This window comes from Solanum lycopersicum, chromosome 1 (assembly GCF_036512215.1).
Source record: "Solanum lycopersicum chromosome 1, SLM_r2.1".
Taxonomy (NCBI): Eukaryota; Viridiplantae; Streptophyta; class Magnoliopsida; order Solanales; family Solanaceae; genus Solanum; species Solanum lycopersicum.
In genome coordinates this window covers 15,952,142-16,024,230 of record NC_090800.1, presented here as the reverse complement: position 1 = coordinate 16,024,230, position 72,089 = coordinate 15,952,142, and the positions used below count along the sequence as shown (strand labels likewise).

At 33.8% G+C, this 72,089-nt stretch overlaps 1 protein-coding gene across 15 annotated transcripts; it reads left to right on the top strand.

The window, feature by feature from the left end:
• Positions 1-13,181: 13,181 nt before the first annotated feature.
• Positions 13,182-38,371, top strand: LOC138348265 (uncharacterized). 15 transcript variants are annotated; one of them, XM_069297075.1, is made up of 7 exons: positions 13,187-13,486; positions 13,610-13,660; positions 14,278-14,395; positions 30,463-30,532; positions 31,069-32,644; positions 37,020-37,095; positions 38,007-38,371. In XM_069297075.1, exon 5 carries the CDS (start codon positions 31,363-31,365, stop codon positions 32,068-32,070), a length of 708 nt encoding a protein of 235 aa, XP_069153176.1. In that variant the 5' UTR covers positions 13,187-13,486; positions 13,610-13,660; positions 14,278-14,395; positions 30,463-30,532; positions 31,069-31,362; the 3' UTR covers positions 32,071-32,644; positions 37,020-37,095; positions 38,007-38,371. The 15 variants fall into 15 exon arrangements, 13 of the variants coding, with proteins under 13 accessions (XP_069153176.1, XP_069153173.1, XP_069153184.1 ...); XM_069297072.1 differs by having other exon boundaries at positions 13,187-13,499; XM_069297083.1 differs by adding exons at positions 28,285-28,377; positions 30,833-30,940 and having other exon boundaries at positions 13,187-14,395.
• The last annotated feature ends 33,718 nt before the right edge of the window (positions 38,372-72,089 follow it).

Genomic DNA, 72,089 nt, shown 5'->3' with positions numbered 1-72,089 from the left:
AGCTGAATGGCTCCGGAATTTCTTAGAAGATATTCCATTTTGGCCCAAACCAATGGCCCCTATATGCATACATTGTGATAGTCAAGATGCAATAGGAAGGGCTGGAAGCATTATGTATAACGGCAAGTCTCGTCACATAAGACGAAGAAATAACTCTGTGAGACAACTACTCTCTAGTGTAATTATCACAATTGACTATGTGAAGTCAAAAGATAATGTGTCGGATCGACTTACAAAAGGCCTAAATAGAGAGGGAGTTGAGAAATCATCGACGGGAATGAGACTATAGCCGAGAACAAGTCACCGTGGCGGTAACTCTACCTAGAAGACTGGAGATCCCAAGATCTAGGTTCAAGAAGACAAAACAAAGTCATTGATTACGGTTCAACATTGTCAAAGAAAAAAATTATTATTATTTTATGGTCCATTCTTATAATGAGACAATGTTTAGTAACCAGGATAAAGACATAAGGACTTTTTAATGGTTTCTAAGTTCGATACAGGGAATATCAAATGGTGTATCTATGGGATAATACATTTAGAAATCACCTATATAAGTGTGAAGTGTAAGCCGCTTCAAGGAGAATCCGGTAAGACCAGTTCTTTAAGCACTTACTATCCAAGATGTGTTCATGGCTGAAACGAATAAAACAATGAGAACTAAGAACACTTCAAGGGTTGATTGTGTGACATAAGTTGTCTAGGTATACACCAAAAGCTCGACGGTTCAAAGATATCAAATCTACCGATTGACCGAGTATATCCGATATATGTTCACTACGGAAAGTTTAAAGGAAAACCTACTTATCCAGATGCGATTAACCTTTACCTACAAGACAAACAAGTTTTTTTCATGCATATGTTTTAATAATAGCCTTCCCCATTCATGTTGGGATTGTTAGGGTTTAGCAAGTGTGAATGGGAAAAGAAAAGAGAGAATATGAAAAGTGAGGGAACTACTTTGGAGGGAAAATGAAAAGTCATATGCAAAGTGAAGATGAAAAGTCATTTCTCCCATATCGGCAATAGAAAGAGAAATTGTTGTCCTTATATACGGAAACTCTTCCATTACTTCTTAAAGAGATAAGAAGAAGATGCCCCTCGCGTCGTCGTTGTCGTCACTCGCTCGGCTTCGAATTCAGATTTGGATTTGGCAAATGATGTGATTGATTGATAAATTTTGTAATTTATTTAATCAATTTTTGTTAAATCAAATAAATCCTGTTAATATTATCTCTTATAAATCTGCTGGTAACGGTAACATTCCGAAAAGTCGTTACTTTTCGAAAAGTCGTTACTTTCCGAAAAGTCGTTACTTTCTAAAAAGTCGTTATTTTCCTAACAGACACAATTTTTCGAAAAACTGTTATTTTTTCCAAAAGACACAACTTTCTGGATAAAATGGGTCTGAACATATTTCATTGAACAGACAAGTTCCTTGCTGAAAATGGCTATAAAAGGAAGTCAATTTTCGATTTTTAAAACACTGAAATTTTTTCCTTCTTTGCATTTATTTTTTCTCTCAAATAAAATCAATGTGTCGATCGACTGAGTCTGTGTGACTTGTTGTTGTTCTAAAGTTCGCTGAAGTTAAAGAAATTTGAGGTACCGCTATTTCTTTAACATGTTTAATCCGTTTTATCTTGGGAGAAATTAATCCATAACCTTGGGTACAATGTGGGGATTAAATTTCTTAAGGACACACGGTAGATTCTGTGGACTCGGATTACTTCTTCTATTTTATGTTCTTTCTGCTTCATCTAATTCCTGTTTTTGTTTATTAACCTTATAAACACAGGTTACTATAAGAATAACGTTAACATGAATACAACAATATTTTTGAAGAGTTTGAAAAAACGTAAAGAAAGATAAGGATAGAAGACTTACATTGATGAAAGCTATGAACAAAGGGTGCAAAAACCACCAAGAAGATCAACATTGTCACAGAAAAAGTTGTTAATGACACCATTTCTATCACTTTTAACAAAAGAAATTAAATCTTCTGTTCTTTTATCACAAAAAAGATGTAGTGACACAATCTTTATAGTTTTTGAATTGATATAGAGGATAATATTTTGAACACCCAAAGGATAGGGGTAAAATTTGTCATTTTGTAATAATAATAGTACAACAAATTTTGTTTGTTTATACATTAGGAAAAGGAAAAACATTCCACAATAGGGGTAGGCAACAACGTTATCGTACAGAAGTGGAGGTCATTGATTGGTTCATTTGTACGGACACAGACAGTGCCCAATCATTTCTGGACATAGTCACAAAAATAATGTGTGTCCTATGAATAACCTTGGTTGGTCATTTAAGGCATATTGTTTCTCGTCCAGTCCAATTTTACATAAGATAGTTGTACTTGCCATAGAGTTTAATACAGAATAAAATATTTTTAAAATTGGTGGTATAAATTGAGTGATGGAAATTTGTATAATTATAAATTATTTTATTAAGCGTAAAATAGATTATTTTAAAATTAAATTATTACTTAATATGAAATGTATATATTTATAGTACTAATAAATCATGATCTATATCTCCATTTTCAAAGTTATGCAATATTTACTCCCTGCCCCATATTAAATGATAAACTACTAAAAATAGTTGTCCTACTTTAATTGATCACTTTACTAAATTAAGAAAATATTGATTAAAATTTTTCATATTATTATTGCATTTAATTTTATTTGAAAGTATTCACATTTGTTTGTAAAATTCTTTTTCAGGGGTTTAATTAGTAAAATTATCTTTTGCATTTATGATTTTTAAAAATGTGTGTAAAAAGAAAAATGATTAACTAATATGAAAGAGAGAGTGTAGATTTATGAAACATAATGGTGACTCGGTGGCATAGGTGTTTTAATGGTATTGTTAAATTTATATGAAGTTAAGAATTTGTATCTTACTTTATCTGATTATTAGTTGTTTGAGTATCTATAAAAATGTGTAGTATAAACTATTAATAGATTACAATAGTAACATATAACCGTAGGTCATATGGAAATGTCAAATGATATTTCTTTCATATCATTTGATGAATAAATTGATCATTACTTGATTTGGATAAATGATATTTGATAATAAATAGGATGTTGTTAGGTTAATCAAAGAAGTAGAAAATGTAATATGACATGCCCTTTTGATTAAGGATCATATATAAGTTTTCTTCCTGTTATTTTATTTTTTTCAGTTATTATCTTTAAATATATTTTAAAAGTCACGTACATAATTGAGACCTCTTCAGTTTTTTTGCTTCTACACTGAATTTCTCACGTAATAGATTTATATTGAGTAAATTGATCATTAAATAAATATATCAATCATATTTAATGATAAATCGAGTGATGTTAGTCTAATTTAAGAATATAAGCTATATTTGGTTTTGATCTTAATTGAATATCATAACAAGTAAGTTCCTTTCTAAAACTTTCATAGCAATTGCTGAAATATGATACACCTACGTTAGTTCATTGAAATTGTGAAAAAATGAAACTTTTCCCTTGTGATGTTTTGAGACTTTGAGTTGATTAACTATATGTTTTTTTAAGTATTTTCAAACATTTCGAAATAATTTGTTTTGAGACCTTATGAGTTAATTTTGGTATTTGGAGTCTCCATTTTAGATCAAGGGTTCGCTTTGGTGCTATCAATGATTTTCGAATGTCGGTCATGTCTAAGGTGTAGGCTCATGGTGTGTATGTTTGGATAACCAACTTAAGCCAAGAACATAAATTGGTGGTGTGGTAAGGAACAAGGAATGAAAGCGAAGTGAAGAGCAAATAAAAATGAAATGAGACTCAACTTTGGAGTTTATTACAAAAAGAAGGAACCTCTCCTTATATCTATATCTGTCTGCATTACCTTAAAAAAATAAACTCTTAACTTGAATGTTAAATTACTGTAGTATTCCTAACTTAGGTTGTGACTTTTTCGATGAGTTGTGATTTTTCGGATAAGTTGTGATTATTCTCAAAGGGTTGTGATTTTTCGATGAGTTGTGACTTTTCCAAAGACCTGCGACTTTTTTCAATAAGTTGTGACTTTCCAAAGGGTTGTGATTTCTCAGAAAGGTCATGACTTTTGAGATAAAACACAAAAATATTCGTTCATATGAGTTGTGACTTTTCTCAAAGAATTGTGATTTTTTCGATAAGTTGTGACTTTTTCAAAGAATTGTTGACTTTTTCAAAGGATTGCAATTTCTACGAAAGGTCATGACTTTTCAGAAAAGACACAAAAAACATTTGTTCATATGAGTTGTGACTTGTCTTAAAGAATTGTGATTTTTTCAATCAGTTGTGACTTTTCCAAAGAGATGTGATTTCTCGGAAATGTCATGACTTTTCAGATAAGACACAAAAACATTTGTTCATGAGTTGAGACTTTTAAAAAAGTGTTATGATTTTTTAATGAATTGTGACTTTTTTAATAAGATGTGTTTTTTTCAAAGGGTTGTGATTTCTTGAAAAAATAATGACTTTTCAGATAAGACACAAAAATATTAGTTCATATGAACCCTTGTTGACTAGAAAAAGAGAGACTTCCTCTCATTTTCAACCACAATTATTTTTAATATTGTACTCTTCTTTTTCTTGTATTATAAATTTTTTGTGTAATTTATTGCTGTTGAGTGAGTTAAAAGTTTAGCGGAATATGAGTTATCACTATTTTGATGAAGTAAATTGTTCTATCCTAAGATGATAGATTATATAACCTCAAGTACTTGAGGGAAATAAGTTTGATAATATAATAATTATTTGTTTCTTAATATATACATTCGTACGTAATGTTTCAATATATGAAGTTAACATGATGTAGTCTAAATTTATTTGTTTTTGTTAACAATTTCTTTTGTGATGTAATATATGCTTTTGAATATCTTTTTCCAAAATTTAGAGATTGTCACGATTTGTCTTTTTGATGCTCAAGACAAAAGAATGATTTTTTTTTATCAATGCTACTTATGTGATTTAGATTCTCAGAAAGTTTGCTTCAAAATATTTAATACTATATAATCCTTTTGTTTTACTTATTAACTATTTCTTATTATTTCAGTATTTTAGACGAAAAAAGTTGATATGACTTGTAATAATGCTAGATGAAGATTGTATTAATTTATGTTTTATAGACACAACAAATATGGTTGATAAGGTAATATTAGTGATACACAACTAATTACATTATTGAACCTAATCAAATTAAAATAATCATAAACATTAGTACATTTAGCTAATAAAAATTTCATTGACTATCTTCATAGGTTCGCGTGAATAAGAGATATATCTGATGATCCACATTGAACATTCACAAAAAATCTACACTATTATTTTGTACTAAGCTTATTATTCAAATATATATATATATATATATATATATATATATATAATGGAAATGAAAATGAGACGTGATGAAACAAAAGGGATTCAAACTACATTGTGTGAAAATCAAAGTTTCAATTCTCAAATGAAAAGAACTTGAGAAGAGGAGAAGATGATCGCTACAATGCTTTGAAAAGATAAAGTAACTAAGCCAAAATGACCATACTTTACCCTCAGCCCCTTTATAAGCTTCAAAGACCCCTGAGATCTTACATGAACTAGGTTGTGTGATGATTTAAAATATGAGCATACCTATATGATAATGTTTGCATGTGTTTCTCTTTTGTGAGAGTGAGAGTTGCATTGATTCTTTACATCTTTGTTGATATTCTTTGTCAGAGCATGAATCATTTTTGATGTGAGGGCACTTGAATGTATTTATTGAAACATAGTCTTGCATTACATAAGAAGCTAAAGTGAGTTTGAGCTTGTGTTGAGATTTGTTAGTCATCATTTGAAGCTTTTTGATCATGATTGAGTAAATCATGTTGTTGAGAGTAATTATGTTATTCCATGCTAGTTCTCACTGAATATTGTTGTACCCACCCTTATTGAGCTAATTGTATTTTGATTTACTCGAGGACAAGTAAAAATTTAAGTTGGGACGGGGGGGGGGGGGGGGGGAGATCTGATGAGTTGTTAGATTTGCCTCATTTGAGGTCTATATAGCTTATTAATGAGCGTACTAAATGTCTTATTTTGTCCTATTATGATGATATGTTGATTATTTGCAGTAATGAAGGAAAATGAACAATGCAAGGATTGATGATTTAATTAATGGGGAGAATGCAAAAAGAATTGCAAACTATACATTATTGATCGCCAAACAATAAAGGAAAATGCCGGTGAACATGACCTCACCAAAATGACAGTGCACAACACTTGTGTGTATCGAAAAAGATTGTCTAAGTCCGATAAAGAAGGCAATGCGCCAACGAAGAAAGATGACCTTGCTGAACCTCACCCACATGCTCCCTCCCAGAACCCAGTAGAAAAATATTCTAAGGCACAACCCACGACTGGACCCACAAATTGTAGGCCAGACCACAAACCAAGGTCCTGGTCTGTGGATCGAGACCCCAGAAACTCCTTCTCTAAAATTCAGCGATAGTTGACGGGATGGACCGTAGGTCCATCGACAGTCAGTTAGTCCGTTGGTTTACCTTGATAACTTTTAAGTCAGTGTCGTTTTGGTCTTTTCCCTATGCGTTGAATCCCTAAACTACGTCGTTTAACCCCTAAACTACATCTTTTCAATTAGTTTTATCTTGGGAAATTAATCAGAACCTACCCTAGTTAACTCATTCTCCAAAAAATCATCAAGTTGAACGAAAAGAAGGAGAAAGAGTCGATCAAGCCCTCTCTAAGAACACAATATTCTGATTTACTTGAGGATAAGTAAAAATTTATGTTTGGTGTGTGGGGGGGGGGGGTATTGACGAGTTGTATATTTTCCTCATTTGAGGTCTATTTAGCTATTAATGAGTGTACTTAATGTCTTATTTTGTCCTGTTATGAAGATATGTTGATTTTTTGCAGCAATGAAGCAAAATTGACAAGACAAGGATTGATGATTTAAAGAATGGAGAAAATGCAAAAAGAATTGCAAACTATACATTATTGATCGCCAAAAGAGATAGGAGATCTCCCGGTGAACATGACCTCGCCCAAAATGACAATGCACAACACTTGTGTATATCGAAAAAGATTGTCTAAGTCCAATAAAGAAGGCGATGCTCCATAGAAGAAAGATGACCTTCCTAAACCTTGCCCACATACAGATCCCTCCCAAAACCCAGTTGAAAAATATTCTAAGGCATAACCCACGACTGGACCGTAGGTCAGACACAGGCCAAGGTCCTGGTCCGTGGATCGAGACCACATAAATCCCTTCTATAAAAGGCAACGACAGTTGACAAGATGGATCGTGGGTCCGTTGAAGGTCAGTCAGTCCGTTGGTTGGCCTTGACAACTTTTAAGTCAGTGTCATTTTGGTCTTTTTCCTATGAGTTGAAGCCCTAAACTACGTCATTTAAACCCTAAACTACATCGTTTTGGTTAGTTTTAGCCTGGTACCTTAATTAGAACCTACCCTTGTCAACTCATTCTCCAAAAAATCATCAATTTGAACGAAAAGAAGGAGAAAGAGTCGACCAAGCCCTCTCTAATAACACAATAAATTTTCTTCAAATCAAGCCCTGAAATCGAAAGAGTTCTAAGTGAAAATTTCACCACCAGATATGTGAAATTTTACTAGTGGGTTCCTTTCACCCGTTGGATCTCTAGAATTTAGTCAGATTCTTTATTCTCTATATCATGTTTAGACCTAGGGTTTCTAGAACTTCATATTATTGTTCTGATTCAATTGTTAGACTAATCCATATCATATTATCATGTCTTTATAATATGGTTTGCTTAGTTTCTTTGCATTTAACTTAGAACCCTACTTATGTAGATTCACTTATTTCATGAATTACACTTGCTAGGTGAGTTTATTCAGTTTTACACGCTCAAGTTAAGAATGTTTCATTATCAGTACATTAATGTTGCATTTTCAGTTAGTATGTCAACATTTTGAGATATTTAGTATTACATACATTTAGTTATAATATGTTACTTAGATAACCATTTGGGAGTAGGCTTAACACTGAGTGGACTAAGGTTCAATCACCCTTTTAGTTCCAGAACTACATGCCCCCTACTATAAGTCCCCTTTGTGGGCAAAACATTTAGTGATCACGTCAATCATGCCTTTATACCCCTGACAAGGTATATTGGATCATCTCAATAGGGTGATACTTCAGACTCTAGCGGTAGCTCTCATGGTTTATGTTGGTTAATATTATCTTCCATAGTCAGATTCTAGTGTATTTATTGACCAGACTATTAATTAGAGTTCAATATTCAGTTTCAACATGTTTAAACTTGATCATTGCTTTCAGTCATCTCAGTATTCAATATGTTTTTGTATTTCCATCATGTTTAGATTATATCATTACTTTGTTCAGTTATATATGCATTGTTCAACTTTATCCTGTCATGTATGTTCAGTAACATTCAAGTACTAGCACATACTCTCTGCTACATCTTCTCGTGATGTAGGTTAAGGTTCTCAGAATCGAGATCACACATAGATTGGTTCCCGATCTCTAGTTGAGAAGTATCAGTAGTGAGTCCTCATTCTTCGAGGATAATTGACATGTAATCTTTGTATTTTTAGCCGTTTGGTTTCAGTTTGTTAGACTTAGTTGGGGCATGTCCCAACATCTTTAGTCATTTTATTCAAGCATAGTTGGATTAAACTTTTAGTTGAGTTTGATCCTTCAATTGTCATTAAACTCAATTATATATCCAGACTTAGAATAGGTTTTCCCCATCATATTATTCTATGTTATGTTATAATCTTCCACACGGTATGTCTATTTTTCAAATAATATTAAAGTTTGCTTACGATATGCTAGCGGGGTTAGCTTGAGCTCACTTGTGATCCTAGGTCCCATATTAACATTCATATAGTTCTGAAAATTAGAAATAAGTAAAAAAGATTTTGAGCTTTGAGAGAACACTTTACCTTTGTGAATAGCACTTTCTACCTTATGCAGTTTTTCAATTTCGCTCTAGAATTTGATAAAATGAAGTTTAATCCAAACTGGATTTACTTGTAATTTCTTAATTATATGTTACCCATTACATTTTTCATAGAAGATATAATTTATTTGCTTTTTGTGATGGGTAGATAAAACCCCAAGATCTAGGGATGAAATTATGGGGTTGGGTGTTGATTCAAAATAGTATGTATTGTGTTATGCTTCATATTGCTTGTGTTAATATATTGATTTTGGCTAATTAGCATGAGGTGAACACCAAGACTAAGGGGATCAATTATGGGGTTGAATGTTCATATATGAGTTTGGGCTCATTAACATGAGGTCAACCCTAAGATCTAAGGTGCAATTATGGGGATTGAGTGTTGATTTAATGTAGTGCATATTGTGTTATTCTTCATATTGTTGATGTTCATACATGAATATTGACTAATTAGCATAGGTTAATGTAGAGGTTAAGGTTGCTAACTTAAGAGAAGATTAGTCAGCATGTCATGAATATGGGTTAATTAACATCGGTTAATTTTCACTCTCTTGTTGGTGTTCATATATGAATTTGGGCTAATTAGAATCATGATTTGGGTAGTCGGGTCTTGATAAATGGTTGAGACAAGATTAGCCATTGCGCCAACTTTTTTTTCCCAAAAACACTTTCTTCGTCTCCGATCAACGAGGGAAAACTCTTGACACTCAGTATTGATCCTGCTTTCATTAAATTACATATGATTGATCTTTTAAGTTATAAAAAAAATTATGTTATCCATCATTATGATACTATCGTTGTCACATTTATAGAATTACTAATAGAATACATTTTTTTTATAAAAAAGTCACTTCTATCACTTTGTGTTTAATTTTAATTGATTCTCTTTATTTTATTTCTAATTTCATACTAACTAAATCAATATAAATCATTAAGGAAAATTCTAAATATTAGTACTTCTACATACAAATTACATATTGCACTTTTTATAAAATTAGAAGCTCAAATGAATTGACCTAAACAACGTAAAAACCTAAGAAATACTTCAACTATTTTGCTACCAAATAAGGAATAATGTCCAAGTACCCCCTCAACCTATGCCCGAAATTCCAGAGACACACTTATACTATACTAAGGTCCTATTACCCCCCTGAACTTATTTTATTAATAATTTTTTACCCCTTTTCGGTCTACGTGGCATTATCTTGTGGGCCCAACGCTGGTTGACTTTTTTTTCAAACCAGTGCCACGTAGGCTAACAAGGGGGTAGAAAATTACATATAAAATAAGTTCAGGAGGGTAATAGGACCTTAGTGTAGTATAAGTGTGTCTCTGGGATTTCGGGCATAGATGAGGGGGTACTTGTGCATTATCCCACCAAATAATAACATAATTATGCAAACGAACAAAAAATGGCACAACATGTACACCCTTTTTACTAATTGGCAACATATAGCCCTTTTTATTTTTATAACAAAAAAAGGTTTTTTAAAATTAAAATTGGCATATTTTGGACCTTTTGGCCCACATTAATATATGGAAAGCATTTATATTTATATGAATTATTTTTTAAGTTGGTTGCAACATGTTGCAGTTTTATTGAGAAGTGGGACTTTGTTCTTTTTTTTTCTCCTCTTTTCTCATATACACGTTTTCTTTGATTGGTGAATATTTTATTGATAATGTAAACATTTATATCATTCCTTCAATCCTTTTAAACAAAAATTTTAAAAGTTAATGTTATATCTTCTCTAGAATATTTGAATGTCTTCACTTTTTATATTATTGTTGTCTTTTTTCTTGCTTTCTTTTTAAATTTTTTGAGTTAAAAGTTTTTTATTAAGGCAAAAATTTAGGTGATGATAATTGATTGTGAATATCAATTGTCATGGTTAAGAAAAATATTCCTAAAATCATTCCGAAAAAATGAAATTCTTGATTCTGATTTTGTTGAATCTTCATTCAACATTTCTAATTTTAGTCATCCAAGTTCTTCATTGTATCTGACTCATGGTAAGGATTATTTTAAATGTAAACAATGTGAATATGTTGGTGTTGTTGATAAAAAAATTCAGAAAAAAGTTACTCCAGTTGAGGTTGCTAGAAGGAAAAGGTTCATAGAAAGTGTTGAATCGTCTAACTTTGAATATTTTTGACTTGTGTAATGCTGAGTATTATAATTTTCAAGTGCAATCCTCATATTCACACTGAAGGAAAAATTTGAAATGTATACACTTTTTTTGAGAATGAATACAAAGATATCCAGACATGAATTTTGTGTACATGATCATTCAAATGATAACAACTCATGTGATAAAGACTATTCAATTCAGTGTTTATATTTTTAGTGAGTGAATTCATGAATATGTAAACATTCAATGCATTGTATACATTAATGTTCATTCAAGTGATAAAATATCCAATCATATGATAAAAGATAGTTTGATTAACGATTTACCTATTATAAGTGATTGGATACAGAAAATATATAATTTTTGAAAAGGTATACATTGTATTGGATAACATAGATTTTATATGTCTAGTTATACTAACTGAATTGAATAACGCATTGACGCTCTTGATCTGTTCACTTTAAGCTGAAAACTTGTTTCAAATTGCATAATTTTCAATGATAGACTTCAAAATCTTTTATCCTTGTACAGTTGACCTTCTGATGGTACGTAAGCAGCATCACCTTAAATAATATTGCATTGTTGAAACTATGCAATTTCCCAAGAAGTCATGTCGTTATATTCACTTACATTCAAATTATATGTGTTGGTGTTACCATGAGCTATTATCTAGATATTAACCTCCCTATATTCTTCTCCATTAATTGAAAGTGTATGATGAATATCTATAGTTTTTCAAGTTATGCACAATGGATAGTCTTTGAAGTTTTGTGACTCTTTTTTCGATTCGATGTGTACTCGATGGTGTTTCGTATCAATATAGATATAGAATTGTCATAATGAAAATCAAACGAATTAAAGGAAGTATTGACATTTTGATTGCTTGAAATCAAGTGAGTGAATCCATTGAAATCAATGTATCTTGAAGTAACCATCCCCTCCACGGAATAATGTACAAAATTATTTGTGTGAATCAACACTATCAGAGAGACCATCTATTTGTTCATGTTTGTAGTAGAACCTTGTTGATCTTTTATATTAAATATATGAGTTTTTGTGAAATGATGGTGTTTATGGACACTGAATCGCTAATTATCTATGGGATGGTCCCACGTTTCATTTTTAATGATGTGTGTGGCGGTTAGTTTCACAAGAAAAATTAAAGATAAAAACCTATTAGCATGCCAATAATTAATATGAACTAATTTGTGCTCCTTTTTTTCTGACCTACAAAATGCTATTTAATTATGGGCTATTTGTATATGTATGTATGTATGTATATATGTATGTATGTATGTATGTATATATGTATGTATATATGTGTGTATATATATATATATGTTTATATATATATATGTATGTATGTATACATACATACACATATATATACATACATATACATATATATGCGCGCGCGCACACACACACATATATATACATACACATATATATACATACATACATACAAAAATATATACATACATACATACATACATATATATATATATATACATACACATATATATACATACATATATATGTATATATATGTATGTATGTATGTATGTATATATATATGTGTACATCCTATGAAAAATCTTCCATTTGCTAGAAGTATAAGATTTGAATATTGGATATTGTATAGATATATAGAAGAAGAGAAAAGATTACAAAGAGCATAAAAAGCAATAAAAGCATATATATATACGAAAACGAATTTCTTATACCACAAAATTTTATTTAGATAGAAACAACGACGAATATATAAGTGCTTTAAAATAGGAATTATGAGGATATATATATATACATACATACATATATATATATATATATATATATATATGTATATATATACACATATATATATATATATATATGTATATATATACACATATATGTCATTTACTCCAAAAGAACCCCTAAAAACAAGGGCCCATATGTTGCAGCCCAAACATCAACCCATCACCCCTCTTTACAATCCCTACCCACCCTGCCCACTTTATCCCTCCCCCAAAGTCCATTTAGATTTTTTAGGGTTTTATCGCCTCCCCCCAAAATCGCTCATAAGTCACAAGTCGCCGGAGGCCCCCCCCCCCTCGGCCTATCTCTCTCTCTCTCTCTCTCTCTCTCTATCTATCTTCCCCTCCCCTTTCCTTCTATTTTTCAAAAAATCTCCATTGTTCTTTAGCTATGGTAGATGTTTTCACTCTTTATTCGTGTTATGGCTATGCCAATCACGTAAACACTGTTGAATCCATCCAAAAAATTCAACGTTTGAGCTTTAACAGTTATCTTTGACCGATTTCAATATAGGACATTAAAATTCCTGCTCAACAATTCAAGAACTCTAATTTCAACTATAAATGCTTATTTTATCAAGTTCGTTTGCAATGTATTTTGAGCTACTCTTTACACTTACAAATTTGACATCTCCTCTCCAAATGAAAACATTGGCAGAACCTTTTTTTTTTATTAATCGTGTTGTTTTGTTTGTGTGTAAAGGTAGATTTCAATAGATCTGGAACCTCCCCATGGGTCATTGCGATACAAAAGGTCAGCATCAATATTTCGTTCTTTCTTCAATACTTAGTCGTTTTTACCTATTTCTATGCTTTATTAAATATACTCATGTAATGCAAGTTGATAAATTATGCATTTAAATTTATTACATATTATAAATCTTTTTCATTATCAGAAGTTACATTCTATCTGCAACTAATCATTTTTGTACATATCTTGTATTTCTTTGGTTTTATGTCATATGTGTATGTAACTTGAACGATTTTAGGGCTTAGTTAAGATTACTTTCTCAGTAAGAATTTTTTATTAACTAGAAACATACATTTCTGTAAGTTTAATAAAGCATGATTTATTTGAATCTTTTTTAAAAATGAAATTGTATGATTAAACTAGCAGGAATGATCCTTCAATCAGGAAAAAAAAGCATGACTCATCTTGTTCGATTTCGTTTAATTTATAGTTTCAAAACTATACTTTACTTCATTTTCATATGGTTTGGTGTTGTTACTTCATGTTAATTCACATTCTTAAATTTGAGTATATCATTTTTTATATTTTTCTTGGGTTTGCATCAACTGTTACAAAATATAGTTTGTCTAATTTTATTCTCTATTTTATTTCTACATGTACACTTTGGGGCAAAAACGAAGTCTTGATTCAAGAATCTTGCAAAAAGGTCGAGTCTCATAGATTCGACATTACAATCAAACCCGCACATGGAGTCACTACGACAATTTACTCAATCCGAAATAGCAAACGAAACAAACGGTACTCACCTGAAGTCACTCGCTACTTATATTTTTAGTATTTATTTGCTTCCTTAATTTTCTTTACATGTTAAACTAACTTATGTGGTTTGAATGTGTCTTGTTCTTGTATTCACAAACGCTAACAAAACATAGAGCTTTTAATAATTATTTTTTAATATAAAAGGAGTCAACATTATATTTTAGAACCAAGTTTTTTCATGGTTACCTTCAGAAAGCCTTCAAACCTTGAGAATCATTTTTTAAAACACTTGGACTATTTTCTTTCAATTGAACACAAATGGGTGCAACTATTTTTTAAAATATATCATTTAAAATATAAGTTTTTATAATTAATTTGGCCCATTCCTAAAATTTGGAAAGATTATTACTTTATTATGCTTGGATTTCCAATCTTGAGTAAGCTATTACAGTTTTCTCATCTTTCTAAGGCTAAATTTGTATCAAGACATGTAACCAATTCACCCTATTAGTAAATGTTTTGGTACTAATAAAGGATAGTTTGACTTATTATTTCCTTATTTTATAAACTTAACTGATGAAAAATAGTTTCTGCAATTAATTTTCCGAATGAGGGTTTTCATTAATTTATATTAGAAGTATTCATATATAAACTACTTATCTACTTAGTGAATTTTTGAAGCCTAAATATTTTCTTTATATTGTACTTCTCTTAACATACTAGTAATATCTTCCTAAGTTATATTTTTATTTTCACTTACGTCATATTTTTAATCAAATCATATATTTTTGTCAACCTAAGTTTTGTTGATTACAATTTTTAATAGATCTTAAATGATGCTTAATCTCGTCCTTTGAGATAACTTGAACCCTTATTTAGGATCACATAAGTTATGTAGACCATTAATTGAAGTTAATTTTAGCATTACTTAAGTAAATATTTAAGTGTCCTTATTTACTTAAAAAACAATTGGGTGGTAACTCTCTAAGTTAAATATTTAGGAATCATTGGTTGTACACTATTTGACATCAGTTATAATGTGGTATGACAACAAACTCATCCCGAATACCTCGAGATCCTAACCAAAGGCCACTCTTGAACAAACTTAGTATTTCAGAGTTAACCACACTAATGAAATTCTCATCCGTGTGCTTTTACCAATAATATTGACAAAAGTAAAACAATGTTGGCTGTCCAAAACTTTAAAAATTATATTTCTAATAACACAAACTCAATCCTAGGGCCTCATAACCAGAATAAACATTCTGCTAGACCAATATGGACCTTCGGAGCTTTCAAATTTTTTTATACGACATCAAATTCTCCGGATTATGACTAAAGTCAACTCTTTCACTTAAAAATCCTTTCAAAGGGAAAAACTTGCTCAAAACTTTCCCGACCACCTCATGAAGCATCCCACTCAACAAGCAAGACACAAAAGCTTCATGGAAGCCATCGGTAGGGGACAATCAGTAAAAACCTGCAAGAAAATAGATTTTTACCATGAGGGTCATTACAAGAATATGATAGAACGAGGGAATAGAAGGAATGATGAAGAACATATAATACAAAAGATATGGTTGTATTCGGTAGTCAAGCTTCTAATCAAAATAGGAGAACAAGGACAAATAAAAATATATACCAAATCATGTTTGAATGTAAAATAGAGATTAGTACTAGCATAAATAGAGGGAGATTAGCAAATCCAAATTTCTAGGGTTCAATGTAGTCTCTAAATCCAAAAGTTGCTCCACACAAGGCAAACCTTAATGCATAGAAGTTTTACAATGATATGCAGGGTGCAGAAGTGTAGTATGAATATCAATAGGAGGTACTCAGTAGGCATAAGGCGACAGAGCTCAAATAAATTAAAGCAAACATAAGTATATAGTATAAAAAGCAAAAGAAGACATATTGCACAATTAACATAAATAGAGATAAAGGAGAAGAATAGAATAAGCAAGAGACACATACAAAGGAACATAATTGAAGGTTCTATCCAAATAAATGTATCCCCTACAAAGGTTCATTATGGAAGCCAACTATCCGTAGATACAACATCGGTAACCGCCACAACACCTCACTGTAGACAATAGGTTAATCTAACCAGGCTAATCAAACGGACCAATGTATAAAGTCTAAACTATTTATAGATCTAAGTATTAAATCAACACAAGATAAACAAATAAATGAGCAAACAATAACCTAATGAGACCCCATATGTTTGAGAGGTACACAAAAAGAAACACACTCCAATCAACTCCCATAAGATTGGCTGGTGCAAACAATAATAAATTATACACGTGACAGAAAATGCATAGGAATGTGAGTTATACATAGAAACCTATGGTGCCATACAACCAAGTATGGATCTGATTAAGAAAATTTCTATTGTTGATTGGGATGTCCAGTATAAAAATTGTACTACAAAGATGTTCTTGAAGAACCATTGAGTACATTAAAAGTCGAATTCATTCTTCTCTGTGAGATATGACCCTTACGATACAAATGATGTTGAGCTTTAAGGAAGGAATTTTGTCTCATACTTCGCCCATATCTATTCTCTTCTTTTCTACTTTGCTTCACTACAAAAGGAACCTCAATTACCAACAAAAAATACACTGGTAAATTGATCAAATCGGTTGGCAAATTAAATTACTCACCAAATGCCAATTTATATTAATCCGTTGCTAAAAAGCCTGTCGATAAATATTACCAACTGATTTTAATTTGTTGCTAAACTTATCAATCAAAAATCAGTTAGTAAACACCCGAAGATGTTGTTACAAAATTTTGAAATATGGCTCTAAAATTTCTGTTGGTAAAGTTAACAACTAATTTTTATTAGTATATCGTTAGTACCTTTACTAACGAATTGAAAGGAGTTAGTAAATTCTTTTCTTCATTTTTAGATTCATACATTAGTAATTGATTGGTAATTTTAGTATTAAAAAAATTGTGTTGGTAATTTGCCAATAAATTTTAAATACTTCTTAATTTTTTTTTGGATTTTCTATCCGGTGTTCGGTACCCACATTAGAGCCCAACTAAATATGGAGTATTTACCACTACACCACAACCCTTGTTTGTGATAAATTTTAAATATTTTAGAATGATTATTTATTTTTCTAATAAATTTACTAATTGATTGTTAATTTATTTGTAATATATCGTTCAATTTCAATGTTAGGTTAGTCATTGATTGACAATATGTTCAAAATATTATTAACTAAATGATTAGTCGATAAAAAATATTTATTAATTTATTGTATTTAAAAATCTAAGAACACGAATATAAATCCAAAAATATTATTCACTTTTATAAATTATATTTGAATGAAACAATGCAAAATCTATGATAAACAAGTTAAATTAATCTCAATATAACACACATGATTACATCAAAAAATTTAATTTGAGTGAAACAATGCAAAATCTATGATAAACAAATTAAATTAATCTCAATATAAAACATATCATTACATCAAAAAAATTAATTTGAGCACGTTTACCAAAAATATTAACCAAATCTAAATTTTGGCAAAAACTTAAAAGTTAAAACGCCTGACTGCACAAACTGAAAGTGGAAGTCTCAAAACCTGAAATAACTATCTTGTTAGATTTAAAAATGACTTTTTGAAGATAATCGAGCTGATAGAATTTTCATTTGAGCACATTTACAAAAAATACTAAGCAAAATCAATTTTTTGCCAAAAGTTAAAAGTTCAATCGCCTAACGGTACAAACTAAATATGAAAACCTAAAAATCCAAACCAACCATTCTATAAAGCGAAAAAATGACCTTCCATAGCTAAGCGTGATGATAAAATTTAAATTTGAGCCTGTTTACCAAAAAAATTGACCTAGTTCAAAATTTAGTCAAAAGTTAAAACGCTTAACGACACAAGCTAAAATAAGATTCTCAAATCTCGAACCAACCATCCTATGAGATCAAAACTGAATTTATATGGCTAATTACGGTGAATAAATTTCAATTCGAGCATGATTAACAAAAATATTGACTAAAGTGAAAATTTGTCCAAAACATAAAAGCAAAATGCCTAACGACATAAACTAAAAACAGAAGCCTCAAAACCTAAATCATTTATCTTATTACATCAAAAATGACTTTTCGCATCTAACTGCACTGACGGATTTCTTATCTGGTCATGTTATCAAATTACCAAAGTTATTTTTTTTAAATTTCTATGTTAAAAAACCTAACGGTACACAGTAAAAATGAAAGCCTCAAAACCCAAACCAACCATCCTACTAGATAAAAAATGACCTTTGGAGTTAATTACGCTAACAAAATTTTCATCTAAGCACGTTCACAAAAATATTAACCAAAGTCAAATTTTGGCATAAACATAAAATTTAAAACACCTAACGGCATAAACAAAAAACAAAAGCCTCAAAACATGAATCAATCTTCCCGTAAAATAAAAACGACCTTTCAAAGCTAATGACAATGACGAAGTTCTAATCTGAGCACGTTTACTAAAAATATTGAACAAATTCAAGTTTTGATATATATATATATATATATATATATATATATATATATATATATATATATATATATTAACAATCACAATTTTTGAATTCAGCAGAATTTAAAATTATAAGTCTAGCATCAACATCGCCATGTCATGCACAACCTCCACGTAGTCATCTCCTCTCGGCAACACACTCATATACCGTAACTCTTCTCCGTTGAACATATTACCTCACCGTTTCTCTTACTAATCATTCAGTCAATAACCAACAAATATTTTATATAAAGATCACGTTTTTTAATAAAATTCTATAAGAGAACAAAAAAAGAAGAAGTGGTCCCAAAATATGAGTATTAATTTTGTGACACCTATTTATGGAATTAATTGTATGAGGAATTTATTGCAAGAGAGAGAGAAGAGATGAGAAATCGAGAGGAAGATGGACAAATGAGGTATTTTTATAGAGAAAAGTCACCAAAGGCAGAAAGCTATTTAAGAGATTTCGTGATGGGGGTGGGGGGTATATAAGGGGTGGGTTGGGGGAGTATTGCACAAAGCATGTAGGTATGGGGTAATTTGTTGTAGATCCAATGTTACGTATATTGACGTATCTAAAAATGGCAAAAAATTCTGATTTGTCCTTCAAGTTTTTTGATTTAGAAAAGATATATCTCTAATCAATAAAGTGACTAACATACCTTTTTATTACAAGGATAACCCAAATATACCCTTTTTTGAAAATAAAAGTGAAAAAAATGATTTTGATCTATTCTTGACTTGTTCTATTAAACTAAAACCCATAAAAAGTATATGTGATCCTTTAGCAAAATCCAGGGTATATTTAATTCTTCTCACATATGAACTTTTTATGCCTTCATTAACTTAGTTGCTAATATACATTTATTATTCTTTATGATCACATTTATTTGTTTACTAGTTTCTGGACACGTGATTTGCACGTCTTTTTCATGAGATTTATTGTTGATGCGTTAAAACAATTAAATATTAATAAGGATACCATTAGTCAAATTTAAAAAGCACGTAAAAACATTTTATGATAAGTCGATGATAAAATGTATACAGTAAAATGTGTTTGTATTAAACACATGTTGTTGATTTTATCGACCTCTCATGAAATATTTTTATGTGCTTTTTAAATTTGACTAATGGTATCCTTATTAATATTCGATTGTTTTAATTCATCAACAATAATTCACATGAAACACACATGCAAATCATATGTCCAGAAACTAGTAAACAAATAAATGTCATCATTAGAAATAATAAACTCAATTTAGTCACTAAGTTAATGAAGGCGGAAAAAAATTATATATGAGAAGGATTAAATATACCCTGAATTTTGCTAAAAGGATCACATATACTTTTTATGGGTTTTAGTTTGATAAAACAAGTCAAGAATAGATCAAAATCATTTTTTCACTTCTATTTGCCGAAAAAGGTATAGTTGGGTTATCCTTGTAATAAAAAGGTATTTGTTAGTCACTTTATTGACTGGAGATATATCTTTTCTGAATTAAAAAAATTGAAGGACGTATCAGATTTTTTTGCCATTTCTAGATACGTCAATATATATAACATTGGATCCACAAAAAATTCCCCCTTACTTACATGTTTTGTGCAATACGCCCCCAACCCACCCCAACACTAGATCTCTTAAATGAGCTTTCTACCTCAGGTGACTTTTCTCGATTAAAATACTCATTTGTCAATCTTCCTCTCGATTTCTCATCTCTCTCTCTCTCTCTCGCAATGAATTGCCCAAACAATCAATCCTATAAATAGGTATCGCAAAAATTTGTACTCATATGTTTTTTGTTCTCTTATAGTATTTTATTAAAAGTGTGATCTTTATATAAAATATTATTTGGTTTTGATTAAGTGAATAGTAAGAGAAGCGGTGAGGTGATATGTTCAGCGAAGATGAGTTACACGATATGAGTGTGTTGCAGCAAGGCGATGACTACATGGAGGTTGTGTCTGTCATGGTGATACTGATGCTAGACTTATAATTTTTAATTTTGGTGAACTCAAATATATATATATATATATATATATATATATATATATATATATATATATAAAATTGTCAATTTAATATATATATTCCTTCTTTGTGCGTTTGTACAATATAATGTGTTTGTGTTAAAAACATGTTTATTTTATCATTGACTTATCATGAAATGTTGTTATGTGTTTTTTAAACTTGACTGATGGTATCCTTAATAATATTTAATATTTTAAAAGAATGAAAAAAAATTCACATGACACATACGTGCAACGCACGTGTCTAGAAACCAGTAAATAAATAAATGTGATAATAAAGAATAATAAATATAAATTAGTCACTATGTTAATGAAGGTAGAAAAATTTCATACGTGAGAAGTATTAAATATACCCCCTGCACTTTGCTAATAGGATCATGTATAATTTTTATGGGTTTTTGTTAAATAAAACAAGTCAAAAATAGATCAAAATCTTTTTTTCCACTTCTATTTGCCGAAAAGGGTTTATTTGGGTCATCCGTGTAATAAAAAAGTATATGTTAGTAACTTTATTAACTATTGATATATTATTTCTTAATCGCAAAAACTGAAGGACGTATAAGAATTTTTCCCCATTTCTAGATATGTAAATGTATATAACAATGGTCCATTCATATACTAAATTGAAACTAAAAATCCCCCCTTACTTACACGCTTTGTGTAATACACCCCCACCCAACACCAGATCTCTTAAATCTACTTTATGTCTCAAGTGATTTTTCTCTATAAAAATATCTTAATTATCCATCTACCTCTCGGTTTTCTCAACTCTTCTCTCTCGCAAAAAATTTTCCGTATGAACCAATCTATATATTGGCATCTGAAAATTAATACTCACCTTTCCGATCGCTTCTTCTATTTTTTTGTACTCTTCTAGGATTCTATTAAAATTTTATTATTTATGCAAAAATATTTGTTTTTGAATTAGTGAATAGGAACAATAGCGGTGAGGCGATATGTTCATCTTAGAGGAGTTAAACGATATGAGTGTGTCACATAGAGGAGATGACTACGTTCAGGTTGTGTGTGCATGCACCCGTCGTAGACATGGCGATGCTAGTGCTAGAGTTAGAATTTTCAATTCTGATGAACTCAAAAATACTTGTGAATGTTACCCTGGCTGCTCTGAAGGTGTTTTTACCATATATGTGTGTGTTGTATGTGTGTGTGTGAGTGTAAAAAATACATAAGGATTAGAGTTCTTAATGATACCTTTTCTCATGACCAATCAAAATCTACAAGTCTAAATAATGATCCAAGTGTGTCACTCCTTATGAATGGTACATAGGATATAAATATTAAAATAATTGAAAATTAAAATTAGCAAGAAAAAGTTAAATGATTTTCTTGACTATTGAGATATGCCCATCACTTGGACTTCCTAAATAGTATTAGTTTAAAGTTTATATTTATTGCCGATAATTTTACAAATCTAAAATATTAAAAAGAAATTCTAAAGGTAGAATAATTGTGGAATATGAAAGCAATTCCACATATTGAATTGATTGAACTGATGAGTGAGAATGTATTTATTTTATATTATTTCATTTTAATTAATATTATTAATATATACGTAAATTTAGATTTTAATATTATTTATTAAATGATTCGTGTTTAATCAAAAAAATTTAAATGACCCTTAAATTTGATAATTCAATTTTTAACTTTTTTTGTTCACAATTTTAGTGTGCGCATATAATTTATATGAATTGTTTTATCATTATCATAAGTCTATGCTGTTATTTGGCTCAAATTATTCATGTGACTTTATTTCAAGTGTGTTAAATACAAAACAAAGTTTAAAAATTACTTATAATAGCTTCAGCAGAATTGTTTTACCGATGGTAGTTCAAAAGAATTGATTTTAAACATTACCATGTGCCCCTTATTTTGTGTTTCTTGACGCACAATAAAAAATATTACTCGCTTTGTACGATTTACATAGAATTTTAATTGTGTTAACGCATCAATAAAAATTCACACGAAACACATGTGCAACGCACGTGTCCAGAGGCTAGTAAACAAATTATAAATGTGATCATAAAGAATAATAAATACAAATTAGTCACTAAATTAATGAAGGCAGAAAATGTTCATATGTGAGAATGATCAGATATACCACTGCACTTTGCTAAAACGATCATATTTAATTTTTATGAATTTAGTTTAATAAAACTATTTGAGAATATATCAAAATCATTTTTTTATTTCTATTCGTCGGAAAAAGTATATATGGGTCACCCGTGTAATAAAACGATATGTGTTAGTCAGTTTATTTAACTAGATATATATCATTTCTGAATCACAATAATTGAAGGATGTATCATACTTTTTTCCCATTTCTAGATATGTAAATATATGTAACAATGGATTCATTCATGGATTCTCTTCTCTCTCTCCCAATAAGTTTTCCGTATAATCAATTTTGTATATCGAAATCACAAAATTAATACTCACCTTTTCCCGATCACTTCTCCGTTCTTTGTTGTCTTATAATATTTTATTAAAATTTTGATCTTTATGCAAAATGTTTTTGGGTTTTTAACCAAGTGAATAGTAATAGAAGCGGTGAAGCGATATGTTCAGCGAAGAGGAGTGTAATGACCCGGAAGGTCATTTATGGAAGTTGGATTATTCGTTTAACATGAATTCATTAATTGTTATGTGATTGTAGATAAATAACTTGATCAATAGTTAGTGGGCTAAAGTGATCATTTATTTAACACGTTATATCATTAGGGACATGTATTAAATATATGTTAGTAGATTTTAAGAGTTTTAAGAAATAGTTGATTTTTAATAAAATATAAAAGAAAAGAGTCAGAAAACACAGAAGTTCATCTGGTGTTTCACATTTCTATGGTGTAAAAGTGTATGGGTGATCCTTCACTTGTTATACCTACTGAATATATTGGTATTGAGGACAACCTATATTATGAAGAGATGCCCATCCAGATAAAGATTGTTAGGTTGTCAAGTTGATGACAAAGTAGGTAGCATAAGTCAACGTCTTATGGAGGAATCAGTTTGATGAAGAAGATACTTGGGAGGCTGAGGAGGACATAAAGAAGAGACACACATCGCTTTGAGTTTGTAGAACTCCGACATCAAGATACTAATTCTCTTTTTAGTACTCTTTAATTGATATACTAAATGTGTTAGAGGTGTTTGAGATGAATGTTCAATGTTAACACCCTTAGTTCTACTAGGAGTAATCTCATTCGAGGAAGAATGTTCCCAACAAGAAGATATTGTAACATCCAACCATGGAAAGAGTTATATTTAGAAAGCGCAAATTGGAAATAGCAAAATCTGAAAATTTTTAAGTTATGTCTAAGTTAATAGTTTTCGGTAAACTTCAAACAACCATAACTTTTAGTAAAGGATGCATTAGGTGGCCCATGATAATTTTCAAGTTATGCCTAAATTAAGAGTTTTGAGCTCGTATGAAGGACATATGATCATTTGATATATTTTTGACTAGTTAAGGAAAATTACCCGAATTAGTGAGGGGTATTTTAGACTTTTCCTTACCAAAGTTTGATCAAAATGAATTTAATATTAGTTTTGGGCTCAAGTGTGATTTAGTTTAGTTTGCATAAATCAAAATACTCTTAGGGTTTTTAAAAGGGTTCAATAAGAGGAGAAAAGGAGAAAATTCAAGGCGTTCTTCAAGTTTCTTGCAAATCAAAGGTTGTTTCGCCAAAAGTTTGATCCCTAGGAGGTATGTGAGTTCTCATAGTGTTTGGTTCGTTCACCCACATACCCATCATGTTATTTTAGCTTAATTTTGTTCTCAAAAGTTTAAGGATTTGAGTTCATGATAAATGTTCTTGAAGTCGCGTTTCCGTTCTTGAATTAGGATGAGTTCTTAAGGTAATCGCGTTCTGTTTAAGAGCTGTTTATGAGTAGATTATTGTGTACTTGTATTGGGTAATTGAATAGAAGGAGATTTTGAGTAAATAAATGCATTAAAGGTGATTTAGGATCAGAAAATGAGATGAGAAAATTCGTCATGTCGTTTAGGGGGAAGTGCGGCACCCCAGCAGTGCGCTCAATCAAAACCCCAGTAAATGGATGTTAGATGTAACACGCTTAAAATGCGCCCAATTAAACCTCCAGTAAATGGAGGCTGGTATAGCTTACCAACAGTGTGCCTAATCAGACCCCCAGTAAATGGAGGTTGAGGTGGTGCGCCAGCAGTGCGCCCAATCAAACCCCAATAAATAGAGGCTTGGGCAGCACACCAAAAGTGGGCTAAGGTCATCTCCCCTACTTTTTTTTGGTCGTTTGCTCCGCCTAAGTATTTTTTTAAGTGTACCTTTACTCCCTATTGATTCTTATCACTCTAATCTACTTCTAAGCGTGTAGAAATCATTCATAACATGAATCATAACATTGAATTCATAATTCAAATTCAAGATAGAGATAAGTATCAAGCCTTGAGAGTTCTTCCAAGTAAATTTATTAAGTCTTTTACAATCATTTTAGTTTTTTTCTTAAGTATTGAGCACTTGAGTCTTAAAAAGATTAGAATTGAGTTCATTTTATTTAAAATAATATATTGGAGTTAAGTATTTCCCAGAGTAAATGTTTTCACATTTAAGATGAGAGGAAACACCGATATCCAAAAGAGTTTTTGAGAAGCTTTGTGTTACGCCCCGATCTACCCCCGAGACGGGAACACGGAACCGAGGACCATAAGTGATCCCAAGCTAACATTACTGGCATGATCATGAGCATACTAAAGATAATAAACTGTTGGGAAGCTAAATCAGACTTAAAATGAAAAGATGTGGAGAACCCATATTCTATAATTGTGATATTTGAAAACAATTAGTTTAATACAACTAAAATATTAACTCAATACTAAGATGAATCTAACTATGTCTGAACAGAGCTTCTAAACTAGACTAGAAATACTGGGACAAGCCCCAGCTAAATCTAGCAAACTTAAGACTGTTGTCCTCGGAGAATGAGGACTCACCACTGAATCTGCTTGACTGGAGATCGGGAAATCGATCTATGCGTGATCTGAATGCTGAGAACCTGAACCTATATCATGAGAAGATGTAGCGCGCGTATGCGTCAATACTTGAGAGGTAGTGTGCACGTAGGATAGAGTAAAGATGAAATAAAACATAATTTAACAAGCACAAAAACAAGTATAATAACCTGAACGTGATATGCTAGTTTTTAAGCTAACTGAATGCAATGACCAATTTATAACATGCTGAAACTGAATACTCAATATACTGTTTAATGGTCAATGCAAAGAGTCTGACTGAACTATGAGAGCTACTAATAACCGATAATAAAACCACATGAGATAAATGTGGAGTCTGATGTATACGCCCCATGGAGAGGACCCAATATACCTTGCCAAAGGTATAAAGGCATGCTGGCGTGATCACTAAACTGATTGCCCACATAGGGGACTTAAAACCTACTTGGATAGTAGTTCTGGGACTATTGGGTACGCTAAACCCTACTCGGCATTATGCTACTCCCAATGAATTCTGTAAATTAACTCATTATATCTTAATTTGTGTAAATACTGAATAGCTCGAAACTGAATATGCAAACTGAGAATGCAATAATTAATCTGGTAGTCATGCATTTATAACTGAGGCATGTATATCTGAAGTATCTGAAATATATGACCTAGCATGTGTAATTCAAGAACTAAAAAAATACAAAGCTAGGGTTCCGAAATTCATGTGATAATCTGAGTAATAACATGATAATCTGATTTGGAACATATATTTAATAAATTCATAAAGTTATATCAAAGTTCTAGAAACCCTAGGTTTAATCATGATAAGAGAATAAATAATCTGAATGAAAACTAGGGACCCTATGGGTGAAAGGAACCCACTAGTGAAATCCCATATACCTGGTGATGAAATCCACGGAAAAATACTTAAGTTTTGGGGCTGGATTTGCTGGAGCTTGTGGCGTTCTTGAACAAGGGTTCTTGAGCTTTTTTCTCCTCTCTTGCTTCTAACTTTTAAGTTTTGATTTAATGATTTGACTTGGATATGTTTTAATTATGTGTCTAGCTTAAACTGACTAATATTTGATGGTTTAGGGTCAAAAAGACATAAAATAGGGTTTAAACGGAGTGAGAAAGGTCAAAAAGACGTCTGAGAAGGTTGTTGTTAGGCCTCACAATGGCCACGACTGACAGTCCGTCGTGCGCCCGACGCCCCGTCGTATGGTCTGTCGTGAGGGCATGTTCGCGAGTCCTTTACCAAAATAGGCATAATGTTTTACTCGGAGGTATGATTTTAGCAAGGTTGGTGGCTATGGAAAAAAAATTCAAATCTATATCTATGGGTAGGTCATGGGAGACCTAATTTATTTTGTGTTAAGAGTTATGATCATTTTAAGTTGACCCAACTGCATTTCCCTTTAACTTGCTGCAAAGTTTCCACCAACGGTCCGACCTACGGACCGTAGGTCCACCTACGAACCGTGCTAGTGATCCATAGATCTTGTCAAAGAGTGTTTGAAGAGAGTCTTGATCGACAGCCACCGACTACACACCGTCGTTTGACCTACGGACCGTAAGTCCGTCCGTCGTCCAAAACTAAACCAATTTTTTTTAGGCTGAAATTTTTGGGAGTTTTTGATCCCATCGGTTGTTGTGCAGTACGAACTCTGGATCAGGATACGGTCCGTTGATGCCACCGTTGGTAGCACTTGCAGATTTTTCTAAAAAACTAATTTTTGGTCTGTTTTGGCTACGGGGTGTTACACTTTGAGTACCATATCATTTGAGAGAAATATTTTTGTGTAATAATCTCAAAACAGAGAGAGAGAGTTATGTTTTCAAACATATGAGCTAGTTATATTTTGGGAGTAGTATTAAGCATCAATATGGGGACGAGTTTAGTTAACTCAAAGTCCTGATAACCCAAGTAGTCAACATAGGTAGAAAGGGTCTTACATTTTAGACGATTCCTTATTGCTTTTAAGCATATACTAATTGATCCACTTAGTAGTACGTTCTATACCCTGACAAAGTGTAGGATAGTTCTGGTAGAGTGATCTAGATGTTGTATCATCAGTCGTTGTCGGTTAGAGAATCTCCCATAGAGTTTATTTTCTATTTTCAAATACATAGTTTATTTTGTATTATTGCATACAAATAGAGTGCATTGTAATTTTCAATACATGAAGTTGCTATGTACTGTTTTAAAGCTTTTCTTTATAATGCATCTTTACTACTGCTTTATTTTGAAATGAGTTTAGTATCCCTGAGTTGAGTTACAACGAGGTAAGTTGTTTCTTTAGTTTCAATTCAAGCTTAGGTCTTGTGTTTAGATTTCCCTCACATACTCGTACATTCTATGTTCTTAGGGCATTTGGCCTGTATCATTTATGATGTAGATATAGGTGATCAGGACCAACATCAAGCACTTCGTTGATCCGGTTAAGTTCTAGAGTTGTTTGGTGAGCCTCTTTGCTTTTGGAGTATCCTCTCTTTTTTAAAAAATGTTTTTTTCATTTTAAGTTTATTAGGATGATCGGGGGTATTGTACCGACATCCCTCATAACATTAGAGGCTTCATTAACTATTCATGAGTCTTTTCATTTTGAGTTGTTTATGTTGTGACTTGACTTGCTGTAACGACCCGCTATGTCGTTTTGAGAACTAGGACTAGTTTAACTCCTTTTGGAAAATTAAAGGGGGATATTTTAACTATTCGGTAACTACGAGTGCCTAATTGAGGAAATTTTTATTAAATTAGTATATAGTTAATAGTTAGTGGGTCATATATATAATTAATTTAATACCTTTATAATTGACCATGTATTGGAATAAATTAGTGGGTTAAAATTTTTATATCATAATCTGAGGAAAACAAAAATTGGAGAAACTTCTCCTTGGCATCTGAAAAGAACACGTTCAGGTACAACCGCCCTTCTCAGAATCTGTAACTTTACATGAATTATTTGATAATCTATTTTAGTATAAAATGATTCATTATATGTATTATATTGTTGGGGTTAGATTCGAGAAAAACCCGGTCAGTAGGGTTGAAATTGTTGTTGACGAATTTTCAATTTTCGTTGCTGTGTATTGTGTTAGTAAATGGTGGAGGGGGGACAAACTTGTAAGCCAATCATTAGGCAATTATGCAAATGATTGGCATTGAATGTATTATTATTAAAGGGATAGAAATTGGCCATATTAGTTTGGAGAAAGAAAGAACACAGTCTCGTTCACAGTGCAAATCGTTGTTCTCTTATATTGTTTTTTTTTTTATTTTTTTTATTTATTTATCTATTTATCAAATTAGTTACTAGTTTTTAAGATATTGAGATAGGTAATTAAATATTAGGGTATATTATATGATTTAACATTGAATCTAGGGTACTTGGAGAGGTTAAGGTTAAGTTCTTGGCTTGAAATTTGACGAATTTGCATATAAATTATACCAAGATTTGACTTTGAGTAGAGATATGAGTGAGTTTAGGATCTATGATATACCTATAATAATTTGAATGTCCACAAACTCGCTTATTTATGAATATTGCATCATTGGTAGATCGTGAACATTCCAAAACTTAAAAAAAAGGGAAGGAACTATCTTGAGGATTCGTGACACGAGCTCGACACTTGAGGTATGTTAAGACTTTTAGACTTGTTGAAGGACGTTTTCCTAATTAAAGATTAAAAATGAAAATAAACTAAGGGGTAAGGGGGAAGAATGGTGGTCTCGTATCAATGGTGTGACGGGCATTGGTACGAGTACCGGTGTTATAAAAAGGAAAATTACTATTATAGAATGTGGATTGAAATTTGAGAATGCCAAAGCATATGGGCATTAGCTGATATATTATTGAATTGAATTCCTTGTGTGATTGTGTTTTATTTATTTCACCCGTATAGTTGTGATAATTGAGGTGGGTATGTATTATGTTCATATTGATTGATTGAGATGCATCATCATCCCCTCTATTGAAATAATATTGTGCACATGCATAGACATGAGACTGAGTATAAGTTGGGCATGTGGAGATCGTCCGTGCTGGGGATGGTGAGATGTTAAGATTGTAATTTGGGCACGTGGATACCGTCCGTGCGAAAATTATTTGATATTATGATAGTGCGTTGAGATCGTCCGCACAGACACGTGGAGATTGTCCGTGTCGGTATATGGACCTCGCGATTCCCCCATGGGTCATGAGCTCTCGATGTATTTCCAAGGAGTATCATGTATATACAGTTGAGTGAGTACTGGGTATTCTGAGCCATATCATTACATTGCATCATATTGCATTGCATTTCATCCCATCATTCATTCTTGATGACTATATGTATCGTTTGGTGTTTGGAAAATATTAAATGTTGATTTCCTTTATTGATGAAACTTAAATAGTAAGTGTAATATATATATATACTTGTACAATCTAAGAATTTATTTTCTTATATAACTCCCGTCACTACTTCTTCGTTGTCGATCAATGAGACATACTGGGTACACGTGGTTTCGTACTCATACTACGCTTGTTGCACTCTTTGTTGTGCAGATTCGATTCCAAGTAGGAGAACATCTCGAGGAGCAGTATGAGTCCGAGTTTGGAGTGTCTTGGAGTTGTGGTGAGCTTCTTGGCTGTTCCGTGGCCCACAACTCCCTCTATCATTTACTTATTCTGTTATTCAGTATTCAGACAGGATATCCCTTATGTTAGATTTGCCTTTTTAGTTTCAGACTTGCATCGTATTTTAGAGGCTCTTGTACTCATGACACCATTTCTTGGGTAGTATTTTTTTCAATTTTCCGCATTCGTACTTATAAGAACTCAGTGTTGGAGATTTGGAAATTGTTGTCTTTTCACCTCTTGTTAGTTAAGTTTGTTAAAATATGTTTGTTGGCTAACCTATTGGTTGGGAATATAGGTGCCATCACGACTCATGATTTTGGGTCGTGACAAATTTGATATCAGAGCCCTAGGTTCATCGGTCTCAAGAGTACAAGAGCAATGCCTAGTAGAGTCTTGCGGATCGGTATGAAGACGTCCATACCTATCTTCGAGAGGCTATAGGACATTTAGGAAATATTCTGTTCTTTTATTCATTATCGTGCACACTTGACCTTGTAGAAATTCTAATCTTGATATCTCATTCTCTCTCAGATGGCGAGGAATCGTACATCGGCAAGTGGTGGTCAGGATCCTAATCCTGCGTCTGCTTCTGGGAACACTATCCGAGGTAGAGGTAGGGGGTGAGCTCGAGGTCGGGGTAGGGGCCGTATTGTAGCACCTGTGAGTGGTCAAGAACCAATAGCTACCCAGGTTCATGATAGGACCGTACCTCTTGACGCAGATGTTCTTTATGGGGATGTGCAAGATCATGTCGAAGGGGATGGGCCAGCTCAGGCTCCAACCAGTACTATTGTTCCCCCAGTGCTTTAAGATACCCTGACTCGTATGTTAGGAATCCTAGAGGGGATGGCCCAGGCAGGAGCTTTGCCTGTCACTTCTGATGGCTCACAGACCTGTGTTGGAGGTCAAACTCCAGATCCGATAGTTGCTCCAGATTCTCAGACTCCCAGGACTCAGCTAGCTGCCGCTGTAGCTCCTTGTTTGGACAGTATGGAGTTTCCAGATATGACATCACATTTGGTGAACAGGCCTTCTATGACTATTGATGAGCAAAAGATGTTTGGGAGGTTTAGACTAATGAATCCTCATACTTATACTGCTGACTTAGCTGAGGATGCATATGAGTTTATAGTTAGTTGTCATGTGAGGTTGCATAATCTTAGATTAGTGGAGTCTCATGGAGTTGACTACACAGCGTTTCAGATGACTGGCTCTGTTAAGCATTGGTGGGTGGATTATATTAGTAGTAGGCCAGCTGGATCTCATCCACTATCCTGTACTGAGTTTACTCAGGTATTTCTATCCAAATTTGTTCCACGCAGTGAGAGGGAGCGCAAGAGGGCCGAGTTTGAGGGTTTGCAGCAAAATGGTATGTCAGTTGCAGAGTATGAGGGTAAATTTCATGCCTTGGCTAGGCATGCTTCGATAATACTTCCCACAGAGGCTGAGAGAGTGAGGAGGTTTGTTAAGGGGCTGATTATTCCAATTCGTCTAGGAGTTTCTCAGGTTGCTGCTTCTGGTGTTCCATTCTAGAAAGTGGTAGATGTTGCTAAGGAGTTGGAGATGATTCGACGTGAGGGATTTGAGCAGTGAGAGGGCAAGAGGACTCGTTATTTAGGTGATTATGGTGGTGCTCTGCCTAGGAGTCGGGGTTACTTGGGCAGAGGTTATCACCCTCAGTCCAGCACACCCATTCATGCTGCTATACCAGCGTCTGAGGCTGGTTACGCTGAGCATAACTCTTCGAGCTCGGTACATACTTCGCAGGGTTCATCTTCTAGACCTGTAGTTCATGCAGGGCATTCTGGTCATTTAGGTTCCTCTCATCAGCCTACGTCTCGTAGGGGTTACTTTGAGTGTGGTGATATGGGACACTTTGTGAGAGACTGCCCTAGAACCAGACGTGGTGGCTTACATCAGGGTTCTCAGGCTTCGACTTCCAAGGCTGCACAACCTCCAGTTAGGGGTGGTGCACAGAATGGTAGAGGTGGTTCTCCTTCTGGGCGAGGTGGTGGTCGTGGAGGTTCTCAATCTGATGGAGGTCGTTCTCACTGTTATGCTTTTCCAGGTAGGCTAGAGGCTGAAGCCTCAGATGCTATTATCACAGGTATTATTCCGGTTTGTCATCGACCAGCTACTGTATTATTTGATCCAGGATCTACTTATTCTTATGTGTCCACATATTTTGCTCCTAGTCTGGATATATTGTGTGAGTCTCTTGATTTGCCGATATGTGTTTCTACTCCTGTCGGGGATTCTGTAGTTGTAGATCAAGTGTATCGTTTATGTACTGTTACTTTGATGGGGTATGACACTCATGCAGATCTAAAGGTCTTAGAAATGATAGATTTTGATGTGATTCTTGGTATGGATTGGTTATCTTCTTACCACGCTATTTTAAATTGTCATGCCAAGACCATCACCTTAGCTATGCCTGGAATTCCTACAATAGAATGGAGAGGTACTCTTAGTCATCCTTCTAAGGGTGTGATATCATTCCTTAAGGCTCGTCAGTTGGTACAAAGAGGATGTTTGGCGTACTTGGCCCACATTCGAGATACTAGTATTGAGACTCCTATGCTTGAGTCTATTCCAGTAGTGAGTGAATTTTCAGAAGTATTTCCGACCGATTTGCCAGGTCTTCCACCAGATCGTGATATTGATTTTTGTATTGATGTGGAGCCAGGCACTCGGCCTATTTCCATTCCTCCTTATCGTATGGCACCGGCTGAATTGAAAGAGTTGAAGGAGCAGTTGCAGGATTTGTTGAGCAAAGGTTTTATTAGACCAAGTGTATCTCCTTGGAGTGCTCCAGTGTTACTTGTGAAGAAGAAAGATTGATCTATGCGTATGTGTATTGACTATCGGCAGTTGAACAAGGTAACCATCAGAAATAAGTATCTGATACCTCGTATTGATGATTTATTTGATCAGTTGCAGGGTGCTTAAGTTTTCTCCAAAATTGACTTGAGATCTGGCTATCATCAGCTGAAGGTTAGGGCGGAGGATATCCCTAAGACGGCTTTTCAAACACGTTATGGTCATTACGAGTTTTTGGCGATGTCTTTCGGACTGACTAATGCCCCAACAGCTTTTATGGACTTGATGAATGGAGTGTTCAGACCGTATTTAGATTCCTTTGTTATTGTCTTCATAGATGATATATTGATATACTCACGCACTAAGGAGGAACATGAGCATCATTTGAGAATTGTTCTTAGGATTCTAAAGGAGAAGAAGCTTTATGCAAAGTTTTCAAAGTGTGAGTTTTGGCTTAGTTCGGTAGCATTCTTGGGACATGTAGTGTCCAAGAAGGGTATCATGGTGGATCCTAAGAAGATTGAGGCGGTTAGAGATTGGGTCAAACCTACTTCAGTTACTGAGATTCAGAGTTTCTTGGGCCTTGCAGGTTATTATCGACGGTTTGTTGAGGGTTTCTCATCCATTGCATCTCCATTAACTAGATTGACACAAAAGGAGGTGACTTTTCAGTGGTCTGACGAATGTGAGGTTAGTTTCTAAAGGCTCAAGACTTTATTGACTACTGCTCCAATTTTGACCCTACCCGTGGAGGGAGAGGGTTTTGTTGTATATTGTGATGCTTCTCGGATTGGTCTTGGTTGTGTGTTGATGCAGAAGGGAAGGGTGATAGCTTATGCTTCGAGGCAGTTAAAGGTTCATGAGAAGAACTACCCTATTCATGATTTAGAGTTGGCGTCTGTTGTGTTTGCATTAAAGATTTGGAGGCATTATTTTTATGGTGTGCATTGTGAGGTGTTCACGGATCATCGTAGTCTCCAGTATATATTCAATCAGAGGTATCTCTATTTGAGGCAGAGGAGATAGTTGGAGTTGCTCAAAGACTACGATATGACTATTCTTTATCACCCAGGCAAAAAAAGTTGTAGCATATGCCTTCAGTCGGAAGGCGGTAAGTATGGGTAGTCTAGCCATGTTACAGGTTAGCGAGCGTCCTTTAGCTAGGGATGTCCAATCCCTGGCCAATAGCTTTGTGAGACTTGATATTTGAGAATCTGGTAAGGTGTTGGCTTATATGGAGGCTAGGTCATCCTTGTTGGAGCAGATTCGGGCTCAACAGTTTGATGATGGTGATTTATGTAACATTAGGGACAAGGTTTTAAAAGGAGAAACCAAGGCTGCAATTCTTGATAGTGAGGGAGTTTTGAGGATTAAGGGTCGTATATGTGTTCCTCGTACAGGTGATTTGACTAGATTGATCATGGAGGAGGCTCATAGTTCGAGGTACTCTATTCATCTGGGGGCTACTAAGATGTATCGTGACTTGAAGCAACATTATTGGTGGTGTCGTATGAAGAGGGACATAGTAGATTTTGTATCCCAGTGTCTGAATTGTTAGCAAGTGAAGTATGAACACCAAAAGCCTGGAGGTGTGACTCAGAGGATGCCCATACCTGAGTGGAAGTGGGAGCGCATTGCTATGGACTTTGTGGTAGGGTTGCCACGTACCTTGGGTAAGTTTGATGCTATATGGGTCATCTTGGATCGACTGACTAAGTCTGCACACTTTGTACCAGTTCAGATTACCTATAAGTCAGAGAAGTTAGCCTAGATCTATATTCAAGAGATAGTTCGTTTGCATGGGGTTCCTATATCTATTATTTCAGATCGTGGCACCCAATTTACATCTCATTTCTGGTGGTCAATGTAGAAAGAGTTGGGCACTCGGGTGGATCTTAGTACAGCCTTTCACCCTCAGACTGATGGTCAGTCTGAGAGGACTATTCAGGTTCTTGAGGACATGTTGCGGGCGTGTGTGATTGACTTTGGTGGTCACTCGGATCAGTTCTTGCCATTAGCAGAGTTTGCTTACAATAATAGTTATCATTCGAGCATTGAGATGGCACCATTTGAGGCTTTGTATGGTAGGAGATGTCGATCTCCAATTGGTTGGTTTGACGCATATGAGGTTAGACCATTGGGTACAGATTTGTTAAGGGAGTCCTTGGACAAGGTCAAGTTGATCCAAGATAAACTTCTCATGGCTCAGAGCAGGCAAAAGAGTTACGCAGATAGGAAGGTTCGTGATTTAGAGTTTATGGTTGGAGAGAGTGTTTTATTGAAGGTTTCACCCATGAAGGGTGTGATGAGGTTTGGAAGGAAGGGCAAGTTGAGCCCAAGGTATATTGGTCCTTTCGAGATTGTTGAGCGTATTGGTGAGGTGGCGTATCAATTGGCTTTGCCACCTGGTTTGTCAGGTGTTCATCCTGTATTTCATATTTCAATACTTAAGAATTATCATCAGGGTGGTAATAATGTGATTCAATGGGATTCAATGTTACTTGATCAAAATTTGACTTTTGAGGAAGAGCCGATCACCATTTTGGATAGGCAAGTTCGGAATCTAAGGTCCAAGGAGATTGCTTCAGTAAAGGTTCAGTGGAAGCATCGTCCAGTGGAGGAGGCTACATGGGAGACAGAGTCAGACATGAGGAGTAAATATCCTCATCTTTTTGATCATTCATGTTAGCTCTTGTATTTTCCCGTTCGAGGACGAACGTTTGTTTAAGTGGTAGGTGATGTAACGACCCGCTATGTCGTTTTGAGAACTAGGACTAGTTGGACTCCTCTTGGAAAATTAAAGGGGGATATTTTAACTATTCGGTAACTACGAGTGCCTAATTGAGGAAATTTTTATTAAATTAGTATATAGTTAATAGTTAGTAAGTCATATATATAATTAATTTATTACCTTTATACTTGACCATGTATTGGAATAAATTAGTGGGTTAAAATTTTTATATCATAATCTGAGGAAAACAAAAATTGGAGAAACTTCTCCTTGGCACCTGAGAAGAACACGTTCAGGTACAACCGCCCTTCTCAGAATCTGTAACTTTACATGAATTATTTGATAATCTATTTTAGTATAAAATGATTCATTATATGTATTATATTGTTGGGGTTAGATTCGAGAAAAACCCGGTCAGTAAGGTTGAAATTGTTGTTGACAAATTTTTAATTTTCGTTGCTGTGTATTGTGTTAGTAAATGGTGGAGGGGGGACAAACTTGCTAGCCAATCATTAGGCAATTATGCCAATGATTGGCATTGAATGTATTATTATTAAAGGGATAGAAATTGGCCATATTAGTTTGGAGAAAGAAAGAACACAGTCTCGTTCATAGTAAAAATCGTTCTTCTCTTATATTATTTTTTTTATTTTTTTATTTATTTATCTATTTATCAAATTAGTTACTAGTTTTTAAGATATTGAGATAGGTAATTAAATATTAGGGTATATTATATGATTTAACATTGAATCTAGGGTACTTGGAGGGGTTAAGGTTAAGTTCTTGGCTTGAAATTTGACGAATTTACATATAAATTATACCAAGATTTGACGTTTGATTAGAGATATGATGAGTTTAGGATCTATGATATACCTATAATAATTTGAATGTCCACAAACTCGCTTACTTATGAATATTGCATCATTGGTAGATCGTGAACATTCAAAAACTTAACGAAAAGGGAAGGAACTATCTTGAGGATTCGTGACACGAGCTGGACACTTGAGGTATGTTAAGACTTTTAGACTTGTTGAAGGACGTTTTCCTAATTAAAGATTAAAAATGAAAATAGACAAAGGGGTAAGGGGGAAGGATGGTGGTCTCGTATCAATGGTGTGACGGGCATTGGTACGAGTACCGGTGTTATAAAAAGAAAAATTACTATTATAGAATGTGGATTGAAATTTGAGAACGCCAAAGCATATGGGCATTAGCTGATATATTATTGACTTGAATTCTTTGTGTGATTGTGTTTTATTTATTTCACCCGTATAGTTGTGATAATTAAGGTGGGTATGTATTATGTTCATATTGATTGATTGAGATGCATCATCATCCCCTCTATTGAAATAATATTGTGCACATGCATAGACATGAGACTGAGTATAAGTTGGGCACGTGGAGATCGTCCGTGCTGGGGATGGTGAGATGTTAAGATTGTAATTTGGGCACGTGGATACCCTCCGTGCGAAAATTATTTGATATTATGATAGTGCGTTGAGATCGTCCGCACAGACACGTGGAGATCGTCCGTGTCGGTATATGGACCTCGCGAGTCCCCCATGGGTCATGAGCTCTCGATGTATTTCCGAGGAGTATCATGTATATACGGTTGAGTGAGTATTGGGTATTCTGAGCCATATCATTACATGGTATCATATTGCATTGTATTTCATCCCATCATTCATTCTTTATGACTATATGTTTCGTTTGGTGTTTGGAAAATATTAAATGTTGATTTCCTTTATTGATGAAACTTAAATAGTAAGTGTAATATATATATATATACTTGTACAATCTAACAATTTATTTTCTTATATAACTCCCGTCACTACTTCTTCGTTGTCGGTCAATGAGACATATTGGGTACACGTGGTTTCGTACTCATACTACGCTTGTTGCACTCTTTGTGGTGCAGATTCGATTCCAAGTAGGAGCACATCTCGAGGAGCAGTTTGAGTCCGAGTTTGGAGTTTCTTGTAGTTGTGGTGAGCTTCTTGGCTGTTCCGTGGCCCACACCTCCCTCTATCTTTTACTTATTCTGTTATTCAGTATTCAGACAGGATATCCCTTATGTTAGATTTGCCTTTTTAGTTTCAGACTTGCTTCGTATTTTAGAGGCTCTTGTACTCATGACACCATTTCTTGGGTAGTATTTTTTTCAGTTTTCCGCATTCGTACTTATAAGAACTCAGTGTTGAAGATTTGGAAATTGTTGTCTTTTCACTTCTTGTTAGTTATGTTTGTCAAAATATGTTGGTTGGCTTACCTATTGGTTGGGAATATAGGTGCCATCACGACTCGTGATTTTGGGTCGTGACACTTGCCTCTTTGGCTACTTGAATGTTTATTTTTTTAAAACAAACTGAGTTTATCTTTTGAGATATTTAAGTAAAGTCTATCTTAAAAATTCATCTTATATATGAGTAATTTTTCCTCTTATAGTTAAGTCATGTTAAGGACTTAATTTTAGCCAACAATGATTCTCGAGTGTCAGTCATGTCCAAGGTGTGGGTTAAGAGCGTGACATTTACTCCTTAAAGTCCTACTTTAAATTATATGCTACTCATTTCATGATTGTACATATAATACAAAATATCATTAAAAAGAGTCTAGAAAAATACAAATAGGAGACATGTGCAATAAACGTGCCAAGGACTAGTTGTAAAAAAAAAAAGACACTGATTATGTTTTTTTATAAAAAATATCCTTTATCACTTTTGAATCAAAATCTATTCTGGTGCAAAATTACTTTTGTCTTTGTCTTTTTCTATATGCTTGGTTACAAACTCCAATAAACATTTGAAGTACTATAAAACATCTTATTTTTATTCTTAAATTATATAATACAAACCATTTAATTGAAGTAAAGTATTCATCATTTGCTCATTGATTTTCAGCAATGGCTAATTGACTTTTATTTTTTATTTTTAAAGATATTAATTTATTGGATGACCTTCTAAATTGTAAAAATAACTTGATAAAGCAACACTTCCTATAATATATCAATTGGTAAATACTCGTATAGGAGGTTTACGAGATTCTTCTTTGAAGAAGCATATCTTTAGCTATCATGATTTGTGTTGTTGGTCTTTGAAAATCTTCACAAAATGGATGAATTTCCTTTCTCTAGAGTCCAACATCCACCAAAGATTCAGAAGATTTTCTTACCTTAGATCGATAACCCTACCCGGAAAGAAAATCTATTTTTTCTACATCTATAATATTGTACTTCGAGGGTTAGAGTTAAGGACGTTACAAGTCTAATGGGCTATATTACCTACTGGTGGAACTCACACAAAAATTATTAGAAAATTTGCACAATTAAGAAAAAATACAACTTGTATCTACTCATTAAAATCGTACTTTTCAACTATTGTATTAATTAAGGGATGATTCAACATTATTAAATTGTCACGACCCAAAATCACAAGTTGTGATGAAAAGCAGGAATATGACTACATGAGGTAGAGCAACCTCCTCTCATTTCACCAGTAAATCTAAACCCCTATATTTGTTTTGAAAAATTAACTTACTTTTAGCGATTACATATTTTATTACTCATTACATGAATGTGTTTCTTAGAATATAAAATATCATCACAATGAGTCAACACAAATAACCATGGTACACACGTATAAACTGTTGCTGTTAAGCCTTATATTTACTACTTCACATCCTACTTTGATGCCATTGGATTATTTCAAGGGATAATGAATAAGTACTAGATTTTCATGATCAAAAATCTAAAGCTATGATGAAAAACAAGGATATGGCTATATGAGGCATTGCAACCTCTTGTCATTTCTCTAGCAACTGTAAACACCTTTTTTTTTGCAAAATGAACTTACATATTTTATGATTAATTTTTTATTACTCATTATGCGGATGTGTTTCATAAAATATAATGTATCAATAAAATTAATCTACACGAATTAATATGGGACACACATGTAACACACTTGCCCTACACTAGCGGTTAAAAAAAAAGATATCAGTAATATTTTTTGCAAAAAAAAAAACAGTTACGACTTCTATAACAAAATTTATTCTGATATACAATAATGTCATGCCTTGAGCTTACACCCCGGATGTGGCTGGCACACGAGAACCATGACTGATCCATAAGCGAACCCTTGACCTATCTGACTAATTAGTGGAAGACTTACTCAATGAAAATGAGACTATAAGTGCAAAATTAAACTCAAAATGTCTCACTTGTAACTTACTCAATGAATACCTGTAAAACCATAATAAAACCTAATTAACTGTCTCAACGTTTTTGAACATCAACAAGGAAAGTAACAAAAGACTCCTCAACATCTAGCAATATATGAAACCTTTAGTTACTAGTATAGATATCGGGAAAGTGCCCCTGACAATTTAGTAAAACAGGAAATGTAAGTGTTAAGCCCTCCAGAAAGAAAGGTGGATCACCACAAGCTAGCTGGAACACAGGTGATATCAATAAAGAGCATGTAGATAACTTGAACACCTGTATCTGTAACATAAAACATGACGTTGAGGGAATTGAAAGCATAGAAAACTCAACTGATAAGACTGGAAGATAATTTGTCCTCAACTCAACTCCAATATTAAAGGAACAAGAATATGTCCAATGCTTAGAACATTATAAAACAAGAGATACAAAGATAATGATGTATGAAAATACAATAAGACACTTCTTACTCTTATTTGGGAGATTTTTTAACCGACAAGCTTCACTATGAGCTATGTGATGATACAACGTCTTACCCACTCTTCTAGAACTATCATATACATTGCCGGGGTACAAAACAACTCAACTAAGTGAATCTACTAAGCTATGCTTAATATCAATAAGGAATCGTCTAAAATTCCGACCCTTTACCCATTTTGGCTACATGATTTATGAGGAATGTGAGTTGTCTTAGCTCGTCTCCATATCGGTGCTTAATACTACTCCCAATAATATATAAACTCATGATCAAATTTATAAAACATAACACTTTCTTAATTTGATGTAATTACTCAAAACATCATCTTAAAAGAGGTTATACTCTAAAACATCTTTGAACTCATAAAATCATTTAGAAATCAATATTTCTCTCTTTTAAATGTAAAAGTGTTACATTAGGGAATACTTGCACGGTGGTGGAGCGCTACCCCACCCACATACCTAGAAATCTAATGATTTCTTCTTCTCTATTTCGGGTTTTAACTCATCTGGAGTTCAGTTATTTCTTCTAAACTCTTTTTAATTCAATAACACAACACAAATTCATAGATATCTCATACACTATCCTCAATATTTATAACATGCTAAAAATGAATACTGAATATATTGATAAATGGTCAATGAAGATAGTCTGACTGATTTGTGGGAGCTACTATTAACTGATGATAAAACCACATGAGCTAAATGTAGAGTGCAATGTATATGCCCATCGAGAGGACCCAATATACCCTTTCAAAGGTATAAAAAAGCATGCTTACATGATCATTAAACAGATTGCCCAAAGAGGGGACTTACTGTCACGACCCAAAACCGAGCCGCGACTGGCACCCACACTTAGCCTCCTATGTGAGCGAACCAAACAATCTAAACTCTAACATTTTAATATAACATCAACAGTAAATAATGCGGAAGACTCAAACTCATTAAATAAAACCAATTCATTAACTTCTAAAATTCAACATCTATAACTCAAAACTTATCATTCTCCCCAAAATCTGGAAGTCATCACCACAAGAACATCTATGATCAAATGACTAAACTAAGAGTATTCCAAAAGCTAAAAATACATAAGAAACTAGTCCATGCCGGAAGTTCAAGGCATCAAGACTTGAAGAATAGATCCAGTCCAAGCTAGAAGCATTAGCTCACCCTGAATTTCCGATATAGTAAGACTGGCTTGAATTATTGTTGAGTCAAAGACGACGGCACGTTTGCTGCACTCCACAAATAAACAAGAAGAAAACATAAAAGTAGGGGGTCAGTACAAAACACGGGTACTGAATAGATATCATCAGCCCACTCAAAATAGAAAACAATATATACCAAGTAATATCATAAAATCAACTATGATACTCAACATGTAGCAACAGCAAGTACTATATCATTAACAATTACCGTCAAGTTCACACATGAGGACTCAAGCCTCAATACCATACTCATTTGGGAATTATGTTCATTCGATTGAGTATATTAACATCTTTCAAGATTCATTATCTTTATTTCTCTTGTGTCAGTACGTGACTCTCCGCTCCCTCATATTCGTTAATCCTCTTGTGTCGGTACGTGACACTCCAATCCCCTAAATCTACGTGTCGGTTTGTGACACCCGATCCCCTAAATCTACGTGTCGGTTCGTGACACCCGATCCCCTAAATCTACGTGTCGTTTCGTGACACCCGATCCCCTAAATCTACGAGTCAGTTCGTGACACCCGATTCCCTAAATCTATGTGTCGGTTCGTGACACCCGATCCCCTAAATCTACGTGTCGGTTCGTGACACCCAGTCCCCTAAATCTACGTGTCGGTTCGTGACACCCGATCCCCTAATCTCATTCTATCAACTCATCAAGTCTTCTCCCTTAACAAGGCATCATTATTAAAAAGAGATTAGGTTTTTATCAAGATTTGGGATTCAATAACTTCATCATGCTTAATATAATCACAATTATATAATCACGTTCATGCATGCATACAATTAAGCACATAGCAGGATTTAGAATACTATCAATACATATCATTCTCTATTAAGAGTTTGCTATGAAAGCATGAAAACCATAACCTACCTCCACCGAAGAATTGCGATCGACAAGCTATTTTCTCAAAATCCTTGCTATCAACTTCGTTTCTCTATCTCTCTACTCATTCTCTTTCTTTTTCTCTCTCTCTTTGTTATTTCTTATTTTTCTTATTCCAACCCTCTTTCTTTTACCCTAATTAACATATAATTAAGTGTAAAAGATGGCAATAATAACCCACTAATTAACTTAAGATTACCTCTTTTAACCCCCAAGTAATTAGAATTATTAACATTAACCCTCTAACTTTATAATTAAAGTAGGAATAGTCTAATACGTTCCTCAAAACGTGTAAAGAAATCCGACCCAGCCTGGGATTGCGTAGCCTGTGACGGGCCGTCGTGCCTGCGACGGTCCGTCCTGCTGTCCGTCACATGCTACAGAAACTCGATTTTAAGTGAATGGACGGTGACGGGCCGTCGAGCCTGCGACGGTCCGTCCTCCCACTCCGTCACAAAGTTCAGAGAGTCGATTTTCGGTACCCAATTTCAGATTTTCTAAGTGTTTTGAAATGAGACCCTGCGACGGTCCGTCATGCTCATGACGGTCTGTCGTGGGGTCCATCGCTTCTGCCAGTTTTTCCAGAATTGAAGTCTCCTACTCAAAACGACTAAACAGGTCGTTACAATTGATACCAATTTACCCGTCGTTTGTCCCCGAACGATCACAAGAAGGAAAACAAGGGCGAAAAGGAGTACCTGAATCTGTAAACAGGTGTGGGTATCTTTCTCGCATATCGACCTCCTTCTCCCAAGTTGCTTCTTCAACCGGCCGATTCTTCCATTGCACCTTGATGGATGCAATCTCCCTTGATCTCAACTTGCGAATTTCCCTATCTAGAATGGCAACAGGTTCCTCCTCATAAGACAAATTCTCGTCAAGCAAAACTGAATCCCAACGGATAATATAGTTTCCATCCCCATGGTATCTTTTCAACATCGACACATGGAATACCGGATGTACTCCGGACAGCCCTGGAGGCAAGGCTAACTCATAAGCCACCTCCCCTACTTGCTTAAGTGCTTCAAATGGTCCAATATACCTTGGACTTAGCTTACCCCTTTTTCCAAACCGCATCACCCCTTTCATGGGCGAAACCTTCAGTAAGACTTGTTCACCCTCCATGAACTCTAAGTCTCTAACCTTTCGATCAGCATATTCTTTTTGTCTACTTTGCACCGCTAGAAGCTTTTCTTGAATAGATTTCACCTTCTCCATCGAATCCCTCAAGAGATCAGTACCCCAAGGTCTAACCTCGAATGCATCAAACCAACCAATGGGGGACCTACATCTCCTACCATACAATGCTTCAAATGGAGCCATATCAATACTTGAGTGATAGCTATTGTTGTAGGAGAACTCTGCTAACGGTAAGAAGCTATCCCAATGGCCACCAAATTCTATCACACATGCACGAAGTATATCCTCCAACACTTGAATCGTTCGCTCAGACTGACCATCGGTCTGAGGATGGAACGCAGTACTAAGGTCCAACCTAGTACCCAATTCCGTATGCAATGTTTTCAAAAACTTAGAAGTAAACTGCGTACCTCTATCTGATATGATGGAGAGTGGAACCCCATGCAACCGAACAATTTCTGAGACATAGATTTTGGCTAACTTCTCTGCATTGTAAGTCACCTTGACCGGAATGAAATGAGCAGACTTAGTTAACCTATCAACAATCACCCAAATAGAGTCATACTTACCCAATGTCTTTGGAAGAGCAACCATGAAGTCCATTGCAATTCTCTCCTATTTCCATTCAGGAATGGGCATTCTCTGAAGTGTTCCTCCGGGTCTCTGGTGTTCATACTTTACTTGTTGACAGTTTGGACATTTGGCGATAAAGTTCATAATATCACGTTTCATTCTACTCCACCAAAAGTGTTGCTTTAAGTCACGGTACATCTTGGTTGCACCCGGATGTATCGAATACCTTGAACTATGAGCCTTTGTCAGAATAGTGTTGATCAAATCATCGATGCGGGGTACGCGTACCATTCCCTTGATCCTCAAAACACCTTCCTCATCAATTTGTTCTTCCTTAGCCTCTCCTCGCAATACCTTATCTTGGATTTTGTGCAGTTTCTCATCATCAAACTGTCTTCCCTTAATCTTGTCAAGAAAGGAAGATCTTGCCTCCACAGAAGCCAACAATCCTCCCTTCTCATTTACTTCTAATCTCATCAAGTCATTAGCTAGAGTCTGGACCTCCCTAGCCAATGGGAGTCTAGAACCTTGCAAGTGAGCTAGACTTCCCATGCTTCCCGCTTTTCTACTTAAAGCATCCGCTACAACATTCGCCTTCCCCGGATGATACAAAATAGTGATATCGTAGTCCTTTAGTAGTTCCATCCATCTCCTATGTCTCAAGTTCAAATCTTTTTGAGTAAAGACATACTGAAGGCTACGATGATCCGTGTAGACTCCACACTTAACCCCATATAAATAGTGTCTCCATTGCTTTAATGCAAACACTACCGTGGCTAATTCCAAATCATGAGTGGGATAGTTACGTTCATGCACTTTTAATTCTCTTTAAGCATAAGCAATCACATTCTTCTCTTGCATTAGCACTGCACCCAAACCCGAATAGGATGCATCACAATAGACAATGAAGTTCTTACCTTCCACGGGCAAGGTGAGAATTGGTGCAGTAGTCAACAGAGTCTTGAGCTTCTGAAAGCTTTCCTCACACTTATCCGACCATACGAATGGGACATTTTGCTTAGTCAAGTTCGTCAATTGGGAAGCAATGGAAGAGAACCCCTTGACAAATCGGCGGTAATAGCTAGCTAAACCACCAAAGCTCCTTATTTCTGACACATTAGTAGGTCTTACCCAATTCTTCACTGTCTCAATCTTAGAAGGATCCACCATCACTCAATCCTTAGAAATCACGTGCCCCAAGAAGGACACTGCATCTAGCCAAAACTCACACTTAGAGAACTTGGCATAAAGCTTTTTCTCCCTCAACATTTCCAATACAATTCTCAAATGCTCCTCATGTTCCTCCTTACTTTTAGAGTATATCAGTATATCATCAATAAATACGATCACAAAGAGATCCAAATATGGCTTAAAAATCCCGTTCATCAAGCTCATGAACGCAGCAGGGGCATTCGTAAGACCAAAAGACATCACTACAAATTCGTAATGCCCATACCTCGTTTGAAAAGCAGTCTTTGGCACATCCGTTGCCCGTATTTTCAATTGATGATAACCGGATCTCAAGTCAATCTTAGAGAAGACACAAGCGCCTTGTAACTGATCGAACAAGCCATCAATGTGAGGAAGAGGATACTTGCTCTTTATGGTTACCTTGTTCAACTGCCGGTAGTCTATACACATCCGAAAAATCCCATGCTTCTTCTTCACAAACAAAACCGGAGCACCCCAAGGGGATGCACTTGGTCTAATGAAGCCTTTGTTCAATAACTCTTGAAGTTATGCCTTTAACTCTCTTAACTCCGCGGGAGCCATTCTATAAGGGGGTATAGAAATGGGGCGAGTACCCGGTTCAATATCAATACAGAAGTCAATATCCCTATCCGGTGGCATACCAGGAAGATCTGCAGGGAACACATCCAGAAACTCACGAACAATCGAGACTGACTCAATCGAGGGTACTTGAATAGTATCATCCCAGAGGTGTGCCAAGAAAGCTAAACACCCTTTACTAAACATTTTCCTAGCACGAAGAAAGGAGATGATACGCACCGGATTGGAAGTGTAGTCACCCTCCCACACTAATGGATCTGTCCCAGGCTTGACTAACACCATGGTTTTAGCATTACAATCCAAAATCGCAAATTGCGGAGAAAGCCAAGTCATACCCAGAATTACATCAAAATCATCCATTTCTAAGATAACCAAATCTACATAAGTGTTTCTCCCCACAAAGTTCACCAAACAAGACCTATATACCTTTTCAACTACCACAGACTCACCCACCGGAGTAGAAACACGAATAGGCATATCAAGTAATTTACAATGTAAATTTAGACCATTAGCAAATGCGGAAGATACATAAGAAAATGTGGATCCAGGATCAAACAATACAGAAGCCATGCAATCACAAACCAGAAGATTACCTGTGATGACAGCATCAGATGCCTCCGCTTCAGACCGCCCAGGGAAAGCGTAACAATGGGCCCTATCGTTTGTCTGTCCATTGCCCCTACCATGTTGTTATGTAGTGGCTTCAGTTTGCCCATCACCTCGACCAATTTGGTGACCACCATTACCTCGACCACCACGTCCTCCAGAATGACGGCCTCTACCATGACCACCTCTACCTCTAGCCATTGGGGTCTATAACTCTGTTTTGGACAATTTCTCCTAATATGTCCAGTCTCCCCACACCCATAACACTCTCTGGAGTCTAGCATAGGTCTCTCAGAGAAGTGTTGACCGATCTGAGGTGGACCCCCAACTACAGTCTGTAGTGAAGACTGAATAGGTCGAACTGAGCAACCTCCGGAACCTTGTCCTGTAGAGTAGGAACAATTAAATTCACCTCCCTTTCGAAACCTTTTTGATGTCGATGTCGTGGTGAAGTCATCTGGCTTCACTCCTTCCACCTCTACCACGAAATCTACCACTTCTTGGAAGGATTTTGCCGTAGCTGCTACCTGTAAGGCTGAAATTGCAACTCCGACCTCAACCCCTTCACAAAACGACGAATCCACTCTTGTGGACTGAAACAAAGTTGGGTGGCATACGTTGATGGTGCACGAAACTTAGCCTCATATGCATTGACCGACATCCTTCCTTGCTCCAGGCTCAAGAACTCATCCCTTTTCCTATCCCTCAAAGTCCGGGGGATATACTTCTCCATAAACAAACTAGAGAATGAGGCCCAAGTCATAGGTGGTGCCTCTGTTGGTTGACACTCAATATGTTACCGCCACCACATTTTGGCGTTCCCTTGAAACTGATAACACACGAACTCAACACCAAGCCGTTCTACTATACCCATCTTGTGTAGTAGCTCATGACAGTCAACTAGAAAATCGTAAGCATCCTCATATTCAGCACCCTTGAAGACTGGGGGTTTCAATTTCAAGAACTTACTGAAAAATTCATGCTGATCATTTGTCATTATAGGCCCTGTAGTCAGACGAGGAAACATGCCTATTTCCAATGGAACATCCATGCGGGGAGCCGCAGTAGCCGCATGTTGTAACTCTGAAACTGGAGGTGTTGGTGCAGAAAACACTGGAGGTGCCTGACCTTGATCAGACAACCCACTGAGATAGGCGAGAACCTGATTGATCATCTCTGGGGTAGGTTGGGGTGGCAATCCCTCATTCTGCACTTGTTCGTTTTCCCCATCCTCCCCTTCTCTTATTACCTCCTCAGTCGGTGGAAAATTCACTGCCCTAGTATCAGATGGGCTAGGTGCTCATCCTCTTCCCCTAGAGGACGTCCTCCCACGATCGCTGGTGCTGGTGTTGGTGTTGGCGTAGTCGTTGCTCTAGTTCTAACCATCTGCGAAATAGAGTGAAGATAGTCAGATACCAATTTGTATCACCTAGATACCAATTGGACCCAAGTAATAGCACGAAAGAAAGAATGGAAGAATGGAATTTTCCTAAAGTCTTATAGCCTCACAAAGAAAAGTAAAGGCGTCCCCCTACCATTTCTTAAGACTCTACAAGACTCGTTCTTATGTGATGAGACCAACGAACCTAATGCTCTGATACCAAGTTTGTCACGACCCAAAACCGAGCCGCGACTGGCACCCACACTTACCCTCCTATGTGAGCGAACCAACCAATCTAAACTCTAAAATTTCAATATAACATCAACAGTAAAATAATGCGGAAGACTCAAACTCATTAAATAAAACCAATTCATTAACTTCTAAAATTCAACATCTATAACTCAAAACTTATCATTCTCCCCAAAATCTGGAAGTCATCACCACAAGAACATCTATGATCAAATGACTAAACTAAGAGTATTTCAAAAGCTAAAAATACATAAGAAGCTAGTCCATGCCGGAAGTTCAAGACATCAAGACTTGAAGAAGAGATCCAGTCCAAGCTAGAAGCATTAGCTCACCCTGAATTTCCGATGTAGTAAGACTGGCTTGAATTACCGTTGAGTCGAAGACGATGGCACGTTTGCTGCACTCCACAAATAAACAAGAAGAAAACATAAAAGTAGGGGGTCAGTACAAAACACGGGTACTGAGTAGATATCATCGACCAACTCAAAATAGAAAACAATATATACCAAGTAATATCATAAAATCAACTATGATACTCAACATGTAGCAACAGCAAGTACTATATCATTAACAATTACCGTCAAGTTCACACATGAGGACTCAAGCCTCAATACCATACTCATTTGGGAATTATGTTCATTCGATTGAGTATATTAACATCTTTCAAGATTCATTATCTTTATTTCTCTTGTGTCGGTACGTGACACTCCGCTCCCTCATATTCGTTAATCCTCTTGTGTCGGTACGTGACACTCCGATCCCCTAAATCTATGTTTCGGTTCGTGACATCCGATCCCCTAAATCTACGTGTCGGTTCGTGACACCCGATCCCCTAAATCTACGTGTCGGTTTGTGACACCTGATCCCCTAAATCTACGTGTCGGTTCATGACACCCGATCCCCTAAATCTACGTGTCGGTTCGTGACACCCGATCCCCTAATCTCATTCTATCAACTCATCATGCCTTCTCCCTTACCAAGGCATCATTATTAAAAAGAGATTAGGTTTTTATCAAGATTTGGGATTTAGTAACTTCATCATGCTTAATATAATCACAATTATATAATCACGTTCATGCATGCATACAATTAAGCATATAGCAGGGTTTACAATACTATCAATACATATCATTCTCTATTAAGAGTTTGCTATGAAAGCATGAAAACCATAATCTACATCCACCGAAGAATTGCGATCGACAAGCTATTTTCTCAAAATCCTTGCTATCCACTTCGTTTCTCTCTCTCTCTACTCGTTCTCTTTCTTTTTCTCTCTCTCTTTGTTCTTTCTTATTTTTCTTATTCCAACCCTCTTTCTTTTACCCTAATTAACATATAATTAAGTGTAAAAGATGGCAATAATAACCCACTAATTAACTTAAGGTTACCTCTTTTAACCCCCAAGTAATTAGAATTATTAACATTAACCCTCTAACTTTATAATTAAAGTAGGAATAGTCCAAAACGTCCCTCAAAACGTGTAAAGAAATCCGACCCAGCCTGGGATTGCGTAGCCCGTGACGGGCCGTCGTGCCTGCGACGGTCCGTTCTGCTGTCCGTCACATGCTACAAAAACTCGATTTTAAGTGAATGGCCTGTGACGGGCTGTCGAGCCTGCGACAGTCCGTCCTGCCACTCCGTCACGAAGTTCAGAGAGTCGATTTTCAGTACCCAATTTCAGATTTTCTAAGTATTTTGAAACGAGACCCTGCGACGGTCCGTCGTGCTCATGACGGTCCGTCGTGGGGTCCATCGCTTCTGCCAGTTTTTCCAGAATTGAAGTCTGCTACTCAAAACGTCTAAACAGGTCATTACACTTACATCCTACTTGGCTAGTAGTTCTGGGACTAATTGGGTATGCTGAACCATAGTCCAACTCGATATTATGGTACTCCCAATGAATTCTTTAAATTAACTGATTATGTCTGAGTTTCTGTAAATACTGGATAGCTCGAAACTGAACCTGCAAACTGACAATACAACATTTAATTTGATAACGATGCATTAAAACTAAGGCATGTATAACTGAATAACTGAAATATCTAACCTAACATGTGTAATTCAAGGAATAAAGAAATACAAAGCTAGGGTTCTGAAATTCATGCGATAATCTGAGTAATAACATAATAATATGATATGGAACATGTATTTAATAGGTTCATGAAGTCCTATCAAAGTTTTAGAAACCTTAGGTTTAATCATGACAAGAGAATCAAGAATCTGACTGAAAACTAGGGATCCAATGGGTGAAAGGAACCCATTAGTGAAATCTCACATACCCCTGATGAGAAAAATACTTAAGTTTCGTGGCTGGAACTACATGAGGTTGTGGCATTCTTGAACTAGGGTTCTTGAGCATTTTCTCCTCTCTTGATTCTAAGTTTCAAGGTTTTGATCTAATGATTTGACTTTGATATGTTTTAATTAAGTTTCTTGGCTTAAATTGACTAAAATCTGATGATTTAGGGTCAAAACGACGTAAATAAGGATTTAAACAGAGTGGCAAAAGTTAAAAAGACCCATCGGAAAGTTATTGTCGGCCCAAACAATGGCCAGGACTAACGGTACGTCGTCTACCCGATACCCCGTCGTTGGGTCCGTCGTTAGGGCCTTTTAGGCAGGCCAATATTAAAATGGGCATAACCTTTTACGCGGAGGTCTGATTTTAGCAAGTTCAGTAGCTATGGAAAGATAATTCAATGAGCTATCTGTGGGTAGTTAATGGTAAACCTAATTCATTTTTTGCTAAAAGTTATGACTATTTGAAGTTGGCTCAACTACATTTGCCCTTAACTGTCTGCAAATTTTCCACCTACGGACCGTGATGGTCATCCGTAGCTCATGTCAGAGAGTGGGTGAATGGGGGTCTCGATCAACGATCACGGACTATGGACCGTCGTCTGACCTACGGACCGTTGGTCCGTCTGTCTTTCAAAACTTAAACAATTTTTCCCGGCTAATTTTTTGGAAGTTTCTAATACTATCGGCGGTTGTGCGGGACGGACCATCCATGCCACCGTTTGTTGCACCTGTAAATTTTTTTGAAAAAAACTGATTTTTGGTCTATTTTAGCTACGGGGTGTTACAAAACCTATTTATTCATCGGGTATTCTGGAGCAAGAAAGTAGCAAGGCTCTAGCTTGCGCCAAGTGTGGTTGTAACTACTCCAGCGTTTGTCATGAGGGTACCTCTGGTTGTTTCAAGCGTTGTCAGACCAGGCATTTTATGAGAGAGAGTCCAAATAATAAGCATGGACATGGTAATAGGAAATAAAGCCCAATTTTCTTTAATTTCTCCACCAAATAGGGCTTCACCTAGATCAAATACTTCTGGCACTCGCAGAGGAACAAACAACCTTTTATGACCTCAATATTAGCCAAGAGAAAGAGCATTAAACATATCTTTTCACTAGTATGATTCAAGTCTTTGAATTTACTTTTTATGATTTGCTAAACCCTGGAGCAAGTTTATCGTTTATAACTCAATACGTTGCTATGAACTTTGATTTTATTCCCAAACAACTTAGTGAACCATTCATTGTTTGTACACCTGTTGGTGTGTCCATTCTAGTAGAGAGAGTTTATTGATATTGTCCTGCTTCCGTCAATTACAAGAGTACCATGTCGAATTTAATTGAGTTAGACATGGTAGACATTGATGTAATTCTTGATATGGATTGGATTCATGCATGTTATGCCTCATTTGATTGTAGAACTGGAGATGTCAAGTTTCAGTTTTCAAAGGAGCCAGTCTTAGATTGGAAAAGCAGTTAAGTAGTGCCTAAGGGTCGTTTCATTTTGTAGCATAAGATAAGGAAATTATTTCCAAGGGGTGTATCTACACTTAGTTCTATTTAATTACTCAAGTGTTGAGATACCTCTTATTCAGATAGTTGCAGTAGTGAAGAAGATTTTCGAGTGCTCATTCCAGATGATCTTCCCAGAGTCTTTCTAGATAAATTTTTGTATAGATATTCTTTCACATACTCATCCTATTCTATTCTACCATATAGAATGACACCAGCAGAGTTAAAAGAGTTCAAAGAACTGTTGAAATATCTGTTAGATAAGGGGTTTATCCGACCAAGTGTCTTACCTTGGGCGCTCCAATCTTATTTGTAAGAGAGAAAGATGGTTCTCTTAGGATGTGTATAAATTATCGCCAATTGAACAAGGTTAATATTAAGAATAAGTATCCTCTTCCAAGTATTGATGATCTTTTCGATAAGCTTTAGGGTGTTTCCTGTTCTCAAAAATTGACCTCAGATCAGGATACCATCAGTTAAAAGTTAGGGAATTTAACATTACAAAGATAACCTTGGGAACAAGATATGGCATTATGATTTCTTGGTCATGTTCTTTTTGTTGTACAATACGCCTACAACATTCATGGATCTTATGAATATAGTCTTCAAACCTTATTTATATACGTCTGTTATCGTCTGAGTTGATGACATACTAATCAATTAAAGGAATGAAGAAGATTATGCTACTTACCTCAAGATATTCCTTCAAACTTTGAGAGATAAGAAGTTGTATGCTAGATTCTAAAAATGTGAGCTGTGGATTAATTCTTTGGCATTCTTGGGCCACGATGTTTCTGCTGATGGGATTAGAGTTGATGCCCAAAAGATAGAATCAATTCAGAGTTGGCCTAGACCCACGTCTCCAACTGATGTTTGAAGTTTCTTGGGTTTGGCTGGATACTAAAGAAGGTTTGTTGAGGGATTTTTATCTATTTAATCTTCTTTGACCACGTTGACTCATAAGACGGTTAAGTTTCAATGGTTTGAAACTTTGGTGAAAAGCCTTCCAGAATTGAAGAAAATGTTGACTACTACCCTAATTTTTACCTTACCGGAAGGTACTCAACGTTTTGTTGTATATTGAGATGCATATAGAGTTGGTTTGGGTTGTGTGCTAATTTAGAATGGCAAGGTTGTTGCATATGCTTCCAGACAGTTGAATGTGCATGAGAAGAATTACCCAACCCATGACTTAAAGTAGACAATGTAGTTTTTGTCTTCAAAATATGATGTCACTATTTCTATGGTGTTCAAGTTGATATATTCAGTGATCACAAAATCCTACAATATGTATTTAATTAGAAAGAGCTTAATCTTAGAGAAAAGGAGATGGATAAAATGTCTCAAGGATTATGACATGAGAATTCTTTACCACCCTGGTAAGGCTAATGTGGTTGTTGATGTCTTAAGTAGGTTGTCTATGGGTAGTACCTACCATCTTGAAGAAGATAATAAAGAACTAGCAAAAGATGTGCATAGACTTGCACTCTTAGGAGTCTGACATATGGATTCCACGGAAGGAGAAATAGTGATGACGAATGAGGATGAATCATCATTAGTGTCATAGGTTAAAGAGAAGCAAGACCAGGATCCCATTTTGCTTGACTAGAAGGCAAATGTTCATAATCAAAGAGTAATAACTTTTGAACATGGGGGACATGGTGTATTAAAGTAACAAGGTAGCTTGTGTGTACCTAGGGTTTATGGTCTCTAAGAGAGGATATTGGAGGAGGCTAATAGCTCAAGGTATTCCATTCATCTGGGTTCAACAAAGATGTATGTTATTTGAGAGAGGTACATTGGTGGGTAGGCATGAAGAAATATATTGCCGAGTTTGTTGCCAAGTGCCAAATTGCCAACAAGTGAAAGTAGATCACCGAAGGTCTAGAGGTTTGACTCAGACTATAGAACATCCGGAATGGAAGTGGGAGATGATTAATATGGACTTTATCACAAGCTTTCCATGATCTCGCAGGCAACATGATTCTATTTGGGTAATTGTCGATACAATAACAAAGTCAGCATACTCTTTTCCTGTAAAGACAACCTATTCAGTCGAGGATTATGCTAAGTTGTACATTCAAGAAGTAATAAGATTTCATTCCCTGATAGATGGACATGCATAGCATACTATCCATAATTTAAATATATATTCGGAGCCTGTGTGATTGATTTCAAAGGGAATTGGGATAGTCATGTACCTCTCATTGAGTCATTTACAACAACAGTTAACATGAGCATCCAAACGGCTCCATATGAGGCTCTTTGTGTGAGAAGATGCATATCTCATATTGAATGGTTTGAAGTTGGTGAATCAGGGTTAATAGGACCAGATTTAGGTCACCAAAAGTGAAAGTGATACAAGAGAGGTTGAAGATGACACAAAGTTTCCAAAAGTCCTACACAAATGTTAGGAGAAGACCGTTAGAGTTTGAGATGGACGACTGGTATATCATAAGGTTTCACCTATGAAGAGGGTTATGAGGTTTGGTAAGAAGGGGAAACTTAGTTATTGGAATTTTGGACCTTATAGAATATCCAATAGAGTGGCATAAATTAGAGTTACCACCAGAATTAGCAGTGATTAATCCTGTATTCCACGTATCCATGTTGAAGAAGTACATAGGTGATCCTTCATTGATCCTACCAACTGAGAATGTTGGGACTAATGATCATTCATTGATCGTACTAACTGAGAATGTTGGGACTAAGGGTAGCTTATCATATATAAAGATTCGGGTTCAAATTTTTGATCGTCAAGTTCGCAAGTTGAGGACTAAGGAAGTTGCCTCAGTCAAGGTCATTTGGATAAACCAATTTGTTCAAGAAGCAACTTTGGAAGATCAGGAGGAAATGAAGAAGATATATCCACATCTCTTTGAATGTAGAGAGAATGCAGATCAAGGTACTAAATTCTTTTCTTAGCACTTTATAATACTATGTGTAAGAATGTTGTTATTTGCTTTTGTTGGTTGAGTGCTGAAATAATGTTACTGCCCTTAGCTTAGTGAAAGAGTTCTCATTCGAGGACAAATATCCCATGGGGGAGATATTGTAACATCTCGTCAAACGAAATAGATAGGATTCAACAAAGAAATTAAAGAATAGTTAATTTTGAAAAAAAAACAGGAAAAATCTGAAATATTTCCCAAAAATAAAAGTAAGTTTTTGGGAAACCTTAAACGGTCATAACATATAGATCAGGCTGAGTTAAATGTAGTTCTTGATATAGTTGGAAAGTCCTTGGAGAAATCTTTTCAACGTTGTTGAGTTTACACAATTTCGATTTTTTATCAGTGAATTATGTCTTTCGGAAATTGAGCTATTGTATTAACAATAGTCCAATCCCAATTTGGGAAGGGTAAAGTTGTCTTTTCCTTACCGAATTATTTTATTTTATTTTTGGGTACTAAATTGGGGTCTAAACATACTAAGTTATGTACCTATAATTCCTTGTTAATTCCAATACTCTAAAGTACAATTAAACATCATGAAATCATCAATAAACATGAGATCATCATCCTTAAATCTATAATACAAATCAAGGAAAGTTAAAATCAAAGTCGAAGAAGTTAACAATAGTTAAGAAGCAAGTCAAAGTAAGTTCTGAAAGTTTTGAAGAGTCTTAAAAAACATTTTTACTTTGTTTTAAAGCCCAATCCACAAGTTGACCAAAAAGTAATGAGTTGAGTTTAAATCTCAAAAGTTATAAGGAAACTAAGTATTCCCTAAGAGTTGAGTTTCAAGGAAAGAAAAGAGCAAAAAGTGAGTTCATTTCTAAAAAGTTATAAGGAAACTAAGTAGTCTCTAAGATTTACAAATCTTTTCACATTTTGAGAAAGAAAGGAAGCTAGACTTCCATAGAGCCTTTGGCTAGTTTTAGAAAATAAGAACTTTAATTACCAAGAGATCTTTTAAAGCCAACTTTGACCAATTACCTCAAACCAGAGAAGAAGTTGTTTTATAAACATCTGAGCTAAGTATTCTGGGAGTAGTAACAAGCACCGATATGGGGATGTTAGTTCACCTTAACTCAAGCCTCCATAAACCATGTATGCAACGTGGACAGATAAATGATCATACTTTATAGATGATTTCTTAGTGTGTTTTAGCATAGATTAGTGAATTCACTTAGTAGTCCAGGTTCTATATCGATGGAAAGGTATTGAGCGGTCCACTTGCAACGTGATCTAAGATGCTTTACCATCGCTTAGGCTCATAGTGATGGTTGTCGGTTAGCAGAAACTACATTACTGTCCTATATCAATAAATTGAGTTTATTATTGAATTACCTTTAATGAACTAAGTGTTTACACTATTTTACAAGCATTGTGTGTGTGTGTGTGTGTGTGTGTATATATATATATGTATATATATATATATATATATATATATATATATATATACACATACATATATATATCTATTTGTATATACATATATATATACATAATAGAACATACATATATACACACATATATATATATATGTATGTATGTATGTATATACATATATACATACATACATACATATGTGTGTGTGTGTGTGTGTACTACATGTGTCTTTTCTGCTTTATATTGAGTTGTGACTTCTTGAGTTAAGCTGAGCCAAGGGAAGTTCATTCTTACTTTCAAGCTTATTAGTTGTTGTTTAGAATTCCAAATCTCATACTCGTACATTCAATATACTGATGTCAGTTGGTCTGCATCGTCTTATGATGCAGATGCAGATGCAGGTTACCAGGATCAGTATCCAGCACCTCGTTGATCCAACATGAGCATTCAGAGTCAGTGGTGAGCCTTTTTGCATTTCGAAAGACTCTTTTATTACTTTCTAGATATCCTTTATAGAATGTTGTGGGGTTTGTCCAAATATTCATCTTAGTATTAGTAGAGTCTTCATACACAAATAGATAGCCAGACAGTTAGTTTTGGGTCTCTCTTTATTTACAGATATATCTATTGTTTTAAGACTTATGTATCATTTTGGCCAAAACTATTACTTAAAGTAGTTTCGCATGAGAATGTTTACAGCTTTATGAATAATTCAAATTATGTCTTCCGCTGAGTTAAGTAAGTCAGGTCAAAGGTTCGTTCAAGGACACAATGGTCGTTGGGTGCCGACCACGTCTAGAGTGTAGGCTCAGGTCGTGACAAGAACATTACATATTAATGTATATCTTAAGTTAAAATAATAATTATAATATCATTAAAATTAATTTCCTCAAGTACTCGAGGTTATAGAATATACAATATTGGGATAAAATGATTTAGGTCATCAGAATAGTGTTAACTCATATTCCTCTAAACTTTGAACTCACTCAACATCAATTAATCACACGAATTTTATTAAAATTCATGAATAATAATTGTGAAAGATTAAAAAAGGGATAATGCACAAATACCCCCTCAACCTATGTCCGAAAAATCCAGAGACACACTTATACTATACTAAGGTTTTATTACCCCCCTAAAATTATTTTATAAATAAATTTTTGTCCCTTTTTCTCTTACGTGACACTATATTGTGGGTCCAGCGTGTGTCGATATTATTTTTCAAACTAGTGCCACATAGTTTGAAAAAAGGTAGAAAATTATTTATAAAATAAGTTCAGGGTAGTATGAACATGTATTTTTTTGTGTCTTATCTGAAAAGTCGTGACCTTTTCTAGAAGTCAAAACCCTTTGGAAAAATCAAAACTTATTTAAAAGGTTAGAACTCTTTGGAAAATTCACAGTTCTTTAGAAAAGTCACAACTCATCGAAAAATCACAACCATTAGAGAAAAGTCACAACTTATCGGAAAAGTCACAACTTATCAGAAAAGTCAAAATCCTATGTTAAGGATATTATAGTAATTTAACATTCAAGTTAGAAGTTCATTCTATTAATGAAGTGAGTGTGTGTGTGTGTGTGTGTATATATATATATATATATATATATATATATATATATATATATAATATGTATATATATATATATAGGTTATTTATACGCGCTTTGCGCGGTCAAAAATAATAATTGCATTTAACTTGTAAATAATTTTTTGCTTGTATCCATACTAATACAATAATGGAAAAAAAAGTTCTTATAAATATTAGCAATATCCCAACATGAATTTCATTATTTGTTACTGTCACATAACTCAAGAACCTCTAATGAATAAATTATTCATGAAATTATAAATCATTGATTCTTTATCAACAATAAAACAAAAAGAAAAAGAAAATAAGAATATATATGCAAGGAATTTGATAATAAAAAGAAATATTTAAGTTGCATAGATTATACAATTGTGATATATGTCTTAGGAAATAATTCAAAAATTTATTAAAATATTTAAAAAACAAATTGCGCCTTAACATGAAAGCAATTATAACTATTGATCTTGCATAATAAATTTCTTCAATTGAGAAATGAGAAATTTATATCTATGTAAAAATAGATAATATGTAAGATTGTATATAGTACTTTTAAGTTATAGAATTTAATATAGTATATCAAAACATGAATTCCTGGAACTGAATACAATAATTATTTTCTATACGATGAATATACTACTACATGTATAAATGTTCAATATAATCGGAGACAATAAATTTGCAGAAACATAAGTGATAGACTTTAAAACATACTCAAAAACAACAACTAATATCATAAGCGTAAACTAATGAGCGTAAAAAAATATACCAGGATATGTATAAATAGAATGAATAGAAAGGAAAAAACGATTCAACTGAATGCACAATGTCCCCTTAAGAAAACTATTCCCATCGAATACCAGATGGTTAAAGTTTTACATCCTCTCAGGAAGGAGCAATTTTATTCATCAACTTATTGATATAAAAACAGTAGTGTTAGTAAGTCACTCAATACGAGAAAAGTAAACGAATATTTAATTTTACAATAGTAGAAGAAGAAGATCGAAATTTTGTTCTTTTAAAATGAAAGGAAAATCCACTTTTTATAGACAACAAAAGGTAGTCTGAAAAAATATTTATTGTGCCTTATCATAAAGGTTACAACTATTTGGAATAGTTGCAACCCTTCAGAAAGTTCACAAGCTTTTATAAAAGTCACAATTTTTCATGAAGTCGCAACTTTTCATAAAACTCACTACTTTTGATAAAAGTCTTGCTTCATTTAAGTCATAAATATTGAAAAAAGTCGCAATTCTTCATTAAAATTGCAACTTTTCATATAAGTCATATCTTTCAATGAAAAGGGAAAGTTAGTTCTAGAAATAAATATATTTAAAAGGAAATTCTTACTTGTGGTGACGCCACGTAAGCGGGACTAGAATTCTCTTTTGTGTATATGTATGTATATATATATAACAACTTCATTAATTCACATGTATGTTCTCTTACAACTCCTTTTAAATTATTTCATGATTAATTAATCTTGGTTTATTAAACTTGTTTGTTATGCTGGTGTGACAACTCTAATCACGTACAAAACTATCAAGAATGTGTCATTCGTTATGAAGTAGATGTTTGATATAGAAAATAATTTATTTTGTGTTTAGTTTATTTAGTAGTCACTTGAATTTTTGTAAAAAGTATATTTCATGATCAACGACCTAGTTTATATTCAATTACATGCTCTTGATAATCTTGTATGTGATTAGCGCTAAAAATCAGCCAAAGAAACAAATTTACTGATCAAGATAAATTTATTGTGGCCATAATTTATTTTTTAATAAAATAAAGGTGTGAAGGAACATACATATGAACTAACAAAGTCTTTTTAGTTGTTTAGGTTCAGTTAAATTAAAGAGAAAGAATATATAAGAAATGATTGACCAGAAAATATACATCACCGTAAAAGTTGATCTTTCGTCTCCAAATGGCCAAATGAAAATTTATTTTAACAAATTAGTTTCTTGAGGTATATATGCATAGACTTTCACTAATAATAAATATAAAGGGAACATATAAAATGAGAAAGAAAAAGATAGGCATCATACCTGAATTTATTAATAAATATTATTCATATTGATAGGTATTTTTTCCAAATAAGATGCTTAAAGAGATATCTATTGAATATTTTTTTATAAAGGATGAACAAAGTCACCCAAACTCATTTAGACATCATAATTATGAACTAAATAAATGAATGTTTGTGGCTTCAATACTCTAACATAAATAAAGGAGTGTTCAAAATAGATGTTTTTGCAGTGACGGATCTAGGAATTTAAGGTTATGAGAGCTCTAAAGTGAAAATATAAAAAATATCAGTTAAAAATGAGATTCAAACCTTTATACAATAACACTAAAAAAGACATAAGTACCCATCCAGGAGCCATTGTGCCAACTAAATCATTTATACATTAGTTTCTCAATGTTAATTTTATACAAATACCTATCAATTTCTACATAAATACATATATTCCGTAGCAAAGTTAATGGGTGCTCGAACACCCGCCGACACGATCTGCCTCTGTGTTGTGAATAGGTTTCAACATGCTAACATGACAAATGTATCAAGAAGAGTAATAACCTCTTATATATCATTAAATGACTAACTTAAATCTTGATAATTTACTCAAAATATTGTCCCTTCGTTTCACCAATAGTGTTGTACTTAAGTTTTGGATTTGAACGTCAAACAATGTATTAACTATAAATATCACACAATTATTAGCTACTTCAATTTTTTCTCCATTAGACAATAATAATCAATGTGTTTTTGTTTATTGGGTGCCCGTTTGTTTTTTCTAATTATTTGTTTTTTTTCTAATTACTTTGAGTGTAGGTTAGTTTTGCCAAGTCCTAAAATATTTTCTTATTCTGTGGTTGTCCCATATTCAAATATTGTGTTGCTATTTCTCGACTGATGATATTTGCTTCTACCTCGTTCTACTAGTAATAATTCACTGTGTATTAGGCTATGAAAGATTAAATAATGAATTTTAAATGAGAACTTATGATCATGGATGACCACATTCATTTTCTAAACAAAAGACAATTATTCTCAACATTGTGCTAACAAAGTGAGACCATCACTATTTATAGGAGAGAAATTTTTCCTTGTAATGATGAATATGAAGATTACAGCGCAATAAATTGGGTAAATTAATAGCCCAGAGATAACATTATTAGAAAAAAATAAAAGATAAAAATAATGTGTGAAACAATGAAGTTTCAGTGAGGTATGGCCATGACTGAGCACGTTCAGTCACTAGACAGAAGACAATTACTCCCACTGTTCTACAAACGTTTTCCAAGGAAGAAAGGGAAATAGAGGAGTATAGGATTGGAGACAATTAAATGATAAATAATATTAAAATTCCCAAATGTACTAAATTTTTTACGAATATTACTTTTTTCTAGAAAAAAAAGATGTTGATGCAAATCACATACCAAACAATTGTTCAGATCATCAATTGAATATTAATTCAACTATGTGACCTTTTTTTTTCAAAATATAAAATCTTGAGATAAAAAAGCCAGATGACAAGGGTTAGGAGATTAATTAAAGTCTCTGATCTACAATGACAATAAATTATGAAATGTTACCAGAACCAAAAAAAAGAATTTAATAGACCAAAAAATCATACATAAATTCGATCACCTTCTATTATGCGTCACTCATTATTTTAAAATTATTCTTATTTTTTCTTTGTCATTCTTCTTTGTTTCCATTTGCAATAATTATCTTGAATGTTCTTGAATTCTCAAGCTTTTTTTCTCACTCTCGTACTCCTCCTTACCGATGACTCACCTTCTTGAGCTCTGCTATGTGCATTATATGCCCTTTTTCTAAAATTTTTGTCTGGTTAATATTGGATTGTCTGCTGCATCTAATCCACACACAATGTTGGGATAAAATTAGGGCTTCTTACCCATTTCTCTCACAATAATGACTCCGAGTTTAAGCGCGATAGAATTTTGAAGAGTTTCTAGGCAATAAACAATGATGTTGTTGAAACCAATAAGAGATCTTTAAAGTTTGAAAAAAGGGATAATGCCTAAGTACCCCCTCAACCTATGCCCGAAATCTCAGAGACACACTTATACTATACTAAGGTCCTATTACCCCCCTGAACTTATTTTATTAATAATTTTTTACCACTTTTTAGCTTACGTGGCACTATCTTGTGGGCCCAATGATGGTTGACTTTTTTTTCGAACTAGTGTCACGTAGGCTAAAAAGGGGTAGAAAATTACATATAAAATAAGTTCGGGGGTAATAGGACATTAGTATAGTATAAGTGTGTCTATGGGATTTCGGGCATAGGTTGAGCGGATACTTGAGTATTTTCCCTTGAAAAAACATCTTGTGCTCACTTGTTTTGAATAATCTGTAAATCCATATGTTGCTTAATTATCTAGTATAATACAAATATTTCTAAAAATTATAAATATTAACACTAATAACGAATATATAATCAATATTTTATGGCCCTTACAATATAAATTTGACCTCACAATTAGTTTAAAAATAAAAAAATGACTTTTGATATTAAACATGTCATATACTCCCTTCATTCCGATTTTATGTAACACCATTTTATTATAAATTTGTCAAATATATATGACATATGACTATATTCTAAAATAATCAATCTATAAAAAAATTATTTTACTATTAGTGAGAAGTTCTATAGTCACACAAATTTTACAACTTAGTTAAGACACCAAGTTCTAGAACTTATGTTTTATGTAGAGTCAACGTAAGAATGTCTTTAAAGATAAAAATATATGAAGTTCCAAGTCCATCATGTTTCAATCAGGAAAATATTATTTTTTTAATAATAGATCAAAGAGGAAAGAGAGTCACATGAAATAGAATAAATAAAGATATAAATAATCATATTATCTTTTTGTTGTCAACTTATAATTAAAAAATGCAGATATATAACTTCACCCTCATATTGCTACTAGTAAAAATTATAAAAACTCCTTAGAAATGAAGAATAAAATATGCATTTGAAGAGAAATTAAAAATATCCTTAGGGACTCATTGAAAAATAATGACTGTTAGAATTGCTAGTTGTAGAATCTTAGTAGCTATGTTGATTGACTAGCTGAACTTTCAATTTATTAGTGAGGGTTCGACTCCTACATTGTAATCCCCTCCTCCATTCTCTCTTTATCTAACCCTAAATTTAATTTAATTTTACCTTTTAAAATAAAAAAGAATTTCTAGTTTGGAAAGACACCAACAATTATATGAAGTCTTTTCTCTTGGAAGACTTAAGAAATTTGACTTGTCAAAAATTATTTTTTCCTTTTTAAATATTTTTTAGTGTACCAACAAAATAGATATACAACATAGATTTGGACAATGAAAGTAGACAAAACAAACGGAGATTATTTGGAGAAAATTATTAAATCTTAAAATCAATTAGTGATTTTATAATAAAAAACATGAATTAGCTAGAAAATTCTTTACTAAAAAATATATAGCTAATAGTATTGTTTGACAATTTTCCCTAAATATTTTAACAATGGATTTTTGATGTTTATTTATAGTGTTTTTTTGTATAATGATAAAATTGAATCAAGAACATTTTATTTGAAAATAAAACAAAACTTAGTGCAGATTGTACCAATTTGTGATATAAAATATATCTTTGAATATATTTTATACGTCAAACATATTTTTGATTATGTAAAATCATCATAAATTTTGATGAAGCAGAATATTAGTGAACACTCATAATTCTTCAAATATCATAAGTAAAAATAATTAAAAAGAAATAAAGAGAGATTTATGAATAAAATGGAGTATCCCTCAGTTTTTTCAATGATCTCTATAAGTCTTTGCAAGTTTATATGTCATCAATTTTATGAATGCACTCTCATCATCTTCTTTATCAGTAAAATTTGTTTGATATCGACACTTAAATAGCCCTTTTAAATTTTCATACTTAAACATAACATTTTACATACAAAATTTGAGAATACACGACGTCAATTGGAAATGAAAATTCGAATATTTTGCAGCCATCATTTACCAATTTTCTAATCCACGACATTGTGATGGACATGCCAACACCATATCTTCTTCAACTTTCTCCATTTTTAAAGAAAAGTTTTTAATGTTATTTTAGAGTAACTAAATCACTTAGTGAATTGTGATCAAATTTTTTTCTTCTTAAAATAGACATACCTTGCATTAATGAGTATACTAGATTCGTAAAAAATATATTTTAGTCAAATATGAATTGAATGAATCAACACCAGCTAATGTGAATGTGGTAAAAAAATATTTTTTCGCTCATTGCATTTTCTCATAAAAGTCAGGGTATATATTCACTTTTTTAAAATAATATTTTTTGTTCCAATTAGTGTCTTGTTATGAAATTGTTCATTTTTCAAGTTGAATTTGAAAGTTTTACTCACACTTTTAAATATTTAACTTTCCAATTTTTTTTTATAAAAAGAGAAATGAAGCAACAACATTACAAAACATTATTGATATCGGCCTCCCGCTCTAAGTTTAGAGAAATCTCTATTTGTTTTTCCTAAAACACCATACTAATAGTATGACTAGGAACCACCATATAATAACAAGAATCCGAATATATTGAATGGTCAACATAACATGAAAACTTTTAATAGCAACCCTGATAAGTCTTGACCCAAGTTGTAGAAACCTTATCCAAAATGACCTCCCTCAGACACTTGAATAACTACATGAATATGTATACTGAAACAAAGATGAAAACCCTCCTTAGTTATCCCCTGCTGATGATGTACAACTAGAATAACAAGAAGTGCAAGTCCTCTTGTCTGCCTAATCCCTATGTTCTTGTGGCACATAAGCTCAAGATCCATGACCACCTCGGTTTCTCTTTGAAAATAAGCTCCAGACAAGATTATTTGATAAGCTGCTATGCAGATATAATATGTCAAACTTCTCATGAATTGACAAATTCTTAGTCTAATCTGGTAAAATCGCCATAGCATGGTGAGACAAGGCCTGAAATCTTGTCCAAAAATCGATCTGATATACCATCTTAAGTCAAGTGCTCAAACACACCCCACTTCTCTTCTTGCAAGTTATTGTGAATGAACCTATTGGTATTGTATCAACATCAAACGGCCACCACTTCCTACATAGGCGACATATGTGAAAAGTAGTGTAATCCATTATGTCGGACTTCACCAACTCCACATTTTGTAACATCTCCTGACAACTCACAAGAAACTCATAATTTTTAGCTAAACTTCAGCAAATCTTGTGTGTATCTCCAAACGTTTTGGAGATAAATACTACTTAGAAAGTGTAAGATAAACCGAAAGACACTTGTTATATCTTGACTCTCATATGGTTAATTAATTTTTTCAAACGATATATTTAGCTATTGAGTGAAGGATTTGATCAATAAATATTTAATTCCTTCTACAATGTTGAATGGATTTTAACAAATTCGTCAACTCGAACAAAACCAATCAAACCCCAAAATAAATTATAAATTTTAGTTTGGGTTCTAAAAACAAAAAATTGTTGCAACAAATTTTATGTACGGAAAATAAACTCCAACAACAAAATAAATATGAAGAAACAAGAATATTTTATTAATTAACAATTTGAGTACAATTTTCTTCCTTTCTTTATTCTTCTGTAGGATATTTTGCACCTAAAATGGATTTAATTTCATTTCCATGTAAAGAGGATTTATCATGATGTATTTTGTTGAAGAGTAAGCCAACATCTTGTTCTCTTTGTAAAAGTTTCATGAATTTATGGAATTTTTGGGATCACTCTCTAAGGAATATACTGCCCTTTATATAGTTTCAGTTAGGATTAGTCTTCGAGAATTCTAACTGAAGTTGGACTGATCTGGTAGAGTCCTACACAATTTTGTGTCTACAAATGTCGAGTCTCATTTTCATGAAGAAACTAATTTCTTTTTTAAATAATATTTTTGGGCACATAGTTAACTTAACTCTCGTATTGGTTTGGAGGTTTATTGTTTGAGTTGTAATCATCGGTTGCAAGAGAGGTCTTACATTTATAAATGTATCAAGTAGTCTTTGTCGAAGATAGAATCAAAAATGATCACACCAACAAAGGACCAAACAACATCTCCATAGTACCTTTGAAAAAGTAGTTCAGCCTCCCATCCAAACGTGGATACAAGATCCAAGTTTCCCAAGTGATTCCAAACGAAACTTCTAGAGGAATTTCATTGTTGTCATTAATTCCAAAATCATACCAGTTGGGATACAAAGCTTTAGTTTGCAATGATTCAAAAGGAATTATTTTCAAGTTTATTCAGCATGAATGCTTCCCCTATGAGTTCTAAAGATTCTTGACCTCGAGATTCTTATGAATTCTAAGGTATACACGTATAGCAGTGAATCTATTCTGGCAGAGTATGGGGATTCACTGCCATATGTGTATATCTTAGAACTAATAAGATTCTTGAGGTCAACAGTCTTTCGCCAATAACTATAAATTGTGTTAAAACCTTAAGACTTTAGAGGGGAAGCATTCATGCTGAATAAACTGCAAAAAAAAATAATAGCAAACTAAATCTTTGTACCCCAAGCGCTAGGATTTTCTAACTAATGACAACAAATAATTGCCTCCAAAATTTTCATTTGGAATCACTTGAGCATCTTTGAAACTCTTTTCTCAGATATTCTTTTAGTATACAATCGTTAAAGACTTGTGAAAATCATCATGAGGGTCTTCTCAACATTAAGAAAAATAAAATCATTTCCAAAGCTACATTGTCTAAGCTTCGATGAGCTCGTAAAATTATGAGATTTATCCATAATGAACCAGTCGATCTTAAAGTGGGGCTCATTCCCAGTGATAATTGTCAGGTTTACAACTTTGGCGAAGAGTACTTGATGCCTTAAGTAAAAATGTGTAGTAGGGTAAAGTAGGATATTAGAAGCAAGAGAGTAGCTGATGTGGTTGAGTGTGATCTTGTTGATACTAGCTTCTATAAAGATACTACATTTCTAAGCATAAGACCTCTTTTGGAATAGTCTATCAAACAATAAAACTCTCTCCAACAAGACAGTTAAGTGAACAATGTGACCCAAAAAAAATTCATGGGACAAGAATTTGACATTTGAGATATCAAAATAATGTGAGACTCTACAAGATGTGTCCACTTTCATTTAAGATTCTTGGAGATTACATACCCTAAACTCAAGCTCACACTTATATAAACTGTAATATATTTCCTTCAATAGGCATCTCTTAAATTTCATATGTTCATTAAATATTCATAAAGTGGTGAAGACGTGGGTGCACTCTACTTGACAACCAAATATTTAACAAGATTAATAAAATCCTTTCACATAGATCAAATAAATCCTAAGAAGGTCCACATAGTTTGAAGAGATTAACAATCCTTGAATCACGGAGAAATATTAAGAGAGAGAAATCAAGGGAGAAACATATTTGTACTTCACAATCTTAATGAATAAAATCATTCTTTTGATTTACTATGTAATTGCAATATATTTTTAATATTTGAGAAAATATATTTCAAATAAACTGTCTCGTTCAGTGTGACTGAGTTTACCATTCATCTCCTCTATCACAAATCAATTGCAAATATAAAGCCACAAATGACAAAGATTGGAACTCTATAAGATGATACATTTCCTCTAGAAAAAGTATGACAATTTTGAAAGTCACCATTAGTGGAAACATCCTCTCGAACGAGCTCAACACGTTTGTAACTTAGGACAAGTATAACTTGGGTTTCAGTATCATTGATGTCAAAGTACGCAAATCACTCTTGTGTAAACATTTGCGTGAGTAAGTTTTCTTTTTTGTCCTATATTTGTACATAGACTATGGTTCATTGCGGTTAAAGACAAGTGACACTTTCCATTAGGTATATGAACAATAATAACTCCTGCACAACCACTGCCACACAGAATGCTAAAAAGTTTTCTTTTATGTCATATATTTTAACATAAGCTATAGGTGTTCCAATCCAAGTGACACTTTGAATTGGGTATATGGACTATAATAACTCATACACACCCATTGCATTACCTAATGCTAAGTAATTAAGTATAAAATTAAGCAAAATTTAAGTAAATACCAAAGCTTGCAATATATTGATCATACTAATATAAAAGGTTTACACTATTAGGAAATATGTGGAAATTATGATAAAAGAAGTTGGCAAAAAAAATATTGATAAAATCTATCACTACATGTCAATTCTAAGCTAGTTGGGGTCAATTCTATTGATTTTTTGGATCAGGGCGAATGGATGTAAGGTGACATTGTATGTTATACTTCCAATACCCAAACTACCTTAATCTAATAATAAAATCATGAATACATAAAAACTGTAGAGATGGGAGTTGCAACAAAACTCAATTGATATCTACCTAGAACAGTAGCGTTAATGGAAACATAATAAAAAGGCAATTCAATATATTCTTCACTAGTGAAAAATTCTTTTTGCATCAGAATTATATTGTTTTAGCATTCAATCAAAACATTACCTGGTCATCAAGGAAGTAAGTAGCGAATGAGGTATCAAGCACAATATCCAGCGGTTCCAAAAATCTAAGTGATCTCTTTTATATATGCATTGAAGGATAGAATTACCTAATACAACAATCAAGAAAGCAATATATATGGTTTAGAAATAGAAAGAAAGACAGAGAATTTAATTACAATCAAGCAAACAAAATATTATATACTATTGAGAAACAGAAATAAAGATAGAGATTAGAACTAAAAAAGGACGGTCTAACAGCTAAAAGAAATTGAACTCATACAGGTGAAGACTTACATAAGCAATCAAGAGGGTTCATTTGGACACATATTAGGGTTTCTTGAAACTCACAAAGAAGCCTAAACATCAAATGTTTATCTAAAACCAACTCCTAAAATAAACCGTACTTTATACTATTTATAATAGTAGATAAACTAACCTAAGATAGTTACAATAATACCCTTAAGTTAAAACTAAGAAAAGATTATCCGATTAATTATTCAATATTTAGGAACATCCTCTGGAACGAGCTCAACACATTTTGTACCTTACGACAAGCTTAAATTGGGTTTTTATATCATCACAGTCAATGTGCGCAAATCATACTCATTCTAATTACCAACTTCTAGTATAAAATTTCTCGACATTTTAATAGGTTACCCAAATAAATTCATACAGATAAATGATTATGTCCTATATTTTTACATAGGCTATGGATCACTACTACCCAAGCCAATTTTGCATTAGGTATTTGGACAAAAATATCTCCTGCACACCCATAGCAACATACATTGCTAATATGTTTTCTTTTATATCCTATATATATTTTTACCTAAGCTATGGATCACTGTGGTCCGAGCTAAGTGACATTTTGATTTGGATATCTGGACAATAATAACTTCTGCACACCACTGCAACACCCAATGCAAAGTACTTCAACGCCAAACTAACAATTTTAAGTGATCAAAGCAAGCACTATATTTATTATACTAGTATAAAAGGTTTACATTATTAGACATTATGCGAAAATTATGAGAAAGGAATTTGTCAAGAAAATATTGACATAAACAACAATAACGTGTCAATTCAAAGCTAGTTGGAATAGATTATCTTTGTTTTTTGGATGAGGACACGGAGGAATGGATGTAAAGGTGACATGTATACATTATACTTTCAATACCATACTACCTTGACCTAATAATTCGATTATGAAGACATAAAGATCTTCAGATATTAGAGGTGCACCAAAATTCACTTAATATCTACCTAGAGTAGTAGGTTCATGGAACATAATAAAACGCAATACAATGTATTGTTCACTAGAGGAAAATTCTTTTTGCATAAAAAATATAATTTTTTTACCATAAAATCAAAAGATTACCTAGTCGGAAGTGAGTACAATTTCCAACAGTGGCAAAAAAACATAGTGATTTCTTTTGTTTATGCCTTGAAGGATAGACTTACTTACTATCTACCACAATCAAGCAAGAAAGATATATTGTTTAAGAAAATTAAAGGAAGAGGTAAAGATATCAATGAATGTAATTCTAGATACAATAAGAATAAAGTGAACTACAATCAAACAAATAAAATATATTATCAAGAAATATAAAGAAACACAAAGAGATTTAGAAGAAAAAGAGATGATCTAGCAACTAAAGCACATTTGATTACTAGAATAAACTCTGGGGGTGAAAAGAAATGGAACCCATACAAGTGAAGACATATCGAGAGGATCCAATTTAGAGATATGAGGTTTCTCCAAACTCACAAAGAAGCCTAAACAACAAATGTTTATTCAAAAACCAACCACTAAAATAAACACTAGGTTCTACAATTTATAATAGTAGATACACTAAGCTAATCTAGTTATAATAATACCCTTGAGCTAAAACCATGGAAAGTCTAGTTTATTAATTATTTAAAAATGTAGTCATCTCTTACTTAAATTTCCGTTTTAGTATATAATACACCTTCCATGATTCATTCATTAATCTTCTAAGATTTCAAATTACTTTGAATCGAATTGATGGCCTTAATATCCATGATGACTAATCCTTATGCCGTCATTATATGTATAGGACACCACAACTTATAATGCCACATATTTTAATCAATCACTAAATATATATCAAAAATGTGTAATGACTACATTTGTGATTTGGAATAGGGTAATTAACATTTTCTAGGTAAGAAATGGAAGAGTTTCCTTTGATTCTCTTATACCCGATATTTAAACTCGAAAGAAAATTTCAAAAAATAAAAAGAGTAATCTTTTACAAGAAAAAGCACTTTCACCTGCAGAAATAATGAAGAGTTAGATCGGTGATGAAAAAGAGAAGGAAAAAAAAGATAGGAGTCACATTACCTTGAATGAGTCACACATCTTGTGTGAGAAGAAGAGAGATGAGAACATTATATTGTAGATCAGGTACGACCCACAAGAGAAGGAGTAGAGTAACATTTTGTCGTGAGCAAGGAGGCAACACAGTGAGAAGAAATCAAGAGGAAGCTAAAGTTAGCATTTATAGATAGGTTTAATGAAAGTGGGTTTTACCCTAATGATATTAGAAATAGATTGTTTTATTTTGGGTTGGGCCAAAATTTTATTTTCATTTTAGGTTAATTAATAAAATGGACTATACGACCAAAAAGTTTCTTCTAAGAAAAAGGTTAGTGTAGAAAGTATCAGAATATGGTAAAGGAATGTTAATCATGTAATGTTTTCAAAACAATTAAAATATGGAGTTGTCAAGATTTTCATGTGTTCCTCATATTGTAAATACCTTCATCGCCCTTTCACAACTACTTACATTCGGCTTGTGTAGTCAATCAAATTTCTATATATTGTTGATAATTATAGCATGTGAGATGTATTAATCATCAAAGATGAAGTAATCCTAAAGAGTTTTCTTGCTCCTCCAAAAATTTTAGAACAATACAAATCGAGTTTTTTGATTCTCTCAATGAATTTTCATGCACAATGACGACCAAAGATGATTTATGTCCCCATAACCATTAAAATTTTATAGTAGAGGAACCTGGTAAACATTGAAATCCGTCTAATGATCAAGTACTTATGTCATAGACTTAGAGGTAGAAATCCCTTCCTTTGGTTTGAATCGCCTTGCATGAAGAACGCGTGAACAAGTAAATATACATGAAGATTATAGATCGATGTCAGGTGTCCTACTTATCAATTATACCTTTGACTTTTTTAGTA

Coding starts and splice junctions, on each gene's coding strand:
- LOC138348265 (XM_069297075.1), top strand. CDS start 31,363: ATGTTAGGAATCCTAGAGGGGATGGCCCAGGCAGGAGCTTTGCCTGTC.